This window comes from Oryctolagus cuniculus, chromosome 5 (assembly GCF_051225735.1).
Source record: "Oryctolagus cuniculus isolate XC-2025 breed Fujian yellow rabbit chromosome 5, ASM5122573v1, whole genome shotgun sequence".
NCBI classification, from domain to species: domain Eukaryota; kingdom Metazoa; phylum Chordata; class Mammalia; order Lagomorpha; family Leporidae; genus Oryctolagus; species Oryctolagus cuniculus.
The window spans coordinates 75,366,910-75,438,998 of record NC_142871.1 but is presented as its reverse complement, the minus strand read 5'-3'; the positions used below and the strand labels follow the sequence as shown (position 1 = coordinate 75,438,998).

Below are 72,089 nucleotides of genomic sequence, written 5' to 3'. Positions count from 1 at the left end.
TCTTAGCTCTCTTATATTTTTAAGGAGGAAGATTCTATTTCATGGAAAGAATTGAAAGAATTGATTCATGTCAGACCTAAGAGCAATAAGAGGACAGAACATAGACTACAACCTCTTCCATCTTTGAATCTTTGAATAGCTACCTTATCTACATTTCTGAAAATTAAGTCCAGAATAATTATCCAAGTATTTATCCAAGGCAAAAAAAAAAAAAAAAAAAAAAAAAAAAACAGGACAAAGGCTTATCCAGAGCCTAACAAGAAGAATATATTTTGCAAGGGAATTTTTTTCCCATTGTTTTCAGTGGTTATTTCAAAGTTACATTCTGTATAAAAGCAAGAAAATAATACAAAAGTTGTGACTTAAACACTGTCAAATTTTGTTGTGCATATAAAATTGCTTCATAGCACTCATTGACTCATTCATTTATCAGTCAGCAATTCTGATAATCTACAACGTATCCAAATTGAATAGGTTCTGTAGAATTCCTGAAATAAAATATCTTTATTTACTCAAATTCCAATTATAAATGGCCATAATTCAAACATATGTTTAAAACAATTTATAAATGCCAAAAGTGAAAGAAATTGGGATTCAATGGATTCAAACCACCTTCATCCACAATGGTGCAATAAGCCATACTTTGCCTACATATTAACAAGTTTCCCCCTGAAATACAGGATAATTTTTTTTTACCTTAATGCACTTTTTATTTCATATTCTTTTTTTTTAGAGCATGCTTATGTATGTTTATTTTTTTTAACTTTTATTTAATGAATATAAATTTCCAAAGTACAGAATATGGATTACAATGGCTTCCCCCCCATAACGTCCCTCCAACCCACAACCCTCCCCTTATCCACTCCCTCTCCCCTTCCATTTACATCAAGATTCATTTTCTATTCTCTTTATATACAGAAGATCAGTTTAGCATACATTAAGTAAAGATTTCAACAGTTTGCTCCCACACAGAAACATAAAGTGAAAAATACTGTTTGAGTACTAGTTATAGCATTAAATCTCAATGTACAGCACACTAAGGACAAATCTGAAATATAGGATAATTTTATCATCAGAGTGAAATACCATGCTTCATACTGCTCCCAGGACCTTCTCTGATTGCTAAAATTTGCTTGATATACCAAAGTGACATAAGCAAGGCAAAGTAGACATTCAGGAAATTTCAGTGATGTCTATTTGCATAATAGGAGGAGATTACTGTCACAAAAAAAGCTCAAAAGAATACATTTATTTACATTAAATATATTTCTCTACCTTGAAATGCTTTGTCTAATTCCCTACAATTTCAACCTCAAATCAATCTCCAGCATCTTAGCTTTTAAAAAATAAAGTTGTCATCACTAAAGCGGAAGAAGGGAGCTTTTGATATTTTTTAAGTGTTCCATCTGATGTGCTTATCTGGTGGTGTACCATATTGCCAATTAGCACTATAAAGTTGCCAGATTCATGTAGGTGCTACAGATATTTTTGTACCTGAGTTACAAAACTCTTCTACAGCAAATAAGTAAAGTTGGACCTCCACTATATCACAAAGAAGGATGAAATAAGCCCACAGCCAAAATGAAATTTATAATGATAAACTCTATGGAGACATTAATATAAAGAAAGTGAGATTTTATAGAAAGCTCCTGTCTTCCATGAAAAAAGAAGAGTAATTAAAGCAAGTCAATGACATACTTAAATTCTGTGTGCTTCCTTCTGGGGACCTAATACTATTCGCCCAAATTAAGTACTGAACTATTAGGAGATTTAATTTTTGAGTATGATTACTAAAAGATCATAACTAAGGTCACATGAATTTTCTCAAGCAAATATTCACAGATACATTACAACATCTAATTTTCTCACTGAAACAGCTCTGTAATTAATAATATTAGGATTTCGCTTTTATGCTTTATAAAAGTAGACAATAATAAACGTACTTATTCTTTTACTCACATATAAATCTGTTTTTATTTAGATACTTTTCTGACTATTGTGAAAACAAAAGAAATCTTCTCTGTTCCAGTCAGGCAATCTTTCTCAACTAGATTAAGCTTTGTAAAATATTTCCACCACAATACTTTTCTCCTCAACCACATCCAGGGGCTTCATGATAACAACCTAATCTGCCTGCCTTGCTCCCATCAGCTCTGCCCATCCCACCTTTCCTATCAGGCTGTGGTACATGCCCACTCAAATCCTCCATGATAGCTGACCTTGTCTGCCCTTTGTTTTCAAGCACAATATATAAATACACTTTGACACAGAATTGATCCTCAATTTTCTTCATTTAAAAGGTATTCTCATCCTTTTCTCTACCACTCCAAATCCTATTGATGATTCTGTATTCGATATTAAGTCATGCTTCCTTAAGCTTTCCCTAATGACCCAGTCTCATGGCTGTTTATACTTTCTAGAGACTAATATTGCACTACTATCTTTGCTAATCAATTGATATGTATCATATTTCTTGTATTTTAGTTAATTAACTATCTAAATATTTACACATCAACCTCCACATTTATTTAAAATTAATAAGGATTGAGATTTTTTAAAAGATTTATTTATTTATTTGAAAGGTAGAGGCAGAGAGAGAGAAAGAGAGAGAGGTCTTCCATCCAGTGGTTCACTCCCCACTGGTTCACTCCCCAGATGGCCACAACAGCCACAGCTACTCTGATCCGAAGCCAGGAGCCAGGAGCTTTTTTGGGATCTCCCACACAGGTACAGGGGCCCAAGGATGTGGGCCATCTTCTACTGCCTTTCCAGTCTATAGCAGAGAGCTGGATCAGAAGTAGAACAGCCGAAATTTGAATCAGCGCCCATATGGGATGCCAGCACTGTTGGCAGTGGCTTTACCTTCTATACCACAGCCCTGGCCCTGAGACACTTTTTTTTTTTTTTTTTTTTTTTTTGGACAGGCAGATTTAGAGAGAGAGAGAGAGAGAAAGGTCTTCCTATCCGTTGGTTCACCCCCCAAATGGCCGCCACAGCCAGTGCGCTGCGGCCCACGTGCTGCGCTGATCCGAAGCCAGGAGCCAGGTGCTGCCTCCTGGTCTACCATGTGGGTGCAGGGCCCAAGCACTTGAGCCATCCTCCTCTGCCCTCCTGGGCCACAGCAGAGAGCTGGACTGGAAGAGGAGCAACTGGGACAGAATCTGGCACCCCAACTGGGACTAGAACCTGGGGTGCCAAGCCACAGGCGGAGGATTAGCCAAGTAAGCCACAGCATCCACCCTGAGATACTTTTAAATATTATTTTGTCTTTAATGACACTCCCCCAGAGTACTGCATATGGCAGGTGTTCAAAGAATTCTAAATTTATTCACAGAAACTCAAAGAGCAACACAAGAAATTCATGCTATATATAAAATGTTCTCTTCCAGAGAAACCTGGTAAGCATTGCTCTAAGTTGCCAAGAGGAATCTTCTCCCCTGGGTGTCATTAAAAATAGATATACACTACTTTGTGCCAGATTGAATAAAGGAAAGTAATAACACAGAAAAGAAATAACCCTGGGTGTACTGGTCCCAGTTTTCCTATTATTCTTTAGATATTTTGATGACTTCTAGACTGTAAAAATCCAAAAGAAAGAGACGATTCAGGACATGGGAAGATGCTCTGGTCTCAAGAGAATGCAGGAAATGAAACAAACCAATAACAATATTGAGTTCTTTCTCTGGCTGCAAATTAGACTGGATATGGCTATGAAAGCTTTAATATACATAATATAGAATTACTAATTGGATCAGGCAATTTTAACAATGTATACCTTCTACTGAATGACATTACCCAAATTTTATGATCAGTTTATCTCTCTGTTTAATCTCTTTCATTCTATCTCTATAATAATCAACTAATTTTTTTAATTCTTCACACTGGCCATTTATATTTAATGCAATTATTGATATGGTTGATTTAAATATACCAGTTTTTTACTTGGTTTTTATTTGTCCTTCTAAAAAGCTTTTTATTTGGCTTTTATTATCTTTGAAAAGTTTATTTATTGTATTTAATTTGAGAGGAAGAAAGAGACAGAGATATAGAGAGATCTTCCTTCCACTGGTTCACTCTCCAAATGCCCTGGAGCCAGAAACTCAACTCACATCATCCATGTAGGTGGCAGAAACCCAGCTACTCAAACTACTGTTGTTGCCTCCCATGGTATGCATTAGCGGAAAGCTGGAATCAGAAGAGATGGAACTTGAACCTTAGCATTCCAATGTGGGAGGCAGACAGATCAAGCAGAGTCTTAACAGCCATGCCAAATATACACCTCCTCTCTGTTTCATCTCAGTCCCTCCTTTCCTATCATTTTTTTCGGGAGGAAGTAGGTCTAATAAAATAACTTTTAGCATTTCATTTTAATTTGTGCATCAGCTTTTTTAGCTATACTTGCTTATATCTAGGGTGGTTATCCTAATTGTTAACTTATCGCTTACTAGTGTACCAATCAATTCATTGTAAAATCAAGAATCTTGCAAAAGTCAAATTCCATTTACCTACTCTCCATCCTTTCTGATAATGCTTTCATATATTTCACTTGCATTTTAAATATCTTAACTTTAAAATGTCACTTTTCTTGTACAGAAATGAGATCCATACATTTTCTATTTACCTGCATATTTATCATTTCTTATGCTCTTCTTCCTTTTAGTAGATCCAATTTTCATGGGCAGCTGTTTCCTTCTAGCCTAAAGATTATCATATAGCGTTTCCTGAAAGCATAAGCCTGATGATGACTAATTCTATCCAATTTCATTCATCTGAAAATGTCTTTATTTCACTCTCAGCTTTAAAGAATCTTTTTTACCGGATATAGAAGCCTAAATTTATTGGTTTTTTTCCCTTTCAGCACTTTAAAGATTCCATTTTGTTTGCTCCAAAGTTTCTGATGAGAAGGCAGATGCCATTAATATTATTCCTGCATACATAATGTTTTGTTTCTCTGATCACTTTCAAAATTTTAAGCTAATCTTGTCTTTCCAGTACTTATGACTAAGTTGTGCCCAAGATGAGGTTTTTGTACTTATCCCCTTGGCAGTATTCTAAGCATTTTAGATCTCTATGATGACATTTTTCATTTAATGTAGGCCATCATTGCCTCAAATACTTGTTTTCTTCCTTCTATGTCTTTTCTCTACCTGAAATTCAACTCAGACATGTATTAGATCACTTGATATTATCTCATAAGCGAATGGAGCTGTGTTAATGTTTTTCATAGTCTTGGCTTTTCCCTGTTTCTTCAAATTGAATGTTTATTGACCTGTCTTCTAGATTACTGCCTCTCTCTTGCTGTGTCCTATCTACTGGTAAGCCCATGTGGAGAATTTTTCATTTCAGAAATCATACTTTTGAGTCCTAAAATGTCCAGCTTTTTACATATTTATATCTTTACTGATATTCCTCATCTGCTAACTTTTTAGAACTATTGTTTCCCCCTGGGTCCAGTGATATATTCAGAAGAGCAAGTTTAAAGTCTTTGTATGCTTATTTTCACATCAGATTCATCTACTTTTTTCTGGATTATGAATTATATTTTTCCATTTCTTTGCATGTCTAAAAATTTTATTTCATTGTGAAACAATGTAAAACATTGCTTTTCACTGAGGAAATGTTGACATCCATCTTGAGTCTCCTTCAAACAAGCATAGTTCAGAGGTTAGGTAAAGACTTGAAGGATATTCATCCTCATGTTTTGGGACTATCTCCATGTTTTCCTCCTTTATAAAAGACTTGAGTTTTCAGAGACTCTCGGGTCCTTGGAATCCATCCTCTGATTTTGGCTTTCTGTGTGCGTCTAGGTGCTCTATGTTTTGTGTAAACAACAACAATATCTAAATGTGATTTCTTATGAAGTGGGTATGGGTATCTTCTTTCAAGAGTTAAATCCCTTTACAGGTTCTGTTTGTTTCTAGCCACTTTCCATGCCTTCAGATTACACACAAGTATACACTTTTGCATGTACTATACTCACACAAACATACATACACATGCATGTATTATAATTGTTATCTGTGGAAGGCTTAGTCCTATTCTATGCAAATACTGAGATTAGAGCTCCATTATCTGCCTTCCTTTTTCCAGTCATCACTCTGAATCACAGCAAGAACCTCTAAATAGTTCCTAAGAAGTTTTAACTCTTATTTGAATCATAATTTTGCCCCATTTAAGTATATTCTCCTAACAGTATCCAGAGTTATTTTATTAAAAATAAAATTTTGACCATGCCACTTTCCTTAAAACCCTTGTATTGCTTCTTATTACAATCATATCTGGAATTCTTCATACATCTTTTAACAACTTGCAAATCTGTCTCCTATTTTTTCATTTCCTCTTGTCTGCGCTCTTATTTGCTTATTAGGCTACAATCACACCACAAATCCTAAAACATAGCACAATGCCTGCCAGGGACTTCACACCTTGCTCTTTCTTCCACAAGACCACTGTCCTTTCTCCTCCCTTTATGGATCACTTAACCATCAGGTTTAACCTAAATATCAGTTCCATAAAGTGATATTTAAAGGTTATAATCGAGTGCTACATATACATATATCTTTGAGTAAAAATCTAGTAGGTTTCACAAAGAAATCATTACTGTTACTGAAACTAGTTCATTAGAAGAGAAAATTATATTTACAATATGCTGAAGAATAACATGGTAGGCATTTGACACAGCAGTAATGATGCCCACATCCCATACTGAAGTATCAGGTTTATGTCCTGGCTCCCCTGCTTCTGATCCAGTTTCCAGCTAATGCACACCCTGGGTGGCATCAACTGATAGCTCAAAGACTTGGGTCTCTGCCACCTAGATGGAAGATCTAAATTGAACTCTGGGCTTCTGGCCTCAGCCTGGAGCAACCCTGGTTGTTCTGAGCATTTGGAGAGTGAAGCTGCGGATAGAAGATCTGTGACTCCCTGTCTCTGCCTCCCAAATAAAATGAAAATAAATAAATAAAAAATTTAATGAAGTGTAAATAAGGCATTTCCATGTCCAATAAGGATAAGCTATCCAAAACCTCACTAAAGAGACACTCAATGGATAAAATTTTCTCCTTTTATAAAGGAGAAAAGAAGATAATAAAACTTTGGAACATGGAAAGCTTAAGGATGAGTAGGATATAATTTAAAAGATCTGAAAATTGGAAAATGGGAAACCTTATCTGTCAAACAAAGTTTCTAGACCTGCTGGAAGGCTTAGGAATCAGAGGGCTGGCTATCTCTGTCAATGGAGGTATAGCTGAAGTTGTTCACAGAAAGAACTGATAAAACTCCAAGGAAAGGAGTCACCTCCCCTCCACACAAATACACACAGACACACACACACACAGAGAGAGAGAGAGAGAGAGAAATAGACTGAATTCTGGTAGAAGACAGGTTGAATAAAGAATATAAGCATATAAGCCATAAAGGCTAAAGATTTGGGGGTAGTATCACACTGGAGGAGAGGGGTAATTATGTACTGGAAACAGGAGACTAAGCAAAAGTCTACATTGTAAATAGCGAAACCCTAGTATCATTCTCCTTCATGGCTATGAGAAAACTAAACCTAGGTTCTACCCACTACCACCACACCTCAGAAGTAGGATATTGGAGGATTCCTTTCACAGGATAACTATCCATACAGGAAAGACCTAACAACTCCCTTTTCTCTTGCATCCCATGGTGAAAATGCCTGGATGGATCATCTTATGTAGAAACCTACCAGTGCATAATTCAACCTGCACATTCAGAGACAGCTTCCAGCAAGTTTTGCATGTCACACTCTGGAATGTGAGTAGATAGTGAAAGAGCACCATACTATTGAGGAAAGGGTGCAGAATGAAGGCTGAAGGGCACAGAAACAGTACACATTGCACAAAGGAATTGCATAAAACAGAAATTCTGGATAAAAATCTTCTAAAAAATCTATACTTGATATTTTCATAAAACTAAGCTATTGCTTCCATAATAGAATGTGATGGAAAAATATAACCATCAAGAAAAACTAGATATTAAAATGAAATAAGGACCAATACTCAGTAGAATTTAAATGTTTTCAAAGTAATGTGGATCAGAACAAGTCACACAATTTTAAAACCCAATGGAGAGTATTAATGGATTAACAGTTGAATTGGAGAAAGGATTTGGAAGGAAGATTTCTGTGGGGAGAATTGCTGAGATGCTCTGAGCCATGGGAAAGAGAAGGTCTTCAACAGAAGGCACTCAGGGATTTTTATGTGCCTCAGAGATAGGAGGACCTAGTGAACTGGAGTCAGACTTCTGCCCAGCACTTTTCAAGAGCAAGAGCAAGCTAGCAGAATGCAAGAACAAGAGAAGTCATTAATGTAAAATGAAATCAGCCAAAGAAAGGCAAATACGTGGAAGTTAAAAAAAAACAGTAGATCTGAACTTATAATTTAAGTGATTACTAGAGGCTGTGAAGGGTGGGAGTGGAAAAACAGGATATAGTTATCAAAACACACTTAGATATAAGTAATAAGTTCCACAGCACAGTGGAGTGACTATAGTTAACAATAATGCATTATAAACTGTACAAAGAACCAGAAGAGAAGAGTTGGCAGGTTCTAAATCAAACAAAAAGATACGGAGATGGAAATGCCTAATTTGAAACTCCATGTAAAAAGAGTAACCTCCCCTCCATACTCACATACACCACAGAAATCCACTGAATGCTCAGAGAAGACAAGTTGGATCAGGAATAAAGTATCTATGCCATAAAGGAAAGAGATTTGGGGATAATATCGCACTGGAGGAAAAGGTAAGGTATGTACCTGAAACAGGAGAATAAGCAGAAGTCTACATTGTGAATGATGAAACCCTAGTATCATTTTTTCTACTGTATACATGCATTGAAATATTGCACCATACCCCATAAAATGTGCAACTACTACATTTAAAAAAGCTGTAAGCAAAAAAATGAGAGATGCAACAGCATTCTGAGGGATAAGGAGGGTTTGACCAGGTCAGTAGGGTACAGTAGTCTAACCCAAGCTGGCTTCACCATAATGTTCAGTCTCTAAAGAATCCAGTAAATTGTCATGGAGAAAGAAAAATCAGCATTAAACGCCTTCCAAGACCACCAAAGTGAAGTCATCTTGAGATCGGATCAGTAGTAAAATGACTGCTGAATCACACAGAGAATATAGGTGAAATGTGGAGGCGATTAATGTTGATATAATTACATGCCGCTCTTCCTTTCCACATAAGTTTCTCTAAACCATGATTAAAGCTTTGTACTACTTATGAGAAAGGTTGGAAGACCAGACACTTATCATCCACTTATTATATTCCAAATACTTTCTATGAACTTCATATTAACTTGTTTGATTTTTACAACCCTATTAAATAGGTACCATTATAGCCACCATTTTACACTTGAGGAGTCTGAGGCCAATAAAGATAAAGTATTACCAAGGTCACATAGCTGACGACAAGTAGCATAGCCAGATTTTAAGCATCTTACATTGGCTTCAGAGTTTGTGCTCTTCACTAGTGTATTTAATGGCTAGCTCTCACATTCCAGATGAAAATATTATTTCCTGATATATCTCTGATTTCAACACATACTGGAGTAATTAAAAATGGTTGTGAAAAAATGAAATTAAAGTATGTTTCTTGGGGTAGGTGTTGTGGCACAGCAAGTTAAGACATAGTTCAGGATACCTGCATCCCTTATTGCAGTGCCTGGCTCAAGTCTTGGCTACTCAGCGCTTCGTATTCAGCTTCCTGCTAATGTGCCTGTGAGGCAGCAAATATGGCTCAAATACTTGAGTCCTTGCCATCCCCTGGGGAGACCTGGATGGAGTTCCAAGCTCCTGACTTTAGTCTGAACCAGCCCAGGTTATAGTGGGCATTTAGGGAGTCAAACAGCACATGGAAAAGCTCTCTTTCTCTTCTCTAGGACTCTGCATATATGGTTAAAAGTTTCTTTCGGTGCAAAAATTTTTGAAATCCAAGCATTTTTTTTCATAAAACTTCCATATGCATTGATTTAAAAATTTTATGTGCTAAACATCTTGTAATTCCATTTCCACGAATCTTTTGAAATACCTTGTATGACTGATAATATCTGACCTGATTTCAACCTCATTTTAAAGCATTTTTTAAGGAGTAAATTTCTATTATTTTAGTTGCCTTTATATTCACTTTCTTTGGAACTAGAAGCAAAGGGAATCTACCCTATTTAAGGACTATTACTACAATGGGTATAGGGCCAGTGGTTCAAAAACATTAGCTCCCTTATGTTGAATCAAGTCAGTAAGTAGTTTGTTACTTCTATCAAAGGTTTCTTGGTTGGGCGAGCATTGTGGTGCAGCAGATTAAGCCACTTCCTGTAATGCTGGCATCCTATATGAGTGCCAGTTGAGTCCTGACTGCTCCACTTCTGATTCAGCTCTCCATTAACGTGCCTGGGAAAGCAGTGTCTTTGAACATGGCCCAAGAGCTTCAGCTTATACCACCCATGTGGGAGACCCAAATGAAGTTCCAGGTTCCTGGCTTTGGCCTGACCCAGGTCCATCTGTTGTAGCCATTTGAGAAGTGAACCAGTGGATAGAACCTCTTTTTTCTGTCTCTGTCGCTCGCTCTATGTGACTCTGCCTTTCAAATAAATAAAATAAAATTCCTTAGTTAAGACACTAGATCAGATGCATAATATTTTTAAGAGATAGGTTTGGTAAGAACTGAGTTTTGAACACCCAGAGCATTCTTTTTTTTTTTTTTTTTTTTTTTTTTTTTGACAGGCAGAGTGGATAGTGAGAGAGAGACAGAGAGAAAGGTCTTCCTTTTGCCGTTGGTTCACCCTCCAATGGCCACCACGGCTGGTGCTCTGCGGCTGGCGCACCGCGCTGATCTGATGGCAGGAGCCACGTGCTTATCCTGGTCTCCCATGGGGTGCAGGGCCCAAGTACTTGGGCCATCCTCCACTGCACTCCCTGGCCACAGCAGAGAGCTGGCCTGGAAGAGGGGCAACCGGGAAAGAATCCGGCACCCCGACCGGGACTAGAACCCGGTGTGCTGGCACCGCTAGGTGGAGGATTAGCCTATTGAGCCGCGGCGCCGGCCTACCCAGAGCATATTAAAAATAGTTCTGATTTAAGAAGACAATAGAAGGTAACCAATCTTCTACTAAAAGATATTCTATTTAGACAAGGCCAGAATCAAAGTGGAAGTTCTCTCCTCCCTTCAGAAAAAGTGCCTCCTTCTTTGATGGCTCCTTCTTTCCACCAGGATCTCACTCACTGAGATCTTTCCTGTCGGTCACCTTTTGCCACAGGGTCTTGGCTTTCCATGCCTGAAATGCTCTCATGGGCTTTTTAGCCAGATATGAATGCCTTAAGGGCTGATTCTGGGGCCAGAGTGCTGTTTATGGCATTTGTCATTCTATGAGTCTGCTGTGTGTCCTGCTTCCCATGTTGGATCACTCCTTTTTAATTCTATCAATTATTATAAATACCTAAGAATAATTCTGTATTAAGTAAAGAGTTCAACCAATGGTATTAAGTAGAAAATACTAAAAAGAATAAAATAGTAAGCTATTCCTCCACAGTCAGGACAAGATCTTCTGTACATAAAGATAATTAAAAATGAATCTTAATGAGGAATGGGATGGGAGAGGGAATAGGAGGTGGGATGGTTTGAGGGTGGGAGGGTGGGTATGGGAGGAAGAACAGCTATAATCCAAAAGTTGTACTTACGAAATTTATATTTATTAAATAAAAGCTTTCTATAAAAAAAGTATTGGAACTTAAAAATATATATGGCTGTTTGGTCTTGCTCTAAATAGTTGCCGACACTCTCAGTTACAAATTTGAAAGTTTTGGTTACTGAAGAGGGAGCCAACAAACCTCAGAAAAACAAAATATTTTCCATTCCAATAATCTCTAAAAGCAATGTTGTTAGCATCATGGTTGAGATTCCCCAGGCTTAAGGGGATATACTGTGCACTGGTTTCATAGGACATATCTAGATTCCCAAATCATCCCCAGGTAACTTTCATTCATTCCTTTATTCAACAAAGACTTCTTGTGCTGTTGCTATATAGTAGTTCACTGGGTACTGGTAATCCACAATTGAGAAAGACAAATATGATCTCTGTGCTCATGGAACTTACAGCCTAGAAAATGTCTCAGGGCTCCCTAGACATATCTATTCCATATAACCACCTGTAATGAGCAAATGAGGAATGTGAAACACAGCAAGCAAGCTATAGATAAGGACCTAAGAGGTTTTCCTTTATAATAAATCCCCTGGTATTATACAAAGTTTAAACACTGAGATGCTCATATTCCTCTCTTTGGATTCTCTATTTTTATTTCATGCTATTATTGTTTTCTAAGAACCAGTAAATTTTGTCACATTCATAATGTTCTTCTTTTAAGCACATTTTCAGTGAGTGCGTTTGTATTAACTTTGCACTATCCTGCATCAGGTGCTTCCGCTTCTGAAGGCAGAATCAAGAGATGGATGAATATCGAGGGATAAGCATCTATTGGGTGGATTGGACATACTAACTTCCTTGAGGTTCCTAGAGTTCAATAGAGCTAATGAGTCTAAGAGATTTTTGTTGAAAAAAATCTCACCAAATTTTTGGGCCTTACAACATTTCAGTCAAGCCAGAATACATCTCATTCTAACTTTCCTTTATCTTTCAAAACAACACCACAAAGATAAATAACAACAAAAAAAAATACTGGCAACCTTTGAAATCCTCAGTACCAAAACTAAATGCAGCCACTAAGTTAAACAAGGCTCTATATTGCCTACTGTTCTTCATAAACTCCCCCATAGGGATACTAAGGAGTTGGCTGCCTCTAGGAGGGCACTGCTTGCCAAAGAGCTCTGTAAGATGCCAATAGCACTAGAATCAGATCGACTCCTTGCCTCCTTTGACGATGGACATATCCCAAATCTAACTCTCTCAACAAATCATTTAGGGAGATTTTTCCTTCTTCTTGTAGTCTCTAAATTTTACAATGGAAAATTTTTTTCTTGTTTATTTTTAAACACAATTTGCTTTTTATTGTTTCAGATTCTCATCATTTCTCCTGATTTTCTCTCTTATTTCAGGATCTCTTGAATCAAAGTACTTTTTTTGTTTTTCATGTGGAACCTGCTGGGAGTGAAATCAACAAGGATCACTCATCCATACTTAATTTTCTTCACAGCAGGTGCCATGGTGCAGCAGCAATTCTGGACAGAAACATGATAGGGCTTTTGTTGCAGCTGCCATGCTAGTTACCAGAAGATCAATAAGTGATTAGAACACCTACCACAGTGAATGATTCCAGTGGCATTGAAATGATGTTGTAGAAAACTGCTTTAAATTCATATATGCACTTGTTCTTTCATTGTCAAGATTTCAAATTAAACATGCACAGTACCCAACTAGTTTCTAAATATTTTGTTTGAGTTTTAAGCTTTACTATTCTTATTGTTCTTTACTTTGTATAAACATTTACAGGAAGGAAAAAAACCACAATTTTTTGACAATTTAATCAGATAAAGAGTAAAGAAATCAGTAATAATTCAATCACAGAGTGTATCCATGTGTTTTGGTTTAGATATGGTTTCAGTGTCTCCCCTTATGGGTTAGAAGCTTGGTTATTAGTATGGTGACATTAACAGGTGGTAGAAACTTTAAGAAATGTGTGTGTGTGTGCTTTTTTTTTTTTTTTTTGACAGGCAGTTAGTGAGAGAGAGAGACAGAGAGAAAGGTCTTCCTTCTGTTGGTTCACCCCCAAAATGGCCGCTGCGGCTGGTGCCCTGCACCAATCTGAAGCCAGGAGCCAGATGCTTCCTCCTGGTCTCCCATGCGGATGCAGGGTCCAAGCACTTGGGCCATCCTCCACTGCCTTCCCAGGCCACAGCAGAGAGCTGGACTGAAGAGCAGCAACCAGGACAGAACCAGCACCCCAACTGGGACTAGAATTTGGGGTGCCGGCGCCGCAGGCGGAGGATTAGCCTAGTGAGCAGTGGCGCCAACTAAGAAGTGTGTTTTACAGGGAAGAAATTAGAACTTTAGAAGCACTGCCCTCAGAATGAATTAGGGTAGTTCTCCTGTGATGTCTGGGTTGCTGTGAAAGAGCAACTCTGACCTCTGAATCCCCTGTCCTTGCATGAGAGCTCTCCCTCTGGCACACATTCTCCCCATTATGAGGTCCAAACCAGAACATACTCAATACTGGTACCAAGCTCTTGAATCCCCAGAACAGTGGAGTAAACAAACCTCTTTTCTATATAAACTGTCCAGGCTTGGTCATTTCATTATAGTAACAGAAAATGGAGTATCACCCCATGTAAACAGTTTTTCTGCAAAATCAATGTTTAGTTTTTCTGTATGAAAATGTATATTTTCTAATCAATTTCAACAAAAGCTTTTTAAACTTCCATACATAATTCCATTCGTTCTTAAACTCTAAATACTGAACAGAAGTTCATCTTTTTTCTTGCTGGAAGAATTCCATGTACTTATTTTTGTAGTTCTAAATATAATATGAGTTGTGATTATTGGTTTTACAACTTCTCCATATTATCATGGCAAAAGAAAATGACAGAATAGGGGCCGGCATTGTGGCAAAACAGATTAAGCCACTGCCTGTGATGCCAGCATCCCATGGCCACCAGTTCAAGTCTCAGCTGCTCCACTTCCAAGCCAGCTCCCTGCTAATTGCCTGGGAAAGCAGCATAATATGACCTAAGTCCTTGGGCCCTTACACCCACATGGGAGACCAAGAATGAAGCTCCTGGCTCCTGCCCAGCCCCGATTATTGTGGCCATCTGGGGAGTGAACCATCAGGTGGAATATCTCTCTACATATCTCTCTCCCTCTCTCCGTGTAACTCTGCCTTTCAAATAAATAAATCTTAAAAATAAAAAAAGAAAGAAAATGGCAGAATGAGTATTGTTCAAATTCTCATGTCTACTCTTGGATTCCCAACACTGACCAACCATCCTTTTACTTTTTGTGTTCATCTTAGATTTTCTACGCAGAATCTAAATTCTTTTACACTTACCCTCTTCCTTCTAATCTAATTACTTCTTTTCACCTCCTTCATAATTCTTATTCTACTGAGAAAGTTGAGTCACAAGTCTTTCAAATTCTTCTCCATTCCTAACTTAACATTTCAACATATTTCCCTTATCAGGAGTTGAATTGGTCATCAATTATTCTGCCTACTCTTCCATCTTAAATTTTTTTCCTTTGATCTATAAACATACATGATTATCCTATTTGAAAAAAAAAAACAAGTAAAACTACAACTCTGATACAGTATAGCATTTTGAATTCTATTATTTGTTGCTCCTGCTAATTCTCCCTGATGACAGCTTGTTTCACAAATACTTATTACCTTTGAAATTTGAACTCAGTTAATCTGAGCTATAGAAATAATGAGGAGGTATGAGTCCAACATGGGTTTTTCTACAAAAAAAAAAAAATGCCGGTTTTTTTCTCCCTCTCTCTCATTCTGACTTCCAAATAAATACCTTTTTTAAAAAAATGACTCCATAAACAAGAGTGTCAAATTGTTAAGTCAACAACATGAGTCACTATGTACTTACTTCTCATATGGGATCTGTCCTTAATGTGTTGTCCAATGTGAAGTAATGCTATAACTAGTACTGAAACAGTATTTCACACTTTGTGTTTCTGTGTGGGTGCAAACTGATGAAATCTTTACTTAATATATACTGAATTGATCTTCTGTATATAAAGATAATTGAAAATTAATCTTGATGTGAATGGAATGGGAGAGGGAGCGGGAGATGGGAGGGTTGCAAGTGGGAGGGAAATTATGGGGGGGCATTGTAATCCATAAACTGTGCTTTGGAAATTTATATTTACTAAATAAAAAAAGGAAAAAAAATACATTATTTTTGCCCAATCTAGAACCAATGCCAGGGAAAAATAAGTGTTTTTATCACTTACCTTTGCTGATTGGAAAAACTTTTTTCCCCCTGGTTTTTGTTTTTACCAAGAAAATATTCCTTTGAAGGAACTGACTATATGAAACACTTGCTCAGGCCCAAGGTATTATTGGGCCATGAAAATACAGATCACCAAACACTTTCATGCAGCTACATTGTGCTGGATTACCACATCATATTCCTACTTTTCCTTTATTTGGTGACCATGAGGAGTTTCCTTGTGAAATGAAGAAGTTGTTATATAAAACACAGCACATTTTTATAGTAGGTACAAAACATGGTCTTTCCTATTACTGAAAGCACAAATCTCAAATTTTTCTATCAGTAAAGATTAAAGTCCTGTTTGTCAAAATTATGTCAGAATAAATTATTGTGATGACAGGAAGCTCCAAAATATCATGTAACAACATGACACTTATATTTTAACTCATTTTCTGGGAGACAGAAAAAAGAATAACTCAAAGTCCCTTACCATTTATATAAAAAGAACAAGTTTTAAAAAGTTATGTTGCTTTGTTCCATATGTTTCATAGATGACTATGTAAATCATATTAAACATTTTCTCCATTTCAAAAAGAGGAAGAAAATTACCTTAACATTCTAAGTAAGTTGTGTAACGTTAAAAACAAGCAGTAAACATAATATGTAGACTTCAAGCATCCTTTTAAAAATATTTATTTATTTATTTATTTGAAAGAAGAGTTACAGAGACAGAGAGGGAGAGACACAGAGAGAAAGAGGTCTTCCATCTGCTGGTTCATTCCCCAAATGGCTGCGGCAGTTGGAACTGGGCCAGTCTGAAGCCAGGAGCCAAGAACCTCATCTAGGTCTCCCATGTGGGTTCGGGGGCCCAAGTACTTGGGTCATCCTTGACTGTTTTCCCAGATACATTAGCAGAGAGCTGAATCAGAAGTAGAGCAGCCAGGACTCAAATGGATGCCCATATGAGATGCCAACATCACAGGCGATAGCTTTACCTACTACGGCACAACCCTGGCCACTAAAGCATCTTTTTAAAAAAAATCTACAATAAAAAATTATAAACTCCAATATATTTATGGAGTAGATATTATAAAATAAGTAACTCTGGTATAAAAATAGGAAACAAATGCACAGAATCCAAGACAACATAAAAGGAGACTCAATAGAAAAGGACAAATGTTTAAAGAATAAAATAGGATTTAGGCAATAAAATATCCTATAATTTCCACTTCCAGTTTCCACTTCCAGTAATTTCAAACAAAAGTTAACTGTGTCAATTCTCAACAACACTGTGGTATAGGAGATTAAGCTGCCGCCTGTAATGTTCACATCCCATATGGGTGCCAGTTCCAGTCCCCATTGTTCCACTTCCGATCCAGCTCCCTGATAATATGCCTGGGAAAGCAGAGGAACATACTTGGGCCCTTGCACCCATGTGGAAGACCCAGATGAAGCTCCTGGCTCCTGGCTTCAGCCTGGCCCAGCCTTGGCAATTGCAGCCACCTGGAGAGTGAAACAGTGGATACAAGACCTCTTTTTCTCTCTTTGCCTCTGCTTCTCTCTCTGTAATTCCTCCTTTCATATAAATAAATAAATCTTTTAAAAAAATAAAGGACAGCTATTAAACCTGGCAAAATACATGTTTTTAAATCTGCTTAATGCCACCTGAGGAGTAAAAGACAGAGGTAAATTAAAAAACCAAGATCTATGGGAGGAAATAAAAATGAAAGAAGAGCTTTACATTTGGAGTCATTTATCGTTGATGTATGTTCTTATACCAGACTAGGAACCTGAGAGAATCAGGAGTGTAGCAGAACTTCAAACAGATTCATGGTGTCAAGGGGAAAAAAAAATTGGAGTTTATTGCCTATCCAGGACCAGAATCATAGTAAACAATTTGGGCATTCATTTTGGGCCCACAAAGAAATATATCCTAGAGAAGAGGAGCTATCATAAAAAAAAAAAAAAAAAAAAAAGGTTTTTCTAAGAATTGAAGTTAAACTTGATTTAATCAAAATCATTGGGAATTTCTCATCAGAAGAAAATACATACCTCCCTGGTGGTTTATAACACATATCAGGTACATAAATTATCTCGAGTACTTTAAATGAAGTATAAAATTTACATTAAAAAATAAACAAGACAGCGGAGGCAAGATGGCGGAATAGGAAGGGAGCAGACTGATAGTCCGGGGAGAGACAGTTTAATAAAAGTGGAGATACTGCAGGTTCAAGGAAGAGTAGGGGAGGAAACAGCAGAAGAAACTCTTCCGGAACGCGTGATTCAGAGCGGACCTGCGTGGAGAGCGTGGGAGCCCACAGTTCGGGACACCAGCGGCAGACTCAACACAGTAGCGCTGGAACGCGAGGTGAGCCGAACCTCAATAGCCCGAGACACCGGCAGGCAAGCAGAGAGAGGAGACTAAAGGGAATGACCCCCCCGGGGGGGGGGGGGAGTTCACCAGGCTAACTGGAAGAGAGAGAGAGAGAGAAAAAAAGGTGACTGGTTCAGACACGGGTTTCTCTCTCTCCGCTCACCTCTCAAGGGCGAGCAAGACAAAGAGCAGGCGCCATCTTGGACATACGTCATAAGCAGAGCGACCTCAGGTCTGCACCGGCCCTAAGCCTAGCAGAAAAACCTGACTCTGGGCGGGGCGAATTAACAGGAAATTAGGACCTAGTAAATTTGTGGTGCTACTGAACTGAGACTGTGAAAAAAGAGACGGTGGGGGAGAGAACTCACAGAATTCACGTGAGTACTCTCCAGAGACGCTACAATTCCATAACTTTGGCAACCCAGTGGGAGACTGAAGGAGAATTTGAGCCCACTCTGAGGGCAGAACAGATTCCCTCTGTGGTCCTTGGGAAAGAGCTTCTGATCTCTGGCTCCTGTGGGTATATCATTTGCCTGCTAACTACCTCCAACTTCGTTCAGCTGTGCAGAATTACCTCCCTTTTGAATCAAAAAAAGAAAGAAAGAGAGAGAGAGAGATCTACCACGCCTAACCTGGGAGTGTCACCTTTGGCACACCAAACAGAGCTCTCAGGCAACACCCATCTCAAGCCTCTAAGGCTCCATCAAAAACAGTCCACTTAATCTAGAGTCATAGTATAACAAGAAAAAGCACCACAGTGAAGAAACCAAATATCTCCAATATGCCAAATAACAAATGCAAAAACCAAGATAATAGAAACAAGGAAGTCACCATGACGCCCCCAAATGAAAAAGACACCCCAATTCAAGATTATGAAGATGATGAGATAGAAGAAATGAAAGAAGCAGATCTCAAAAAATTGATAAGAACATTAAGAAGTTCTCAGAAACAAATTCTTGAACTACAGAAATCCTTAATGGACAAGGTAGAAAATCTCTCTCGTGAAAATGAAATATTAAGGAGGAATCAAAATGAAACAAAACAACTAGTACAACAGGAAACTGTGATAGTGACGAGAAATCATAATGAAGTGAAGAATTCAATAGATCAAATGAAAAACACAATAGAGAGCCTTACAAACAGAATGGGTGAAGCAGAAGAGAGAATATCGGACTTAGAAGACAGAGAACAGGAAAGTTTACAGTCAAACCAAAGAAAAGAAGAGGAAATTAGAAATCTAAAAAATATTGTTGGGAATCTACAGGATATTATTAAAAAACCCAACATTTGGGTTCTAGGAGTTCCTGAAGGCATGGAGAGAGAGAAAGGATTAGAAGGCCTTTTTAGTGAGATACTTGCAGAGAACTTCCCAGGTTTGGAGAAGGACAGAGACATCCTAGTACAGGAAGCTCACAGAACCCCTAATAAACACGACCAAAAGAGATCCTCACCACGACACGTTGTAATTAAACTCTCCACAGTGAAACATAAAGAAAAGATCCTAAAATGTGCAAGAGAGAACTGTCAGATTACTCTCAGAGGATCTCCAATCAGACTCACAGCTGACTTCTCATCAGAAACCCTACAAGCTAGGAGGGAATGGCGAGATATAGCCCAGGTACTAAGAGAGAACAACTGCCAGCCCAAAATATTATATCCTGCAAAGCTATCATTTGTGAATGAAGGTGAAATAAAGACTTTTCATAGCAAACAGAAATTGAAAGAATTTGTTGCCACTCGTCCAGCCCTGCAAAAGATGCTTAAAGATGTGTTACACACAGAAACACAGACACACAGTCATCAATATGAAAGAAGGTAAAGGAAGGAAACCTCACAGCAAAAGATCACAGGGAATTCAAAGCATATATTAGAACTTGTCTTTGGCAAATGGCAGGGCAAAGTTACCACTTATCATTAGTCACATTGAACGTGAATGGCCTGAACTGTCCAGTTAAAAGACACCGACTGGCTGATTGGGTTAAGGAACAAAACCCATCTATTTGCTGCTTACAAGAAACACATCTTTCCAACAAAGATCCATACAGACTGAAAGTGAAAGGCTGGAAAAAGATATACCATGCCAACAGAAATGAAAAAAGAGCGGGCGTAGCCATCTTAATATCGGACAACATAAACTATACCACAAAAACTGTTAAGAGAGACAAAGAGGGACACTATATAATGATTAAGGGATCAATATAACAAGAAGATATAACAATTATCAATGTATATGCACCTAACTACAGGGCACCAGTTTATCTAAAAGATTTGTTAACGGACTTAAAGGGAGACTTAGACCCCAATACAATAGTACTGGGGGACTTCAATACTCCACTCTCAGAAATAGATCAACAGGACAGAAGATCAACAAGGCTACAGTAGATTTAAACGACACTATAGCCCAAATGGATCTAACAGATATATACAGAACTTTCAATCCTACAGCTAAAGATTTTACATTCTACTCAGCAGTACATGGAACCTTCTCTAGGATTGACCACATACTAGGCCATAAAGCAAGTCTCAGCAAATTCAAAAGAATTAGAATCATACCATGCAGCTTCTCAGACCATAAAGGAATGAAGTTGGAAATTAGCAACTCAGGAATCCCTAGAGCATACACAAACACATGGAGATTGAACAACATGCTCCTGAATGAACACTGGGTCATAGAAGAAACTAAAAGAGAAATCAAAAATTTTCTGGAAGTAAATGAGGATAACAGCACAACATACCAAAACTTATGGGACACAGCAAAAGCTGTGAAGAGGAAAGTTTATATCAATAGGTGCCTACATCAAGAAATTGGAAAGGCACCAAATAGATGAGCTTTCAATTAATCTCAAGGATCTAGAAAACCTACAGCAAACCAGACCCAAAGCTAGTAGGAGAAGAGAAATAATTAAAATCAGAGAAGAAATCAACAGGATTGAATCAAGAAAAACATTCCAAAAAATCAGCCAAACGAGGAGCTGGTGTTTTGAAAAAATAAACAAAATTGACACCCCATTGGCCCAACTAACTAAAAAAAGAAAAGACCCAAATCAATAAAATCAGAGATGAAAAGGGAAACGTAACAACAGACACCACAGGAATAAAAAGAATCATCAGAAATTACTACAAGGACTTGTATGCCAGCAAACAGGGAAACCTATCAGAAATGGATAGATTCCTGGATACATGCAACCTACCTAAATTGAACCAGGAAGACATCGAAAACCTAAACAGACCCATAACTGAGACAGAAATTGAAACAGTAATAAAGGCCCTCCCAACAAAGAAAAGCCCAGGACCAGATGGATTCACTGCTGAATTCTACCAGACATTTAAAGAACTGACTCCAATTCTTCTCAAACTATTCAGAACAATCGAAAAAGAGGGAGTCCTCCCAAATTCTTTCTATGAAGCCAGCATCACCTTAATTCCTAAGCCAGAAAGAGATGCAGCATTGAAAGAGAATTACAGACCAATATCCCTGATGAACATAGATGCAAAAATCCTCAATAAAATTCTCGCCAGTAGAATGCAACAACACATCAGAAAGATCATCCACCCAGACCAAGTGGGATTTATCCCTGGTATGCAGGGATGGTTTAATGTGCGCAAGACAATCAATGTGATACACCACATTAACAGACTGCAGAAGAAAAACCATATGATTATCGCAATAGACGCCAAGAAAGCATTTGATAAAATACAACACCCGTTCATGATGAAAACTCTAAGCAAACTGGGTTTGGAAGGAACATTCCTCAATACAATCAAAGCAATTCATGAAAAACCCACAGCCAACATCCTATTGAATGGGGAAAAGTTGGAAGCATTTCCACTGAGATCTGGTACCAGACAGGGATGCCCACTCTCACCACTGCTATTCAATATAGTTCTGGAAGTTCTAGCCAGAGATATTAGGCAAGAAAAAGAAATTAAAGGGATACAAATTGGGAAGGAAAAACTCAAACTATCCCTCTTTGCAGATGATATGATTCTTTATTTAGGGGACCCAAAGAACTCTACTAAGAGACTATTGGAACTCATAGAAGAGTTTGGCAAAGTAGCAGGGTATAAAATCAATGCACAAAAATCAACAGCCTTTGTATACACAGACAATGCCATGGCTGAGGAAGAACTTCTAAGATCAATCCCATTCACAATAGCTACAAAAACAATCAAATACCTTGGAATAAACTTAACCAAGGACGTTCAAGATCTCTACGATGAAAATTACAAAACCTTAAAGAAAGAAATAGAAGAGGATACCAAGAAATGGAAAAATCTTCCATGCTCATGATTGGAAGAATCAATATCATCAAAATGTCCATTCTCCCAAAAGCAATTTATAGATTCAATGCAATCCCAATCAAGATACCAAAGACATTCTTCTCAGATCTGGAAAAAATGGTGCTGAAATTTATATGAAGGCAGAAAGAGACCTCGAATAGCTAAAGCAATCTTGTACAACAAAAACAAAGCCGGAGGCATCACAATACCAGATTTCAGGACATACTACAGGGCAGTTGTAATCAAAACAGCATGGTACTGGTACAGAAACAGATGGATGGACCAATGGAACAGAATTGAAACACCAGAAATCAACCCAAACATCTACAGCCAACTTATATTTGAGCAAGGATCTAAAACCAATTCCTGGAGCAAGGACAGTCTATTCAATAAATGGTGCTGGGAAAACTGGATTTCCACGTGCAGAAGCATGAAGCAAGACCCCTACCTTACACCTTACACAAAAATCCACTCAACATGGATTAAAGACCTAAATCTACGACCTGACACCATCAAGTTATTAGAGAACATTGGAGAAACCCTTCAAGATATTGGCACAGGCAAAGAATATCTGGAAAAGACCTGGGAGGCACAGGCAGTCAAAGCCAAAATCAACTATTGGGATTGCATCAAATTGAGAAGTTTCTGTACTGCAAAAGAAACAGTCAGGAGAGTGAAGAGACGACCGACAGAATGGGAAAATATATTTGCAAACTATGCAACAGATAAAGGGTTAATAACCAGAATCTACAAAGAGATCAAGAAACTCCACAAAAACAAAACCAACAACCCACTTAAGAGATGGGCCAAGGACCTCAATAGACATTTTTCAAAAGAGAAAATCCAAATGGCCAACAGGCACATGAAAAAATGTTCAAGGTCACTAGCAATCAGGGAAATGCAAATCAAAACCACAATGAGGTTTCACCTCACCCCGGTTAGAATGGCTCACATGCAGAAATCTACCAACAACAGATGCTGGCGAGGATGTGGGGAAAAAGGGACACTAACCCACTGTTGGTGGGAATGCAAACTGGTCAAGCCACTATGGAAGTCAGTCTGGAGATTCCTCAGAAACCTGAAGATAACCCTACCGTTCGACCCAGCCATCCCACTCCTTGGAATTTACCCAAAGGAAATGAAATTGGCAAACAAAAAAGCAGTCTGCACCCTAATGTTTATTGCAGCACAATTCACAATAGCCAAGACCTGGAACCAACCTAAATGCCCATCAACGGTAGACTGGATAAAGAAATTATGGGATATGTACTCTTTAGAATACTATACTGCAGTAAGAAACAACGAAACCCGGTCATTTGCAACAAAATGGAGGAATCTGGAACACATCATGCTGAGTGAAATAAGCCAGTCCCAAAGGGACAAATACCATATGTTCACCCTGATCGGTGACAACTGACTGAACACCAAAAAGGAAACCTGTTGAAGTGAAATGGACACTATGAGAAACGGTGACTTGATCAGCATAGCCCTGACTGTTAATGAACAACTTAATACATTATCCCTCTTAGTAGTTTTTTTTTGTCTGTTCTACTTAATATGACTGGTTTAATTCTGTAATTTATACACAGTTATTCTTAAGTGTTGAAATTTAACTGAAATGTGATCCCTGTTAAACATAAGAGTGGGGATAAGAGAGGGAAGAGATGTACAATTTGGGACATGCTCAAGCTGACTTGCCCCAAATGGTAGAGTTAGAAACATACCAGGGGACTCCAATTTAATCCCATCAAGGTGGCATGTACCAATGCCATCTCACTAGTCCAAGTGATCAATTTCAGTTCGCAATTGATCATAATGAAAGGACTAAGAGTCAAAGGGAGCACATAAACAAGTCTAGTACCTGCTAATACTAACCGATAGAATAAATAAAGGGGAGAGTGATCCAACATGCGAAGCGAGATACTCAGCAGACTCATAGAATGGCGGATGTCCTAAACAGCACTCTGGCCTCAGAATCAGCCCTAAAGGCATTCCGATCTGGCTGAAAAGCCCATGAGAGTATTTCAGGCATGGAAAGCCAAGACACTCTGGCAAAAAAAAAAAAAAAAAAAAAAAAAAAAAAAAAACCACCACACCTAAATGAAAGATCTCTGTGAGTGAGATCCCAGTGGAAAGAACAGGTCTTCAAAGAAGGAGGTACCTTTCTCTGAAGGGAGGAGAGAACCTCCACTTTGACTATGACCTTGTCTAAACAAGATAAGAGTCGGAGAACTCAGAGGGCTTCCATAGCCTTGGAAACTCATGACTGGAGCATAGGGAGATTACTGATGCCATAGACAGGAGTGTCAATTGGTAAAGTCAACAACAGGAGTCACTGTGCATTTACTCCTCATGTAGGATCTCTGTCCTTAATGTGCTGTGTATTGAGATTTAATGCTATAACGAGTACTCAAACAATATATTTCACTTTGTGTTTCTATGGGGGTGCAAACTGTTGAAATCTTTACTTAATGTATACTAACCTGATATTCTGTTAAAAAAAAAAAAAGAAGAAATTATCAATTCCCAACTTGACTCTCACTGGGATTAAACATGACAATAGGTCTGATCTGATTTCATCATCATTTAAAAAATCATCTATTATTTTTCACTTTATGTTTCTGTGTGGGAGCAAACTGTTGAAATCTTTACTTAATGTATGCTAAACTGATCTTCTGTATATAAAGAGAATTGAAAATGAATCCTCATGTGAATGGAAGGGGAGAGGGAATGGGAAAGGGGAGGGTTGCGGGTGGGGGGGACGTTATTGGGGGGAAGTGATTGTAATCCATAAGCCGTACTTTGGAAATTTATATTCATTAAATAAAAGTTAAAAAAAATGAATAAACAAGACAGCAAAGAGATTAGAAAACATGACTATAGCTGAGAAAATGTAGACCCACTGACACTATTAGTAGACTCCAGAAACAGAAATATTAAAAGGATAATGGTTAGCTGTAGCTAAGAAGAAATTTACCATCTGGGGGAGAGGACATGAGGAAGCTTCTGACTGCTGGTAAAATTCTATTTATTAATCTATAGATGTGCTTCCTTTGTCAAAATTCATTGAGATTTACCATTGTGATTTGGTACTGTGTGTGGGTGCTTTAAACAGAATGAATTAATGACTACTTGGAGAGAATCACAAGGAAACAAAGAAATGAAAGGATGAAGGAAACAAAGAGAAATTTATGCACCCAGAGGCCAGACACTCCAGTAGCTGTTTATTTTTCAGCTTTTTTTTTTAAAGATTTATTAATTTATTTGAAAGTCAGAGTTACACAGAAAGAGAAGGAGAGAGAGAGAGAAAGGTCTTTCATCCACTGTTTCACTCCCCAGTTGGCTGCAATGGTCAGAGCTGACTGATCCGAAGCCAGGAGCCAGGAGCTTCTTTTGGGTCTCCCACGTGGGTGCAGAGGCCCAAGGGTTTGGGCCATCTTCTGCTTTCCCAGGCCATAGCAGAGAGCTGGATCGGAGGTGGAGCAGCCAGGACTCAAACTGGCACCGATAGGGATGCTGGCACTGCAGGCAGCGGCTTAACCTGCTATGCCACAGCACTAGCCCCTCCAGTAGCTGTTAAAAAGGAGAAAATAGAAACAATAAAGGAGGCACAGTATTCAAGGATATAACAAGAAAAAACTGATAGAGAAGCCAGAATCTATCTAAAGTGCTGGAAAAAAACTGTCAGTCTGGAATTCTATATTATGCCAATTTGCCCATCAAAATAAGAGTGAAATAAAGACATTTTCATTCATTCATTCACTCATTTTATTATTGTTGTGATTCCTGTTCAACAATTGTCACCAAGTATACACACCAACTCTAGACAAAGGAAATAGTGCTAATGATACCAAGTTCCCACTCTCACAGTTCCAAAAGTCAGAGTCTGAGATAAGGCTCAAGGAACTAAAGTAAAGTAAAGTAGGGGTGTCAGAGCTGGTTTCTTCTGGGTCCCCAGGAGGAATTTGTTCCTTGACCTTTACATTTTTAGAGGCTGTTAGCAACATCAGTCTGTAGTCTTATCACTCTACTCCCTGCTTGCTTCAGTCATCATATTGATTTTTCTCCAATTTTGACTCTCCTGTATATGTGTCTCTTTTATAAGCACCCTTGTGGATCACATTGGGGACCCTCAGATAATCTGGGATGAGATTCCTATCTTAGTATTGGTAGCTTACTTATCCCTGCAAAATCCCTTTTGTTACAGAAGGTAACATTCATTAATTCTGAAGATAAGGACATGGAAATCTTGGGGAGCCAGTTTTCACCCTCCCACAATATGTATGATTTCCTGTTGATTTTATCTTGGATTGAAATTATTGGGGGAGGGGGTATTGTGGTACAAGTGCTGATTAAGCTGCCATGTGGGATTCCCTCATCTCATATTGGGGTGCCCACTTGAGCCCCAGCATCTCTACTTCCAATTCTGCTCCCTGCTAATGCATCCGAGACGCAGCAGATGATGGCTCAAGTACATGACCTCCTGCCATCCACATGGGAGACCCAGATGAATTTCCAGGCTCCTGGCTTCAAATTGGCCCAGCACTGGCTGTTGTGGCCATTTGTTGAGTGAACCAGTAAATGGAAGATCTCTGTCTCTCCCTCCCTCGCTCTCTCTTTATCTCTCTCAGTCAGTCTTCCTTTGATTTAAATAAATAAATATTTTTAAAAGAGCAAATTATCGGGGTACAGGATATTCATTACATTAAGCAGTTGATAATGTCAAACAGTATTCCTAAATTGTCATATCTATCTTTTTAACATTTCCACCAACAGTGTCTCACATACTCATCAACACTCAACACCGTTGAACTCTTTTTTTTTTTTTTTTTTTTTTGACAGGTAGAGTTATAGACAGTGAGAGAGAGACAGAGATGCCTTCCATTGGTTCACTCCCCAAATGGCTGCTATAATCAGTGCTGTGCAGATCCAAAGCCAGGAGCCAGGTGCTTCCTCCTGGTCTCCAATGCGGGTGCAGGGCCCAAGCACTTGGGCCATCCTCCATTGCCCTCCCGGGCCACAGCAGAGAGCTGGACTGGGAGAGGAGTCACGGGAACTAGAACCTGGCGCCCACATGGGAGGCCAGCACCGTAGGTGGAGGACTAACCAAGTGAGCCACGGTGCCGGCCCCATTGAACTTCTTAATTATAGGGAGTCTACTAGGTTTGATGGTACACAAAGAGTATAACAGTGTTATTACTAATTGCCCTTGGCAGAAAGAATCCTTTCTTTATGAGTTCACTTTATAGTGAAGGAAATAGAACTAATAAGGAAAGAGTAGATAAAAGATGAAACTCAGAAGAAAGAAAATACTAAAACCTTGATACACTTACAATTAATTTGTGGAATAAAGTTTGAAGATCTTATAAGTAGAAAAGTTAAAATTTTCTAAGTTCCTCATATTATTCAAGAAGAGAGTAGATAAACGCTATTAGAGAAAAACAGAGGGAAAGAGGCCAGTGCTGTGGTGCAGCAGGTTAAAGTCATGGTCTGAAGCACTGGCATCCCATATGGGCACCGGTTCAAGACCCAGCTGCTCCACTTCCAATCCAACTCCCTGCTAATGCACCTGTGGAAGCAGCAGAGGATGGCTCAAGTCCTTGAGCCCCTGCATCCACTTGGGAGACCCAGAAGAAGTTCCCATCTCCTGGCTTCTGCCTGGTCCAGCCCCCGGTCATTGTGGCCATTTCAGGAGTGAAACAGTGGATTTCACTTCTCTTTCTCTGTCTCTCCCTCTCTCTCTGTAACTCTGCCTTTCAAATAAGTAAATAAATATTTAAATTTTAAAAAAGAGGGAGAAATTTACTTTACCAGGGGTGAAGAAGAAAGAGGGTATTTTAGAAAGGTAAACCATGCTGTGCAAATAGGCACAGGAATCTTGCTAGTTTCTAAAAGAGAAACAGCGGGGCATGTGGCTAAATCCCAGCTACCATGAAGGGTGCTGAGGAAGACTGGGTTGTATCTGGGTCAGTAGCTGACGGACAGATTGTAAAGTGCTATTTCATATGTTTAGGACTCTGTACTCCATTTCTTTGACCAATGAAGAGCCATTAACCTTTTAAAACTCATAAAATATTTTAAGTGATTTTAAAAGCCCAACTGGTATGACTTGAATCATGCTCTTAATATAATTATGCTTTTAGTATAAATATCATGTGGAAATGTAAGCTAGAATCAGCAAAATAGTTAAATAGCTGTCATAATCAATGATAAGAACATAAGGTGTCAAGGAACCGTGCTATGTACATCCATCAACGCAACAGTTAATCACATTGTCCCTAAACAGGTAACCTATGAGCCAAGCTCCTGGCATTTGTAGAGCAAAGGGAAAGGAAATAAAGGACATGAGATTTTAAGAGGCAGGGAATCTTTGGGGTTCAAGAAGTGCTAGGAGACGGTAGTTGATCCTCCTGTATTATCTAGCCTATCCCCTACACAATGCCCCTATTTAGCTTGTATGTCACTTAACAAATGTCACTAGCACAGCAAAAACAAAACAGTTCTCGGTTTGAACATGATATCATATTGTCTGATGAGAACAGCCCATTCTTTGTTTAAGATGATACCAACATATTAACTTTTAAAAACTAGCACCATAAATAATTAGTAATACTTTAAAGAGTCTCAATTTTTAAAATATTTCATGTTGTTTTTTTCTATCAAACTGTCAAAAAGAAAGCTAATGTAAACAGTAAAATGTGTCAAACCACCATATGGTTACCATGGCTTTTCATGATATAGATGAATCTGAACCCTGACTCCAGTGTTAAACTGCAAGCTCAAGTACATCCACTGAATATTTTTTCTACCATTACCCCATCTGTGCTAGCAAATATAACTTGCCTGAAAGAAGAATGTCTGATATTACAAGGAGCACAGTTGTGACTCTCTTTCTCAGATATAATGATTAAAAACTCTAGTAATTATTTTGAGAATGAATTTTATGAAGTATCAACTCATGCTGCAAAGCTAATTCATCCTTCTATTAACAATGAATATCACTCAAATATTTCCCCCACCTACCAGAGCAAGTACAACAAATATCAGATTTTAGAAAATAAACCAACTTTGGAAGCAGTGTTTAATTTTAGCAATATTAGACATTTTTATGGGAAAAATCCATTATACTTTAATACGTTGCAGATCACAATCTAGAAACCTGCACAGTTTTGTTATTTCAGAGAAGCAATCTTATTATGAAAGTTGTTTTTACTTCACTTAATGCAATTGGAGATTGCTTCTTATAAAATAATATGCATAACTTGGGGAGATGGGTATATCATTACTCTTTGTTCACTCTCTGATTTGTTGCTTATACCTAAATACTTAAAAACACAAGAAAGAATGCTTACAGATCACTAGTTTAAATGATCAAAAGCTAGAAAAAAAAAACAAACCAAATGTTTTCTATTATATTTGAGGTCAGTAAATTCTGAGTTCTCTACCAAATAAAAAATCAGAAAAGTTAAGGAGGCATTGTTATTTACAAAATGAATCAACTCTAATTGCTTCAACTAGTTTATCACTATCACCCCAAATATAGTCAATGTATAAATACCCTTACTTTTGTGCCCTGTGTCTGAGAGGAAGAAATTTCCTCTCTGATAACCAAATTCAATGCATCTGTATTAGTTTTCTGTGGTTTCACTAACAATTTATTACAAAATTGATGGCTTAAAACAACAGAAATACATTCTTTCCTTGTCTCTTCCTGGTCTGGTAGCTCCAAGCATACCTTGGCTTGAAGCCACATCAAACCACCTTGTCTTCTATTTGTCTCTCCTCTATGCCTCCAAACTCTGTCTGACTCTCTTACAAAGACAACATGTGATTGTGTTTAGGGTCCACCAAGATAAGAATTTAACATGGATATCTCTTAGTTCTCTTTTTGGGCCTGTCACATGTACATACATTTTATCTCATAGTTATTTGTCACCTGTGAGATTTCCCCCTACTGATTGTCACATCTCCCCTTGCCATCTTCTCCCTTTCTCTTGTATCTTTGATGCTCCTTTTTAATGGGTCTGTACTCTCATCATAGAATCACATAGGATTGGTTTGTTAGGATTTGGGTTGTCATTACAAAGTACAGACTGAATGGCTTAAACAACAGAAATTTCTTATGATCCTGGAGGCTAGAAGCTAGCCTCAGGGGTGGGCAGCCTTGGTTTCTTCTGAGGCCTCTTTCTTGGCTTGTAGATGGTCATTTTCTATCCCTTCACAAGGTTTTCCTTGTTTGTGTGTCTGCTCTAATCTCTTTTTATAAAGGGCTACCCCAATGACCTCACTTTAACTTGCTTTCCTCTTTCAAGACTCTGTCTATAAATACAGTCACATTCTGAGACATTGGGAGTTAGGGCTTTAGCACACAAATTTTAGAATAGAATTCAGACCATAGCAGACCATTCTTTCCTATCCTGGACAATCTAAAACAAACAAGCAAAGAAACCCTCCCACCTAAAGAACTACTCCTGCAAACCACCTGCTGTGCCCAACATTTACTTCTCATTCAATGTGTTGTGCTCCTCCACATTTTTTGTTCCATAGATGGAGCCTTGGAACTAACTTTGGGCCAACAGTACAATTTCTAATGCACCAGAAGGGGTTGTCCTATGAAAAAGTTGGAAATAAAAGGAAGATAATTTCACTTTAGAACCAAAGTCTCATAATGCTGGCAATGTATTATGCTTTTCACAAAAACTAGCTCTTAGGATATTCTTAGCTGCTTTTTATTCCCACGTCTTCAACTTTCACCAATGGAATCTATGATTTTATAAAGTCAACTGGGATGTTTATTATGGGAAATTTATTTGCTATATTTTCAACAATCTTTGCTCCCCCTAAAGACTCCTTTTAATGTTTTTGGCCACTGATAATCTTCTCAATGATATATTTGTTTTTTTGACTTTTTTGTTGTTGTTCATTTGTTTTATCTAAACCCATATTTTGGATGCAAGTTTTGTAACTATAATGTGGTCTCAATGAGAATAACAACTGGGACTATTTTAGTCATTCATGCACCTCCTATGCCTGGAACAAGTGCTCAGTAATCATTTATTAAATAAATGAGTCAATTTTATAGGGATATATGACCTGAATATCTACATTGTTATTTTCTCCTAATCCCAAGTTTATTCTCTTGTATTTTTCTGTTTGTCTTTCATAGATGATTTAGTTCTATATCCATAATTTTGGGATGTATTTGTATCTAAATTATGGACGTGGGGCCGGCGCTGTGGCAAAACAGGTAAGGCTACCATCTGCAATGCCAGCATACCATATGGGCACCAGTTCAAGTACTGGCTGTTCCACTTCCAATCCAGCTCTCTGCTATGGCCTGGGAAAGCAGTAGAAGATGGCCTAAGTCCTTGGGCCCCTGCACCTGCATGGGAGACCTGGGAGAAGCTCTTGGCTCCTGGCTTCAGACTGGCACAGCTCTGGCCATTGTGGCCAATTGCGGAGTGAACCACCAGATGGAAGACCTCTCTCTCTCTGCCTCTCCTCTCTCTGTGTAACTCTTTCAAATTAATAAATAAATCTTTAAAAATTATGAATGTATATACTCTAAAAAGTCTAAAATTATCATTAATAAACATAAAACTGAATGAATAATCAGTTGAGAGAGTATACTATTTCTCATACTTCTTGAATAATGTAACTTCAGGGACAGTCCTAGTAGCAAACTGTTTGTATTCATCTTATTTCAACTCAGTGGACACCACAGAATGTGTTAAAGCACCAGTTCTTGGGGTGGGGTAGTTCAACAGGTTAAGCAATCTCTTGGGATGCCCTCATCCCATATCACGCTGCCTGTAAGGAGTCTATGGAATCCATTCCTACCTCTGCTTCCAATTTAGCTTCCTGCTAATGCTCACCCTGGGAGGCAGCAGATGATGGCTCAATACTTGGATGCCTGCCACCCACATGGAAGACCCAGATGGAGTTCTGGGCTCCTGACTTCAGCATAGTCAAGTCCTGATTGTCGTGGCCATTTTATTTACTTGAAAGGCATAATAACAGGAAGAGAGAGGAAGGGGAGGAGGGGAGAAATCTCCTATCCACTGGCTCACTCCACAAATGGCTAAAAAACAATTCTACTCTTCTAAGTTTTTTATTCTACAAAATTTTCAAAAAATATTATATTTATATTAATATGCATGTACTATAATTTTCTATAACCATTTTAATTCCAGTTTTAATTTCAAACATGATGAATATTGATAGATATAACCAATATAAACAAAAACTCTGGGAGGTCCTCAAAATGTTTAAGACTATAAATTTTCCTAAGACCAAAAAGTCAGAAACCCTGGGTTAAAAGGAGGGTCTCCTTCCTCAATGTTGCAAGAAAAACTAATTTACCCTTTCACTACTCCATTAGATTACTAAACATAGGTAATGCCCAGTATGTCACAATTAGATACCACATTGCGACACAAATAACACTCAATAGAATGAAAGGAATCTGAATGGCTGCTATCCACATAATTCATCTATGAGTGGATGGACACAGTCTCAAAGTATGTTTTCTTTTTTGATTTCCATTTTATATTTATCCCAAATCCAAACCAGAATTATCATTTCTCAATTTCTATCTCTTGAGAAATTAGGCTCTCTCATCCGATTTTCCTGAAATTCTTTCTCCATTCAGAGAGAAATTCCTGACATATTCCATCAGTGACCCTTGTATTTCTGATGGCACTGACCAGAGATCTGTTTACATGAGACTCTTTCTCAAAGGTATGGACTTCCCCGGAAATGGCAAATATATTTCACAGCAAGAGCCAACTCTGATATATTGTCAGCAGCTGGGCTGGAACCGTTTGCGAAGGATTCCTAGGTTAGCAAACAAATGTCATAATTGATTAGTAGTCTATCTCGAGTATTAGAGAGAAGAATTTTAGCTTATGTGCTGTGTATTTGCTGACCCTGTGAAATGAGTTGGAAAGGCTGTGCTCAAACAGACATAGACCAAGACAATAAATGTCTAGTCCATGTAGAATTATCACAAAATGTAACTACTATGTATGATAGGCATAACAGTAATATCTTCTTCATAAACAAACTCAATCTGCTTAAAATATATGCATACATTTTGTAATTCAAAGAAACAAATAATTATATCAGAGCACAAGAATTGCCTTGTCAGTTTGTAATAACAAAGCTGGTGTGTGTACTTAAGGACACTTTTATATTTTCCATTAAATAAGATAGTTGTCAACTACCCTTGATTTTGTCACTTTTAGGAACTTGGCTAGAACTTACTTTCAGAAACAATCTTCTCAGAATGGAATTTAAGAAGATAAATTTGTTTTAAAGATTTATTCATTTATTCAAAAGGCAGAATGACAAAGTACACTAAAGAGAGACACAGGCAGAGATATCTTCCACCTGCTGGTTTACTCCCTAAACAGGCACAGCAGCCAGGTCTGAGCCAGACCAAAGCAGGATCTAGGAACTCCATCCATATTTCCCACATGGGTGGCAGGAACTCAAGTTTTTGGGCCAACATCTGATGCTTTCCTATCTCATTAGCAGGGAGCTGGATTAGAAGAGGAGTAGTGAGACTCCAATTGGCAACATCCTACTATGCTATATTTCTGGCTCCAGGCAGGTAAATTTTATAAATGCCAACTGTGCATCTTTACAACTTTCAGATGTTCTCACCGTGGCTGTGCTGGTGTGGCATCTGCTACAATAACACAATTCCCTTTCAACAAACCATTTTGTTGGTATATTTAAGAATTAATACATGGAAGAAGAAAAGGAGAATATGGAAAAGATGATGGAGGAGGAACTGAAAAGAGGGAGGACAATGACAATAAGGCAGTGGAGAAAGAAGGAGAAACAAGAGACAAAGGAGGACATAAGATGACAGTAGTGATTTGAGCCAGGCTGGGGTTTTTGCTTCATGGGAAGTATATGTGTATTCTTATTGCTTTAGGATGTGTTCCTATGACTATTAGCTGGCCTATAGTGATAAACCATTGCCTTAGCAGTGATATAAACTGGCAGTATATTCCTATAAAACACATTCCATTATGAATTAGCTGAATTTTCAACTCCTCTGAGAACAAGACCAAGCACTGACAAGAACATTACTTGTTTCTTTGCAGACTTGCCTTTTTGTCATTTGCCTGGGCGTTACACTGTGGGGGAGTATGAAAAGGAAAACAAGTGATGCCTAGACTAATAAACTTAGCTCTAAATACAGCATTGCAAAGGAACAAAAAAAAGTAAATACTAATATAGAATTTGTTTCCTTGGAAACAAAAGAACACTTAGTGGTTTGGGGAAAAACATATTTGCAGCACAATTTTCACATAACTGTGGCTCGAAGATAAAATTCTGACAATATAATTACAAATAACACTAGTGACGAATAAGCAGGGGAAGAAATACAGAGAATTTATAGTTTATGAAATATTTATGTGCATTTGACTCAGTAGGTCAGACCACAAAGACTATGTACAAATGTTAAAAGGATGTGAATGGAAAGAATGCCAGTTGTTGCTTGACGAATGAAGCTGGAAGGACGCAAGGAGCAACACCTAAGAACATCAAACGGGACTTTTAAATCTTGTTTTCGAGTGAGAATAAAAATATAAGAAAGCAGCAACTACTCTAGAACAAATCATTAAGTAGATGGCTTTGTGGGATATAGACAAAGATAAAACAGTAATTATCAGAACCAGTATGAGTTCCTTAAGAGTAAGTCTTGAAAATTTTACTCCTTGGAAGATTGATAACTTTATTTTTTTACTTTTATTTATTTATTTGACAGGTAGAGTTATAGACAGTGAGACAGAGAGAAAGGTCTTCCTTTTTCCGTTGGTTCACCCCCCAAATGGCCGCTACGGCCGGCGCTGCGCCGATCCAAAGCCAGGAGCCAGGTGCTTCCTCCTGGTCTCCCATGCGGGTGCAGGGCCCAAGCACTTGGGCCATCCTCCATTGCCCTCCTGGGCCACAGCAGAGAGCTGGACTGGAAGAGGAGCAACTGAGACTACAACCTGGCGCCCATATGGGATGCCAGCACTGTAAGGCGGAGGATTAACCAAGTGAGCCACGGCACCGGCCTCAAAATTGCTAACTTTAAATTCTCTAATTCCACACACAAGTTAGCATTCCATGACCTTCCCTTTGAACAAAATATATGGTATTTAAAGCAATCATACTCAAAGCAAGGTATTAACTCTTTTCTATAAAATAAATGTATCACACTATTAGCATACACTTTTGTTCCAAAATTTGTAAAATCTAAGATCCTAGGGAATCAAGGCCACTGAATTATCATAGGAATACACCTTTGATTTTCTTGTAATAAATCTCATTATGAATTTAAATAAGGGTATAATCAAATTTAACCAATTTAGATGACAGGTGATGGTAGAAATAAAAAGGTTGAATGCCACACTTAATTTTTTTAAGTAATTTCAGTTGGTTAGATCAATTCATTCTTTACTGTATTTCCAGGTTATAGCACTAAAACTTCCACACAGCAGACCTCAAACTATTCATTGAATTAATTAATTAATTAATTAATGAGTCAAAACAAAGTGAAATGCATCAAAATAGATTAATTTGCTCAGATACAGAATAGACTCACACTGGTTTGATAACAATTTAGACAAATACCAGCCAGAAACAATTCATTATCAACTCAGGTTTTTTTTAAAGATTTATTTACAGAGAGGCAGATACAGAGAGAGAGGGAAACATCTCCCATCTGCTGGTTCACTCTCCACATGGCTGCAATGGCTAGAGCTGAGTTGATCCAAAGCCAGGAGCCTGGAGCTTCTTCCAGGTCCCCCACGCTGGTACAGGGGCCCAGGGGTACAGGGGCCATCTTCTAATGCTTTCCCAGGCATAGCAGAGAGCTGGATCGGAAGTAGAGCAGCTGGGACTTGAACTGGCGCCCATATGGGATGCTGGCACTGCAGGCAGCGGTTTTACCTGCTACACACCTTACCAGCCCCAACCAACTCAATTTAAAAAAGGTCTAATTAACAGAAGTAAAATATCTGGTAAAATCAATCTTTCATAGACAATGTTTAAAATACTGAATTCCTTCAAGACTTCACTTTCTAAAACTGACATTGGCAAACTAGACTTCAACAACTGTATCCTGATTTAGTAGCCAGGAATTAGAGGTCTAGAAATCGAAATAGGAAATAATTGAAATATCTGGGATGTTTAATTAAGAAAAATAAAAGTTAGGGAGGGACATGCTTCAAATATTTGGGGGAGCTGTCAGAAAAAAAGATTTATAATCTTTCTGTGTATCACCCAGGGAAAGTCTATGGAAGCTACATAACAGATCTTGCTTTAGTGCAAAGCTAGGATTTCTGTTAGATCTGTCAAAATCCAGATTAGTCTACCATGCAAAGAAAGGAACACTTCATCACTTTAAGGGTCCAAGTAAAACCTAAATAATCTTTCAGGGATTTAGCAGAAAAACTGTTCCAATGTCAGGTAGGATATTAGCATGGATGATTTAAAGAGCTCTCCTGGCCTATGGCTCTACAATTCTATGACTCTTGAAGTCTTGCCTCCCTCTTCCACACTATCATAATTCCTCTTTTCATTGATTTACCTTCTCCCAGCTTAATGCTTGACCAGGTCTATCTTTGTTCTAGTTTCCATTATTCTTATTTGCTTATGAGGTAGTCCTTCAGCGATGGTTAATTTTATGTGTCAGTTTGGCCTAAGGGACACTCAGAGAGCTGGTAAGACATGATTTCTGATGTGTCTGCGAAGCTGCTTCCAGCACAGAATAGCATTTGAAGCAACAGACTAAATAAAGATGCTCATACTAACCACGGTTGGGCATCAGTCAATCCCTTGAGGGCCTTGAAGGAACAGAAAATTGGAGACATCCGATTTCGCCTGCCCTCTGACACCAGCACTAATGGTTCTCATGGCCTTTGAGTTTGAACTGAACCACACCACTGACTTTGCAGGCTCTCCAACTTGTATATGACACATCGTGGGACTCTTCAGTCTCCATAATCACAAGACAGGGTGTCAATCTCCTCTCCCACCCGCCCCAGGCTCTGCTTCCCTCTGGAGAACCCTGACTGATACACCTTTATATTTCTACAAGCTGATTTCTATTGCAATCATGGCAGAAAAAAATTGATTCCCTCTTAAGTCACAACTTCTTTGCTGTAACAGTTGATGGGTTTGACTGTGAAGAGGTATTATTGACTATGCCTCCTCTATACTTTCTTCTTCAATTACTTTCATCTTTTTCTATGGCTTTTTTTTTCTCTGCCTCCAAACATGAATTAATGGTTTCTTAAGGCACAGATGCTAACTGTAGGTTTTTACTAGCAACGTGGATGGGGTGGATTAAGATAATTTTTAAACCCTTAATTACAATAGGATAACATCAGTGATATAATTAACAACAGATATCTTTGTCGTTTCTCTATATGACAAATTGTAAATACAGATTTTGCTTAATATTACTTATTTGCAGTTGTTTAGTTTTATTTTCCTACTTAAGATGGGGAAAGTACTTCAAATAATATTTTTAAAAAGACTTACATTGGAGTAACTTTACAAGAGCACATTTTATAATATATCAGTGAACCCATCAATCAATATTACCTATGCAAGAATATTTTATTAACTCTCACATATAAAAATTAATCTGAGTATGGTCTCAGATACACCATCATTCCTTCCTACATCACCTACATATAAAATTCAACTTAAGTTTCTAGATACAACCAGAGCTACTAGAAAATTGTGTATAGAAAATGGAAGCTTCATTTCCCAAATCTACAAAAAGCTCATTACTCAAAGGAATGTCCCATGACTTATTAAATAGCTTCTTGGGCTTTTTTCTATAATTCTAGTCACAAACTATATTGCTTAAATCTCTTCTCTTTTATATCAGATACTGGCCAACTCTGAAATACAATCATTCAAATGCTTATTCCTGCTTAAAATGACTAAATGTGGAGTTGGAGTACATGATTGTTAGGTGGAGATAGCAGAGTTAAATTACATAATCTCAGGATATGAACAAAGGTTCATCCTTGTCAAAGGATGGACAATAAAACTTTCTACAAAGATGGAAATGTTTTATATACTCCTATGCAATAGCCACAAGCCACACGTGACTACTCAACACTTGAAATACAGCTTGGGCAAAGGAAGGTTAAATTTTCTATTTTATCTTAATTTAAATTTAAATATCCTCATGCAACTAGCGACTACCATATTAGAACAATCTAGTGTCTTGAAAATATAACTGTGAATTGTTCTTATAATCTTCTATTTTAGGAATATATACAAATGTTAATATATATAAATAAATAAATGCAAATAAACCATTAGGTTGATTATAAGTTATTATGGTGAAACCATGTCTGTCTTTTCCACCACTATACTCATGACATCTTAACAGAGAAAACCTTGATGTTCTTTGGAACCACAGTACATACTACCTTCAGGTTACTCTTTGACATCTAGTGTTGTACTTCTTGGTTCACCATCAGGCGTTGCTGTGTTGGCAGTATTTATTTATTTCAGATTTATTAATTTATTTATCTGAAAGGCAGAGTGAACAGAGAGATGGGAGAGACACAGACATCTTCTATAAAGTGGTTCACCACCCAAAGGGTTGCAACAAACTCAAAGGCTGTAACCAGGATCCAGGAACTCCACCTGGTCTGTCACAGGGGTTGCAGGAGCCGCACACCTGGGCCATCTTCCGTGGCTTCCCAGGTGCACTAGCAGGAAGCTGGACAGAAAACCAAATATCCCACAATGGCCTCAGCATCCAATAGATAGCAGCAAGGCTGCAAGCAAAGGCTTCACGGGCTGCACCACAACGCAGTTCCTTGGTGGCGGTATTTAGTGACAAGTTTTGTTGACCGGATTCTCTGTGTAGTGTATTAAACCGAGAACTTTAATAATTAACTTGCGGCACTGAATTTGAATTACCCAGAACAACATACTTAGATGGGAGAGGAACTGAAATAATTCCCCTTTACCAAATCCAAAAAGATTTATGATTGAAAATGAATCATTTTTTTTAAGCGAGGAGTGGGGAATAAGTAAAAGTTACTCTTTACAAATCTCAGTGTAGGAAGGCCGAAGTTTCCTCTTACTTACACATTTTGTTGATAGCCATGCACAATTCTTACCTTAACTTTATATTTCTTCATTATGGGATGGAGCTAATCTTCCCTGAAAGAGAGAGGAAAGGTTCCAGCATACTCATGAAGCAACTCCACAGACGACGATACACGCAGTACCTACTGCGTGCAAAAGCCACGAGTCATTACCTTCAGTAGCCTAACCCCACGTGTTCCCCCAAAAGGTACATTGCTCTGCGCACGTGTGAAAAACTAACTGGGTTCCCTCAGCCAGAAAGGAAGAGCGGATGCTAGCGGCAAGCTTCCCGCCCCGTCCCCACAAAACAAGTGGAGGACGAAAGAAAAGGCAAAGTAGTGCACTTGATTACCACTTCGTTGAAACATTAGGAATAATGCAACACTTCAGCAACTCAGAACTCTACTGCACCCTGCCCGCGGGCTCCCAGGGACCTGCCGTGGCGTTCACTTTGCCCAACGCGCGCCTCGCCTGCGGTGGGCGGGGACTGAGCTCTCCCCGCCCCCGCCAGGCTCACGCGTTTCGTATTTGAATCGGGGGCGGAGTTTCTTGTCCCTCAGCGCGGCCCGTTCCGTCTCGCCGCCTCGCCCGCCGCCGCGGCTGGGCTGACGTGTCTGCTGTTCGTCGGCGTCTCGGCGAGAACGGCAGAGATGGCGGACGCCTGGGAAGAGATCAGGCGGTTGGCGGCTGACTTCCAGCGCGCGCAGTTTGCCGAGGCCACGCAGAGGTGCCCGACCCTTCCTCTCCATTGTGGAACCCGATTGAGGCTCCTAGAGGACACGGGTGGATCTGGGAGCTTCGATCCCAGGCCCTGACCTCTGGCTCCTCTCAGCCCGGCATCCCTGCCTCCTCCCTTCGCCCCGAGCCTGGATCGCAGTTCCGAGTCCAGGCCGCTTTGCGAAGCCCGGGATCCCCCGGGTCTCGGGTTGCTGCCGTTTGCTGACGCGCCTCACCGCGGCGTGGCCGAGACTGGTGAATCCGGGCTGTCAGATCTCTGCTCACCCACCCGCCACACGTCACTGTGGCATCCTTATCTATATACACTTCCTGACTCAGGATAAGCTTGAGCGAGTAACCCCAAATACAGTACTATGCAAATGCTATATTGACCCTTTAAAAATGTTTGTCTGCCCTGACAGATCTAGATCTAGGCCAGACCCATGACGCCATCTGTCATTTTTTAGGGCTTCTGGGGCCCTGACATGGTTGTACAAACCCATTCATTGGGGGAAGTGTTCAGATCACCATGACTCTCTTCTTTGACATTACAGAGCATACAGAAAGAACCCCTTTTATTTGTTGATTGTTTCCTACCTGTGTTTATTCCCTTTGAAGCTGTATTTTGTATTACTGAGGGCTACAAAAAATATTTTAAAAACTAAGGCACAATAAGTGCATGAGTAGTAACTAAGAGTGGCCATAAGCCAAGTCGCCTGCCTGCCTAAAGACCAAGTGAATAACTGAGGCAATTCTGCTCTTCACTTAAAGGGAACTCTGGCTAAAGTGGGAAGTAGGGCTGGATTTTTTTTTTTTTTTCTACCTGAATTATGTGTCCTCAACTTTCTATTCAGATTTGAAGACTGGAACTAGGCCTAGAAGAGAGCAAACTTGACGTCTGTACTAGAATGATGTATGCTAGTCAAGTAAATGCTTTACATGTATGTCAACCTGCTTATTGAGATATTTTTTCAGGTATGAAATCAGTGTTGTTACACTAATGGAAGGTACACATTTTGTAACTCAAGTTAGTGACTTTATGCGAACTTCTGTAAAACCAGTTTTCATACAAGTGCTAATTTTGTTATGCACCAATATATCAAATGCACTTTTTAAACTTTTTTTTCCTTCAGATTGTCAGAACGGAACTGCATTGAGATTGTGAATAAACTGATTGCTCAGAAACAGCTAGACGTAGTTCACACACTCGATGGGAAGGAATACATTACTCCAGCCCAGATCAGTAAGGAAATGAGAGATGAGCTGCATGTTCGAGGTGGTAAGTCATTTCTTAGTGTTTTTTTTTCTAGATTTTTGAAAGAAAAAAAGTACTTTCAAAACATAACTAAATAAATTGTTTATAAGATACCTTTCTCATGTATTAACTTGCTTATGAGCTTAATCAGCTTTAATGTATTTTACTAGGTTCATGAAAACATGATCATATAATTTAAGTGAATTAAAATATTACCACTTCACAGAATAGTACTTTCGTTACGATTTTGAGTTATTTATACTGTATGTAAATTAAATGGTCATCTTTTCACAGTTTTTTAATTTATTGCATAACTTAGGAGAGTGTTCCCAACTGCCTTTTATAAGGTGGTAATTATGAGGATGATAAAAGATTTGGAAGGATTATAGAGTTTCAAGAATCAGGGCTTTATTACCTACTATGCTTTTAAAAAAAAAAAATTACACGTATGTAGGTCTAAGTTAGGTAACTCAATGTAACAGTGTTATATCTGTGTTGTATGAAATGCTATTTCAAGCACACAAAAATTTCCTTTGTCTTTTAAAAAAAAACTTGAACAAACTATTAAGGAAATTTTTACGCAAAATAGAATCAATTATGAAAGTAACTCTTACTGATATGTCATCTGTATATAGTTTTGGTGTTGGTTGTATTTTTTATCTTCCTACATAGTACTAATAAAATATAAGCTATAATTTGGAAAACTTAACAGATTGTCTTTTGTTGATAGATAAAAAGCCTTCCTTTCAATTTCAAATAAATGAAACACTCAAATGAAAAATTCCATCTTACTTTATTTGAATATATTGTGAGTTGTACCTCCATAAGTTTAGCCAATTTGTGCATCAGTTGTTGTACTTAAGTAGCCTGAGGTGATAAAAGCAACTTTGAAAATAAATTATTTCCTGTGGCTTTAGCCGTGAAGACTTCCTCAGTTATGGTTCATATTTGAACACATTAATTCTTGTGGTTCTGCGTCCATTATAGAAGGACTTTGATTGTCCAAAACTTGAATCTGTCAGAATTTATAGTTTTTGACTGGTCTGTGGGTACACATAATTTAAAATAAATTTTCTTTTCTTTAAAGGTCGAGTAAACATTGTTGATCTACAACAGGTAAATCTTAAATGTATGAAATTTTTGCTTTGATTTCTCAATCTTTTGGTACTATGAATTTGTTTAATGATTAAAAAGTGTCCACTAATCCCAGTAGCATAATGGTTGTGAAGAAATAATTATGTAATCCTCACTGATATATTGGATTGATTTAATAAGCTCTAATGTACTGAATTAATGCTCCTTTCACAGTTGATTTGCTTATTCTTTATTCTTTACCAAATAAACTCATAGTTTCCGTTTTATATAATTGCAGGTTTATTTTAACTTTTTGTGAAAAATCACTAGTGTTTCCTGTTTACATGTTCTTAGTATGTAGGAGTAATAGAGAAATATTACAAAAGTAGAGGATGTATAAAAATTATATAAGTACATATATCAACACCAAACTACACTAGATATAATAACCTGGCAAATCTTGTGTGAAATGATGTCTGTTAAATAAAAATGTAATTTTCTGCTCAATAAAAGTGTTCTTAACAAGTGAGAGCATAAGTCTACGAAATTGAAAATAAGCCTTAAATTTCCTATTTGAGGCTTTTACAGTATTTCAGATAAATTCAAAAAATCATGTAAGAACAAATAATTTTTTAAGAAACTATAGTTCTATACATGTAATTTCAAACTTAAGAAATAATACAACCTCACCACTAATGTAACTTGTGTTTATTTTCCAGGTAATTAATGTGGACCTGACTCATATTGAAAATAGAATTAGTGACATTATCAAATCAGAAAAGCATGTTCAGCTAGTATTGGGACAACTGATAGATGAGTAAGTAAATTTTTTAAGAATTTATTTATTTTGTTGAAAGTCAGAGTTACAGAGATCAAGGGAGAGACAAAGAGGGAGAGGGAGGTCTTCCATCTGCTGATTTACTCCTCAGATGGCTGCTGCAACAGCAGGCGTTGGGCCAGACCAAAGCAAGCAGCTTCATCTGGGTCTCCCACGTGAGTCCCAGGGGCCTGAGTACTTGGGCCATTCTCTGCTGCTTGTCCCAAGCACCTTAGCAGGGAGCTGGATTGGAAGGTGAGCAGCTGGGACATGAATCAGAATCCATATGGGATGCCAGAATCACAAGCTGTGATTTTAAAATATTTAGGGCACCACTTTGTTGTCTTTTTTTCACTTCAGCAATATTTAAATTTAGGTCAGTTGTAGTTAGTTAGGCATTGCATTTAGAATTCTTACAGAACTGACATTTATAAGGATCAGTCTACTTAAAAAGTAAGCAATTATGTGGAAAAGTTGGAAATACTACAAACATAAATTATACTCCTATTAGCTTAAGGCAGTACAAAACTTTTTTTTAAGATAGATTTATATATTTATTTATATGAAAGGCAGAGTGACAGAGAGATTGGGGGGTGGGGGAGAAAGGGAAACAGAGAGAGGGAGACTGACCTACCATCCTCTGGTTTACTCCCCAAATGCCCACAATAGCCAGAGCTATCCAGGCCAGAGCCAGGAGCCAGGAACTCCATCCAGGTCTTCCTGGATTGGTTGCAGGAGGGACTTAAGTACCTGGACCATCACCTTGCACTTGGATTAGCAGGAAGCTGGATCAGAGGCAGAATAGCAGGAACTTTAACCATTCACTAATAGTGGATGGAGGTACCCCAGGTAGTGAATTGATTTGCTACACCACACATGTATCCCAACTTTTATAATCTTTCTTATTTTATCTTAACTCTGAAAGCAAGCATGTTCGAAAAAGTATTAATGACTGCAAAATTTCTATTCACTAAGAAAAAAAATTTATAATAATTTTAAATTATAAATAATAATTTATAATTCATTGATTAGGAAAAAATGACTTTTAGAATATTGATTATGAGTTATATTTACCTACACATACCATATTTGTTACTTTGGAGGCATATTTTAACAGAAATTGAAAGAAATAAAGGAAATAAAGAAAAAACATTATTCCTAATTGGATTTTTTCATTCTTTTTTTTTTTTTTTTTTTCACTATTAGGAACTATTTGGATCGATTAGCAGAGGAGGTAAATGATAAGTTGCAAGAAAGTGGTCAGGTGACCATATCAGAATTGTGTAAGACCTATGATCTACCTGGAAACTGTCTGACACAGGTATGTTTTTTAATAGTATAATCTATACTTTTAATGAGGAATTTGAACCATTTTTGGGAAAAAAAAGAGACTTTCTAAACCATCGGTGGATTTACTGCTGCAAAAGTCTGACTTAATATATAGGTAGCAGTGTATTTTGGGGGTACGTCCTATGCATTGATGACACTGAGGAGTTCATTTAAAAATGATTACAATGCAATCTTTCTGAACCAATGAGTACTCAAAAACTAGTTTACAGACTAAGCTCTAGAGCTGACTTGATGTAATAATATACTATAAGTATATATACTATATATAATAATATACTATCAATGCATGGATGTATTTGGTGCTTCTGATATTCACTGTACAGAAACTTTAAACAACAATCCTAGATTCCCAGTTATATTTTCAGAAATGAGTGGTGAAGATTATAATTAGAAGGAGGTACAACTGGTGTCTTTTGGTGAAAGTCAGGATGCTACTAACAATCTTATAATTTATAGGACCTCCCTGTCAACAAAATCTCAAAAGCACCAACATCTTTTGATGTCAGTTTCCTTCCTGTAAACTGTCAGTATTCTAGAAATCTCATATGTTCTCTTTGTTAAAATTTTTATTTATTTATTTGAGAGGCTGAGCTATAATCAGAGAGGGGGAGAGACAGACAAAAAGGTCTTCTGCCCAGTGGTTCACTCCCCAAATGGCCTCAATGGCCAGAGGCAGGCTGATCTGAAACTAGGAGCCAGGAGCTTCTTCCAGGTCCCCTATGTTGGTTTTGGCACTCAAGCACTTCAGAGTTGGATCAGAAAAGGAGCAGCCAGGACATGAACCTGTGCCCATATGGGATACGGGAGCCTCAGGCAGAGGCTTAGCCTACTATGCGACAGTGCCAGCCCCTTACAAAATTCTTTTAATTTTAGGTATTTGTGTTAATACTCAAACAAAATACCTTGATTTGCAATCACCATACTACCTGAAAATAGGAGCCTTTTTCTTGTTTTTTAAGGAGTTTGACATTTTAGAATCATGAAAGTCCACTTGGATCAGTGGAAAATATGTAGGTTTTGGTGTTAAATGTTGATTTGAACCCTGTCTATGGCTGTTCTTAGTTGGTATTAGGAAAGTTACTTCATCTTTTTTGTGCTTTAAGTTACATATCTGTAAAATGAGAATGTTTACAATAGTCCTCTTATTATCTATGATTTCAGTTACTCTGGTCAACTATGGTCTGTACAGTAGAGTGAGATTTTGAGAGAGAGAAAGGGACCACATTCATATAACTTATACTGCATTGTTATAGTTATTTTATTATTGTTAATCTCTTACTGTGTGTGATTTACAAAACCATATTTATCATAGTTAGAAATTCAAATGATTTCTTATAAAACTGAAAATATGTAATTTCTTTATTAGCTTAGCTCTAATTTTTCGGAATATCATAGGCAGTATTCTAAAAGTTCATTAAGTTGTTTGAAAACATTTTTTTCTATATCATAAAAGTTTAGTCATGCTGACTTGAATAGCTTGAACTTAGCTTGGGATATGAAACATGCTCAGGCTTCATTTGCGTTTACTTGACCCAGTCTTTGTGTAACTGTGGGGAAGTACTCTGTTGACATTGAAAGCAGATTACCAAGAAAACACATCATCTGTGATTTTAGATCTTGTGAAACAAGAAATAACTTGTTAATATTTGTATCAAAGAAGATGAATTTTCAGGTCTTCTGGCTTTTAAAAGACATAAGTTTCTGTTAGTGCTAAAAGTTCTAGAAAGGGTGTTCTCTAAAACTCATGTATATTTCTTCACTGTCTATAAATTGGAAAATATATCTAGAAAAATAGGTAATCATTTTTTATTTGACATTAGAAATAGATTCTAATTATCAAAGGCTAATATTGTTATCAAAGGCTAAGTGTTCTAATATATTAGGAACTTGATGCATTTCTTGGCTTTGCCATGAGATAATGAAGTTTCCTGAATTCAGCATTTTCATCTTAGTTTATGTAATGCGTGCTTGTTGAAATTTCCCAACCACAAAATCAATACAACATCAGCATGCAGCATGAGTTGAGTATGAGTACACAGGAGCATATGTGTCACTTTGTTATTTCAAATTAATAGAAATTTACATCTTTGTCCCAAGGCACTCACTCAGCGATTTGGTAGAATTATCAATGGACATATCGATCTTGATAACAGAGGAGTAATTTTTACTGAAGCTTTTGTGGCTCGACATAAAGCGCGAATCCGTGGACTCTTCAGTGCTGTTACTCGGTAAGCATATTTTAGAGTGTACATCTTGTGCATTTCTCTTTCTTTTTTGAAGGATTTATTTATTTACTTGAAAGGCAATAAGAGATGGAGACACACACACACACACACACACATACACACAAATAGAGATATCTTCCATTCCCTGTCACTTCCCAAATGGTTGCAACAGCCAAGATCTAGGTCAGGCCAAAGCCAGGTCTCCATCCTGGTCTCCAGCATGGGTAGCAGGGGCCCACATGTTTTGGGCCATCTTCCATTGCCTTCCCAAATATATTAGCAGGAAGCTGGTTTGGAAGCACAGCAGCTGGGACTCAAATCAGAACTCTGATATGGATGTCATGATCATAAGCAGCAAGTTAACCAGCTGCACCACAATGGTGGCTCCTTTTGTATGTGGCTTTTTTTTTTTTAACTTTTATTTAATGAATATAAATTTCCAAAGTACGGCTTATGGATTACAATGGCTTCCCCCCCATAACGTCCCTCCCACCCGCAACCCTCCCCTTTCCCATTCCCTCTCCCCTTCCATTCACATGAGGATTCATTTTCAATTCTCTTTATATGCAGAAGATCAGTTTAGCATACATTAAGTAAAGATTTCAACAGTTTGCTCCCACACAGAAACATAAAGTGAAAAATAATAGATGATTTTTTAAATGATGATGAAATCAGATCAGACCTATTGTCATGTTTAATCCCAGTGAGAGTCAAGTTGGGAATGTATGTGGCTTTGATTATGACTTGCATTTTTTCTTCAAGCAGCCAAATCCTTTTATGAAGAAACAAAATCTGAATCAGAACTCCAGTTTGCAAAATAAAAAGGGAGTTTCAGTGAATTGGAAGTGGGCATTGCAAAGTCCTAAAAAGCAGCCTAGCACTCTTGTAACCTACCTCTCCTTTCCATCACTACCTTCAACACCCCTTGGCTCCAGATGCACTTGTGCAGAACACAGTTTAAAAACTGCTGCCCACATTAGTATATTGAAGTCACCCTGGAATCATGGAAAACCATGTAGTTGACATTCGAGGAGTTGAGTCATAGCTCTGTCATATACTTTATTGAGATCGTTAGATTGTGCACTGCAGTTGGGTGGATTTTATGATACACAAATTATACCACATTAAAACATCTTTCAGAAAAGAAATGCATAGTCATAGCTTAACAATTCTGATAATCAAAAAAGAACATTTTAAATGCATCCCTCTCATCCTAATCTAGAAGTATATCTTTCTGAATTCCTTTCAGTTACTTATGATCTCATTTTTCTTCAAAAATGGAATCATATATAACATGTACTTGAGTATTCCCAAGAGAGAGAAGAGCCTCCAGATAGAACGGAGTGAAAAAAAAATATGCACGGAAGGCCAAAGGAGATAGTCAAGTGTCACAGAAATAGGTGAAAATTTGATGCAGTGAGAATATAATTGATTCTAGATGGAAAAACAGAATGATTTCCTTATTATTTCAGTAGGATAATTCTGATGAAAAGTTTAAAATTTGATTTAAAATTTTTAAACTCCATAAAAAATTGTTTTTTAAATAAACTCTTAAATACATAAAGCTGCTTGACTTGAATTAATAAGAAAATTTTTTTCTTCCAATGAAGGCCTACAGCAGTGAATTCTTTGATTTCAAAATATGGATTTCAGGAGCAACTTCTTTACTGTGAGTTTAGTTTAAATCGTATGTCATTTAATTAATTTCTAAATGCTGTTAATGTAAAGTTTATTAATTAACTTTAATGTTTTCCTCTTAATCTTAAAATTTATTATAACTAAAATATTTCCAGTTTTCATATGTGCATCAGTTATACCTGTCAAATACTTAGTATTGTCCACTCTCAGAAATGGAATGAAAAAGTGTGTTTATGTATGTATGTGTGTGTATTTTATATATATATAGAGAGAGAAACACACACATATATATATATAAAATGAAAATATGTATGCACTATTATTCACATACATCTAGAGAGATTTAAAATTATAGAATTAAAAGTAGTTTTTATTTACAATTTTTCTTATAGTTTTATACTTCATTTTCTAATATTAAAGTAAACTATCTAACAAAATTTTTGTATTTATCAATAAAAATGTATTCTTAGCATACCAACAATACAGTATCATCTCTAAAAAGAAACTTGGTTCATTGTCTATTTCATGTGTATTTGAAGCTCATTTGAGATTCTGCAAGTTTTTAATGTTTTACTGGAATAATTTTTTAAAGCAATGATTTAATATTTCAACTCAGATATCAGTGCAAATATAGGAATTAAAAAAATGGAAAATAAAATATAGAATCAAAAATTAATTGTCATTTACTATCTTTCAAAACATGAACTTTAAAATTTTAAGACATTTAAAATTAAACTAGCTGTTTTTGCAATCTATATAAGGATTGGGTAAAATTTCATTTTATTTTAAAATTCTTAAAAGTAATAATTGATAACTTAAACTTTGGTTCAAAATTAGTTTGTGTTCACATTTATGTGAAATTAAGAATCATGTATTATAATCTGTTGAGAAACTCAAATGTTTCTAATATATTATCCTAATTTACTTAGCACTGAAATTTTGAAAGTCATATATAAAGTAAGTTATTTCAGTTAAGTGCTAATTCTCATAAACATTTCTTTATTTCAGGAAGCTTTTAAATGTGCATACTGATTCATATAAAAATAGCTTCTTTCTATCTTTCTTTTTTAAGTGGATTTTTATGTAAAACAACAATGTAAAGTTAAATTTTGTGATTTAAATAAAAAACCATAAGTTTTTTTATTAATGACAGCACTATCCGTTTTCAAACTGGCATCAGTCTTAGGACAGTGGTGGTGGCATGGTACTCTTTGAGTCAGTGCTTGTTGTATTCAGCTATGAATACAGTAACGCTTCAAGATAGATATTGTTATTATCCCCACCTAATAAATAAGAAAATGGAGATATAAGGAATATAATTTGCCCAGCGTTTGCAAGTAGTAAGTGGCAAAGTTGAGGTTTAGACTTAGGCAGCTATCTCCAGAACCCATTCTTTAACGATAGCGTTGTGCTTCTCTTGTAGGTAGGGTTGGAATGCCTTGCTTCAGCTTACTCAGTGGAATGTAGTAACTTATATAAAAACCTTGTCCTTGGGTTTATTTCCTGCTGCTGATTCTCATACAGTTGAATTGTCTTGACTTTTTCTAAATATTAGAATATTGAACTTGGTAACAATAGTGATTGATTGCATATATCTGTTCTCAAAGTATTTGATCATCCCCTTATAAAGAAACCATGAGGTAAATACTGGCATTCCTTTTTTTCACAAAATATTCAAACTCAAAAATTTGGTTAATTCAACAGTTTGCAGTACAAATTCAACACCTTTAACTAGTTACCAAAATTTCCTGAATTAATAAAATAAATTTTCTGATAAGTATCAGAGAAATTTTATATAAAATATAATCCCTTCCTTTATGCTGTTTGAACATTAAATTGGTTTTTAAAAGTATAATAATGAATAAACTGTGAAATGATCAAGTATTTTTTAAGATTAATACCTGCTGTGATTTATTTGTGTTTGCTTGGATTTTTTTTTAATTTTTAATTTTTTTTTAAGCTGTGCTTGAGGAACTTGTTAATAGTGGACGCTTACGAGGCACTGTGGTTGGTGGGAGACAAGATAAAGCTGTGTTTGTCCCTGACATCTACTCCAAGACACAGAGTACTTGGGTGGATTCCTTTTTCAGGCAGAATGGCTATCTAGGTAACTATTTCTTTTTTAAACTAAAATTTATTTCTAAAACTGAAAACATTCTGAGAAAGTATCATCTAACCTTGGAATCCATGTGTATTGCTCTGTTGTTGACTAGATGATAATTTTGGTTTCCATTGACTATAAAAGTAGGCAGGTTGGTTTCTGTGGATCTTAGACCTGAGTTTAATTCCATGGTTACAGAACAGTTGTAACATTAGAAGACCAAAAGCTAATATATTTACCAACAATTAATTATTTCATATATTAAGATGGTGCTACTAAACACCAAGTAATTTTATTCAAAAAAGAAATTGTATTTTATTATGTTTTATAAAGTTGCCCGGTTTTTCAGTTATATCATCTTCAGAATATTTTACTGGCTGTCAAACTAAACAGGGTTCATTTTTATTAGTTTTCCAGTATTCCAGTGACACTGAGCAATTCTAAATTCTGTTTCTAAGGTTCTGCTCTTATCTGGATAAAGTAGATTGATTGTTCAGTAATTAAGAAATTACTTCAGAAAGTTTTTGCTAAATGCACATTGTCTTAAAAAAAGATTTATTTATTTATTGAAAGTCAGAGTTACAGAGAAAGGCAAAGAGATCTTCCCTCCACTGGCCCATACCCACATGCCCACAGAAGCTAGGGCCATCTTCCACTGCTTTTCCCACACTGTTAGCAAGGAACTGGATCAGAAATATAGCAGCTGGAACACAAACCAGTGCCCATATGGAATGCCTATGTCACAGCCAGTGGCTTTACTCATTACGCCACAGCTCCAGCCCCACTGCACATTATCTTTAAAAAAGATTTATTTTATTTATTTGAAAGACAGAGTTACAGAGAGGGGTAGAGACACAGAGGTCTTCCATCCGCTGGTTCACTCCCCCATTGACGGCAACAGCTGGAGCCAGGAGCCAGGAGCTTCCTCCGGGTCTCCCACATGGGTGCAGGGGCCCAGGGACTTGGGCCATCCTCCATTGCCTTCCCAGGCCATAGCAGAGAGCTGGATTGGAAGAGGAGCAACCGGGACTAGAACTGGCACCCATATGGGATGCGGGTGCTTCAGGCCAGGGCTTTAACCCACTGCGCCACAGCGCCGGCCTCGCACATTATCTTTTAATTCTATTTTTCCCCTAACTTTTTGAAGCTCTGACATCTGGCTTAGTTGGTTTGATCAATTTCATAACCCAAGTCAAACCACATTAATAGATTACTTTTTTCAGTAATAAACCCGTGAGGAATCAGTATTTAAACAATTTTAACATCTGCTAAGATAGTGGGCTTCACTTTTCTTGATTTTCTATGATGTACTTTTCTTCAGTCATAGGTTTGATTAGAATTTTGTTACAGTTTCCTTATGTATGATTATTGAGGTTGAGGGTGAGTTAATGAGGAAATTAGCTATCTCCAGTAACTTTAGTGACTATAAATCTAAATTTTCGCTTTTTACTTTTGTTTTATATGTTAAATCCTTTTCTAGTTTAAATTAAACTAGAGAGTTATTGTCCTATGTTGTCTCATGAAACATTGAAAAATATATTTTGGTCCTTGAATTATAGTGACCAAAACAAATTCACTTAGTACGTAACTTTGTCCTTTATTGCCATTTCTGATTTTATTACTCTGTAGTATTTGCATTTCCCTCTGTCCCTTCAGCTGGAGGGAAAATGAAAAAGTTAGTATTCAGATTGTACTTGAAGCAGTTTTTCTACGAAGATCTTTAGTAATTAGAATTTGGCTCAGTAAGATTATCAGAGAATAAGTACCAATACATTCCTATGGTTTAATTTGTTATTCTAAAAATATTTGAATAAGGTACATTCATATACAAAGAACAGAATAGATTTTTTAGGAGTTAACTTTTTCTGAGATTCCTAAAAGGTGTAAATAACTAACAATTCTACTTCATTTTTGTGATGTATTTATAGAATTTGATGCCTTGTCGAGACTTGGAATCCCAGATGCTGTTAACTACATAAAGAAAAGATACAAGACTGCACAACTTTTATTTCTGAAAGCAGCTTGTGTTGGTCAAGGACTTGTGGATCAGGTGGAAGCATCAGTAGAAGAAGCAATCAGCTCTGGAACTTGGGTTGATATTGCAGTATGTTTTCTTAAATTTCCTCTAAGTCAGTGACAACATCACAATTGGAAATATTAGGACGTGCAAGGTCATCTTGGCTTTAAAGGCAAATTCTAGAAATCATTGTTTGTACAAACATAATCTTAATTATTTTATGCTTAATGTCTTTCCAACCTATAAATAGAAAGTAGTCTTCCACATTTAGTTAGTCACCATCTGAAATTCTAATCTCAGACAAGCAAACAACATTACACTCATGTTAATCTTGATAGAGAAATTAGTGAGACTTATCTCTGCCTTACCCCATGCATTTTCAACTGTACTGGTATCAGGTATTGTGTAGCATTTGCTTATTCCTTATCAGTTGATCTCTGCTAATGCATTAGCACAAGCCACTTTGACACAGATAGTTTTTTACTTCAGTGTTCAATGTGGGCCTCTTCATTATACTAAAAAGATAAGTGTAGGTAAAGATAAATAAGCCAGAGGTCCATCCATTATTTTCTAGCCTAGGTCCAGACCTCCTTTTTTTTTTTTTTTTTTTCTCAGCATAAAATTTTCTTTTGGATACCCAAGTCCCTAAAACTTGAAGATTTAAGTGTTTTTTAGCCATTCAACAAATTTTATTAAGTACATCCAGTGTACCGTTCTACTTTGGGGGGATGTGGAAGCCAGACTCATTTTGTGCTCACAGGAGGAGCAGTTTCACTGCTGAGAGAATGTTAAAATGATCATTTCAGTAGTAGAAAGAGCTAAGAAGGAATATGTTTTGGAGGTACAAGTCGATAGGACAGCAGTTTGCTAGTGTATTGATGTAGTTTTGTGAGTGAGAGGAATGGATAGGTTTTGGTGGTGTTTTGGATAATTTGAGATGCCTATTAGGCATACACTTGAGGAAGGTAGGCAATAGAATCTGTGGTTCCAGAGGTTAATACTGGTAATGAAACCAGAAACATAATTGGGAGGTTTGGGGCATTATTGTGGTTCTAAAAGCCTTTGGACTTACTGAAATCATCTAAGAATGGTACATACATTTATATACTTGTCTTTATATCTTTATATATGAAACAAAGGATTTATATGTGTTATGTAGAATTTATACTTAATTGTTTATTTTGTTATTCTAGCCTCTGCTACCCAGTTCTTTATCAGTTGAGGATGCTGCCATGTTGCTTCAACAGGTGATGCGAGCATTCAGCAAACAGGCTTCAGCTGTAGTCTTTAGCGACACTGTTGTAGTTAGTGAAAAATTTATAAATGACTGTGCAGAACTATTCAGTGAACTGATGCACCAAAAAGCTGAAAAGGTATGCCAGATTTCCTTTCATCTGCTAATTTTAACATTATTTTCACATTTGAACCATCTGATGTCTTTTGAAAAATGAAGTGAACAGTCTGCCCCAAAATGAATACTTTGTATCATACATCATTTTTCTTTAATGTACCATTCCATTTTATTTCCTCTCCCAGATTTATTTTTCCCCTTCTTCATTTCTGTCAGAACATGGGGAACTGATTGTTTAAATTAAAATCACAGTAAAGTCACCTGAGAGTAGTGGTCCAATTTTAAAACACTAAAATACACAAACATGGTATCTGGGTATGTGTAGATATATAATGTGTGTGAACCAATACACAATATATTTACTAAATCTAGTATATTCTCATTAAGTTTACCTATTTTAGATGCACAGACAGGATAACTTACTGAGGGGAATAAGTTTTGTGGCTATCAAAATTCATCAATTCCTCAGAGAAACTACTGTTAAAGTATTTTGAAATAGAGGTCATGCTAGGTCTGCTTAAAGGTCACTCATTTCCTGTTTCTAGTTAGCAGCACTATCCTTATAACCTGCTCTCCTACAAGTAAGACAAACCCATGCATCTTATTAAACTGTTAATAGATCTTCATAAGGGCTTATTAAAGGTATAAATAAGTTATGTTAGCTATACTGCTTTTAAGCTCTTTAAAAACTAAAAATTAGAAATAATTTTCTGCATTTTGCAGCAAAGAAAAATAAAAAAATTACAGGTTTGATATCAGTAAACCTGAACATTAAACATGTTCACCTTTTGTATGACTTCGGACAAACAGACTTCCAGTTTTCTTATCTTCAGAAACAGATGATGATAATAACTACTCTTGAAAGGATAAATATAAATAAATAAGGGATCTATATAATATATGTGTGTGTGTGTGTATAATGTCATACATATTAGCTATCAGTTATTAAATGACTACTTCATTATTTTTATTTGTGATCTGTTATTGAAGTAAACCTTAATATGGTCATCACTTTCTTTCTTTCCTTGGACTCCTCTTTTTAACCACAAAATAAGTTCATAGTAAGGGGATTCTGTTACTTTGAAATATTAATGTTCTAAATATTTTTCTTTACAAAACCAAAAAGGAAGTAACCGTATTTTTACCAACAATATGTACTTTTGTCAATAGGGATTATAGAATCCTTTCCCATGAGAAAAAGACTGTCTATGAAGTTGGAAATAGTTCATTGTTATCAAACTTTTAAAAAGCAGAGGTTATCAAGAATGAATCCAGAGGAAAAATTAATTTTCTGACTTAGTGCGGGAGTGGGGAAGGGAATGGAGGTTTCATTATCTTTCTGGGGATCTCAAGTATCCAGATGACTCTGCACTTGATAGTTCCAGGAGGCTCCTATTGGGAGTAGGAGGGAGTGACCAGATTCCTGTTAAGCAGTCCTAAGACCAAGCAACAACAGCTGATATTGCATCTGTTGCTGTGTGATAAGTTGTTCAGTGACTAGGCTTTCTCATTAGCTACTACTGGGTACTTTATTAACCAGCTTTTTGTTTTTCCAATGAAATGAAGCAACTAATTTTATAAAGAGAAGAAGTTTATCACAGGTGGGGAGATTCAACTCCAGGGCCAGGTGGCCTCATTGGTTGGGTGTCAAATGGCAATGGCATTGCACTAGGAGAGGAAACATGTGCTGACCCAAGAGGCAAAGAGAGAGTCTGGGCCCAACTCAGCCTTTTCTAACAGCCCTCTTGTGACAGTTATATCCCAAGAGCATATATCCCTATTGACCTGAAGACCTCCCATTAGGCCCTCTTTAAACAGCATAATTGGATTAAATTTTCTTCTCTTAATTACTACCAGTTTAGGATTTTGGGGTTCAAATATCTGAGTTTGGGAGCCAAATCATGTTGAAATCATGGCAAGTACAAAAATCAAGGAAAGAGACTGATTTCTGAAGAGGAGAGATAGCCTTACAATAGTAGCTATGAGACAATGCATTATATTTCTTAGCAAAACTAAACAAGAATATTTAGGGTATAGCTTATGAGTATATGAGTATAAGCAATGAAATGGTGTATGTATTTGCCAACAGCAACAAAAAAGCATGTTTTATTTCAGGAAATGAAAAATAATCCTGTACATTTAATCACTGAAGAAGATCTGAAACAAGTCTCCATGTTAGAAAGTGTTAATACAAGTAAAAAGGATAAAAAAGATGAGCGAAGGAGGAAAGCAACAGGTAATAAATTATGAACAGGAAAGATTCAAAGATAAATTTGTTGCAATGAACTTTATTAGGTCCTTTGAAAGACCGTTTATTTGATTGATCATTCTTCAACTGCCAATATCAACTAAAGCTTCTGCTATTGAATTAAATTTTAATTACAAAAATGTAAATATTGGTGATTATAGTTTATTTTCTTTTTTAATAAGTAATAGTAATATTTTCAGGAACTGTTCTAGCCCAATAGCCTCTTTTTTTAATTCTCAATCTTGCCAAGTTCAAGTTCACCTTAAACCTTTGTTTAATACTCCTTCCTGAACCTCATATAACTGGTTCCTTCTTTTTATTCAGAGCTCAACTTTAAACATCACTTCCTCAGAGACATCTTCCTAATCCCTCAGAATAGTTTCCATAGTCACTCTCTACCACTTCTCACATCAGTTTGTAATACTGTATCACTGTGATTTGTTTTATTGTTTGAGAACCTTGCCTATCTTATTTATTTTTGAATCTCTAGTACCTAGAGCATGATTTGGCATATTTTGGTGCCATATAAATATTTACAGAATAAATGAATTTCCCAGTAAAATATACTTTTTAATTTTCTTTTTTAATAGCTCTTGTTTGAAAATAATATGTTTTTTTCATAATTTTTATAATAGGAACAAGTATTAATGCAATGTAGTGTTAAAGAAATTTGATATCCAACTTTTTTATTGACAAATATAGTACATTGAACATATATTGTGAGAACAACATATATTATGAAAAAATTCTTAATTTTTTATGAGAATTTACTCATTTCTTTGAGATGTTCTTTCCTCTTTCAAAATTTTTTTGTTGCAAAAATCTTTCAATGATAATTTGAGATTTTTATCTATTCTGCTAGGAAATCTATGGTAAATTACTCAAATAATAGTAGAATTCATATCCATGCATGTTATGTTGTATTATTTGGAGATATTGTTATGATGTACTTTAATCTACTAAGGATTTATGTCAGTGTAACTATTTAATTTTATTTCTAACTTAAAAGTTAAGGGCTTTCTGATGTTTTGTTCTCATAGTGCCACTGTACTGTAATCATTTAGCTACATTACATGGAATCATCTCAAACTTGAATGTTCTGCCATAAGAAACTTACTATGAAATGTTAAGAGCATGTTCACTTTAGATGTGCTTTTGAAAATAGTAATTCTATATCATAAAAGCCAAAGAATGTAATTTGAGGCTAAGATGAACTTCTAAGAGAATTCTATTTAGATTTAGAAAATGGTTTTTATATAAATCATTTTATTGAAAAATATTAATCTTTCATGAAGAAATATAGTAGCAGGGAAATACCTAAGCATCATTTTTTATTTTTATTTGCAACATTCAGGTTGTTTTCATAATTTGTATTTTTAGCCTTAATTTAGCCTATAGAAATTGATAAGGATATTTTTCTAATTAACCAACTTAATATTTATGGTCAGTGCTTATTGAGTACCTGTTATATTTCAAGCATTACTATGATGCTAAGAATGCAAATAGTAGTGTGACATATTCCTTGCTCTCAAGAAGTTCATGTCTGTTTACGTGGTAGCTGAGTCAGGTTGTCTTCTTTAAACATATATAATAATCTTCCAATCAGTAAAACAAAACCAAGTATAATTAATTTTATAAAATATTTCAGTAGGGCATATTGATGAGGCTGTTGTGAAAAATGAGTGAATGAAGCACATTTGTTTTGAAGAGGGTAGAAGAGGTAAAGGAATGGGTTTAGCTAAGGAAAGACCAGACAGAGCTAAAAAAGCAATAGCATTAGAAGAAGAGACTGTTTAGAGTAAGCAGGCCATCTAAGAACATTGCTTAAATTCAAGAGCTTTCATATTTTATTTATTAACCTTTTATTGATTGAATTTGTTTTATTTTAATGAAGAAACTTCACAAGGAGCCTAAAGGTTTTTTTAGTTATTTTGTCTGTTGTTTTTATGCTTTAAAATTAAATATAATGATATTGGTGATTTAGGTAATGCTAATGTCATTTTTCTACCAGAGGGCAGCGGAAGTGTGAGAGGAGGAGGTGGGGGCAATGCCAGAGAATACAAAATTAAGAAAATCAAGAAGAAAGGAAGAAAAGATGATGATAGTGATGATGAATCTCAGTTGTCTCACACTGGTGTGTACATTTATTTTACTTTTCCTTTGTGTGTGCATGATTTCTTTTTACTTTGTGTGTTTTTGTGAATTTTTTAGCATAATTTCAAAGTACATATGATTAGTTATACTCATATACCCTTATGCTTATACAGGACAGTCTTGCTTTGCATGGTTTCAGTGGGTACAAATTATAATTACCTCAGTGTAGTTAAATGGCTTCAGTCCACCACACAGTCCACCAACATAGTTCAAATTTCAAATACCAAGTTCCCCTAATATATTAATTATCAATAATTGCATGGAGTTCAAACTTTACTGCTAACCCTTTAGTCCATAAATCAGTATGTACTCACAAATAACAGATGCACATCATGAACCTATGATAGTTTTGTCAGCTATTTTATATTTTACATTTTATAGTTTATAAATGATTGATAACTACACATTTATTATTCATTATGCACAAGCAAAGTGTGTAGTTACATTGCTTCCTTGTCTCCCGGTGATAAACCCAAGTAACATTTTATAAAAATGGATCATCAAAAGAGGGAATTGGCCAACAAAGATAAAGATGTAGCAGAGAAATGAAAAGTGGTAACACTGAGAATGAAATTGGAATCAAGCATAAGTGGTCTTAGAGCAAAAATGGTTATCTCTGGGAATGTTGAATGAAGAAAGAAAAAAAGTCATTGTTTAAGACTCCAGCTGGGGCTAGCATTGTGGCGTAATGTGTTAAGGATAAGCTACCATCTGCAATGCTGGCATCCCATGTGGGTGCCAGTTTGAGTCCAAGGTGCTCCACTTCCAGTCCAGCTCCCTGTTAATGAGCATGAGAAATGGAAGATGGCACAAGTCCTTGAGCCCCTGCACCCATGTGGGAGACCCAGATGAAGCTTACCTAGCTCTTGGCTTCAGCTTAGCCTAGCCCTGGCCATTACAGACATCTGGGGAGTGAACCAGTAGATGGAAGATCTCTATACGTATATTTCCCTGCCTTTCAAATAAATAGAATAAATCTTGAAAGAAAGAGAGAAAGAGGGAGGGAGAGAGAGAGAAAAAAAACAGGAAGGAAGGAAGGAAGGAAGGAAGGAAGGAAGGAAGGAAGGAAGGAAGGAAGGAAGGAAGGAAGGAAGGAAGGAAAGAAAGGTGGAAGGAAAGGGAGGGAGGGAAAGAAGGAAGGAAGGAAGAAAACTATAGCTATGGAACCAGATAAAGCTAATAAATGTACATTTATTGACATCAGGGAGGCAATTGGCTGTGACAAAGAGATATGAAATATGCAGAAATCTTCACATTAAAGGAATTCTTGGAGATACTTCAAGACATCGAAGGGGCAAAGGGTAAAATGGAAGGTGATCTAGAGAATTGTATGCGTATTTAATACTTACAGTAACACCTAACCTGTTTGTTGCTTATATCAGACGGAAAATTAATGATATTCATCATGTGTTTGGCCAAGGTAAATCTATATGAGACATCTTTGTCTAAATAAAAATAATTTTTTAAATTTTTCTGTTTTAAAAAGTTAGTAAAACCATAATATTACCCTTCTCCTCAAAAAATATAAAAACAAATTTCAAATAATGATAATTGAAGATCTGTATTTCCCTTCTTCCACAGAGTTCATTATATATGAACTATATCTGGAAGATACAGATAGCAGTGATGTGGATACAGCTACTAATGTGATCTTATTTTTAATAGCACAATTCCTTAAGATCTGTGTTTAAATTAGGTAGAAGTTTCATTGTTTTGATGTGCATAAAAAATGTTAAGTAACCAAAAAAAATCTCTGTATAAACTACTAGCTCTGTCCTTATTTTAAACAGCATTAAGACTATTCAATGTGAGGTTTCATTAATAATTGTTAGTTGAGACATGTGATATTCTTTTTTATGCATAGATTATTGAGAGGAATTCTAAGATTTATAAAATCATTCTATCTAAAATGTAATTTCGGTGCTTTTGAAAAAGGATTGTGCCAGCGCCGTGGCTCAATAGGCTAATCCTCCGCCTTGTGGCGCCGGCACACCGGGTTCTAGTCCCGGTCGGGGCGCCGGATTCTGTCCCGGTTGCCCCTCTTCCAGGCCAGCTCTCTGCTGTGGCCCGGGAGTGCAGTGGAGGATGGCCCAAGTGCTTGGGCCCTGCACCCACATGGGAGACCAGGAAAAAGCATCTGCCTTCTGCCTTCGGATCAGCACGGTGCGCTGGCCGTGGCGGTCATTGGAGGGTGAACAAACGGCAAAAAGGAAGACCTTTCTCTCTGTCTCTCTCTCTCTCACTGTCCACTCTGCCTGTCAAAAAAAAAAAAAAAAAGGATTATGTTATAATATCCAAAATTGTGTCTTAGCTAAAATAGAATCAACTCAGTATGAAGGATTACTAGAAGGAAAATAACAAATTGTAAAATATATTCAGGAAGCAAACAGGTAAATCATAAGACTATTTAATGTGAATATCTAGAATGGACAGAAGATCTCAGAAAAGGATATTAATCTCTCTACTCTGAAGCTGTGATTTCAACTCCATACATCTTCATTCATACTGCAAATTGATTTTTGAGACATTTTATTTATTTCTTAGGTTTCCCCTCTAGAATCAATACCTTAATTTAGCTAGAAATAATCACTTTTATATCTTTGGAATTTCTAATGGAAATATTTTTATTTTTCTTTGTCCACAGTCCATACTTTTGCAAGTAATGTGATAGGAATAACATTAAGGGGTTTTTGATTTGTATTTTAACTCTATGCCTTTCCAAAAAGACAAAATTTAGCTTAGGCAATTCTGCTGGAATTCTGATTGACATAATTCTAAATACTTTGTGATGATCTTCTATAAATTATGGAAGTGATTTCATTTCCAATAAATTTTTTTGTTTGTTTGTTTGTTTGTTTTTGACAGGCAGAGTTAGACAGTGAGAGAGAGAGAGAGAGACAGAAAGGTCTTCCTTTTTCTGTTGGTTCACGCCCCAAGTGGCCGCTATGGCCAGCGCATTGCGGCCGTCGCGCTGCACCAATCTGAAGCCAGGAGCCAGGTGCTTCCCCCTGGTCTCCCATGCGGGCACAAGGCCCAAGCACTTGGGCCATCCTCCACTGCATTCCCTGGCCACAGCAGAGAGCTGGATCGGAAGAGGAGCAACTGGGACAGAACCGGTGCCCCAATCGGGACTAGAACCTGCAGTTCCGGCATCGCAGGCAGAGGATTAGCCTAGTAAGCCGCGGCACCGGCCCTCCCATAAACTTTTATAAAGAAAAAAATTCTAGTGTTCATTCTGGAACAGAGGGACATAATCCTTTCCTAAAAGATTTTTTCTGCTGAATCAGTTGTTTTGATTTCCAGCTATTTGCATCATCTTTATTATTTTCTGGTGAACTCTTAGAAAAGGTCATTTTCAAATGAAGTTGGAAAATGATCATGTAAAGAAATTCTACTATGTATCGCATTTTTAAAAAATTTTCTTCATTAGATTTTATTTGTTAACATGGATACTTGCATAAGTTAATATCTGAGTTTCAGTGGTAAGCAGTGAATTATCTTTTTAAGTATGTTAGTAAAACATTCTTTGTTTTTTGGTAGCTTGTTTGTTGTTTTCTCATTTCTCATGTCTGTTATAGGAAAGAAAAAGCCAGAGATGACTTTTATGCTCCAAGATGAGATTGAAGACATTTTAAGAAAACATGTACAAGATGCTCCTGAGGAGTTTATTTCTGAACTTGCTGAATACTTAATAAGGCAAGTGTAAAATGTATTTTTCTATTTTTTGGTAGAAATTCAGTAGCTTATTAAATAAAATTCCACTGAGAACATCCAAAACATATTTTCGGTGTTTTCAAAGTTTAGAATTTAATCCAGCTGTCATATTCCAGATTTTATTTGCTTGCAAAAGCAGTTCAATTCAACAAATATTTGTTAGATATTTTGGGCAAGGCAATATAGGAAACAAAAAATAAGAACCTTTAGAAGTGTCGTTGATCTCTGATCTAATAATTTTAAATCTTAGTTGGGAAGATTTACACCTGCACTAATCACTGGCTTATCTGTTTTCATAACATGAAAAATTGCCTACAAAAGGAAGAAAAAGATTTTCTATTTTTACTTGTTAAAGTGTTTACTTTTAGGAAGAAAATAAAGAAGCAAACTAACCTCAAGTGAGATTAGACACCATTACCTTGTGAATAAAACATATTAACTTTATTTTATACAAAAAGAGAGGAAATTATGTTTAACTTGACCATTACTAAACTAACCAAGTTGTCTTAAATTAATCAGAGTATGGAAGCTTCTACAAACATAATTCAGGAGCCCAGTACATCTAACTTTGATTTTAGAAATACAGCTTTTGTAATGAGATTATGTTTTTTAATTTAAGTAAACATATTTGTGCCTAAGTAATTACTGTACCATTTTTCACAGATAAAAAATGAAATAGTTGTTACTAATCATGAACATTAAAAAAGTTGTTTTAAAAAAAAGTTGTTTTAAATGCATATCTTTCAGTAATTTAAAAATTGAAAATTTAAGTTGTAATTCCTGAACATGAGAACAGATTTATAGTTATTCTCCAAGTAACTTTAAAAAGCTGTTTTGAATTATGAAGTCTTATTATTAATGCTTTCATTGTCTTTAGTGCAATAACTTTGAGCACTTTAAGAAAATATTCCTTCCCAGGGCTGTGGAATACTTTCTTGGTGAACTATCTTACGAATCTCTTTTCTTTGTTTATTTGTTGTTCTCTTTTTAAAATGATCTCTTTAAGTTTTAAGCAAAGAAAAATTTGTCTACATAAATCTAGTCCATTTTAATAAACTAAATATATTTCTCTTCTGCACAGACCTCTTAATAAAACTTATCTTGAGGTGGTACGTTCAGTATTCATGTCTTCAACTTCTGCTTCTGGAACGGGCAGAAAACGCACCATCAAGGATTTGCAAGAAGAGGTTTCAAACTTATACAATAATATTAGATTGTTTGAAAAAGGGATGAAATTTTTTGCAGGTATATTTAATGTTGTTTTTCTTTTTCATTGATTCTCATATTTTTGGAGGGGGAAGAAGTTAGTTTTAATAAAGTCCCTTTATTTTCCAGATGATACTCAGACTGCTCTTACCAAGCATTTGCTGAAGACAGTGTGTACTGACATCACTAACCTCATTTTCAACTTCTTAGCTTCAGATTTAATGATGGCAGTAGATGACCCTGCAACCATTACAAGTGAAGTATGTTAATGATTTGTTGGCTCTGTGGCTCACTTGGCTAATCCTCCTCCTGCGGCGCCAGCACCCTGGGTTCTAGTCCCGGTTGGGGCACCAGGTACTAGTCCCGGTTGCTCCTCCTCCAGTCCAGTTCTCTGCTATGCCCCGGGAGGGCAGTGGAGGATGGCTCAAGTGCTTGGGCCCCTGTGCCCACCTGGGAGACTGGGAGGAAGCACCCGGCTCCTGGTTTCAGATCGGCACGGTGCCGGCCATAGTGGCCATTAGGGGAGTGCCGGCCATAGCGGCCATTAGGGGAGAGAACCAACGGAAGGAAGACCTTTCTCTCTGTCTCTCTCTCATTGTCTATAACTCTCTCTCTCTCTCTCTCTCTCACTTTCTCACTAACTCTGCCTGTCAAAAAAAAAAAAAAAACGAGTTGTTTACCACTCCTAATGACTTTATTTTGAGTATGAACACATTCTTTCTCATTTGAAATAGTTTAAAAGAAAAATAAAACACAGGAAAGAGTTTTTGGAGGAAAATCTAAAAGATTTTTAATTTTAGTACAATGTATATACATTTGCTAACAGGATTGGTTATATAACCAATCTATTAAAAGTAACAATGTTTAAGTACTTTGAAATAAACAGAATTTCTTTCCTAACTATTGTTATGTAGCACTTTCCTTTTTCCTGTTTAAGACCCTTAACAATAATCTTGCCAGTTTCAACAGCTTTGCAGTTATTTCATGTAGTGACCCCATCTCATTTCAATATTTACATAACTGAAGTTCATTTTTCGAAGTCCTCATTTCAAACCAAATTTGAAAGCTCATCTCTTCCCTTCTTGCAATGGAAAGTAGAGCTACGACCCCCAGTTGCAAGAGGAAGAAGGCTGTGGTCTGTCCTTAAGATGCAGTGACTAGCCAGCACCGTGGCTCACTTGGCTAATCCTCTGCCTGCGGCACTGGCACCCCAGGTTCTAGTCCCAGTTGGGGTGCCATACTAGTCCCAGTTGCTCCTCTTCCAGTCCAGCTCTCTGCTGTGGCCCGGCAGGGCAGCAGAGGATGGCCCAAGTGCTTGGGTCCCCGCACCCGCATGGGAGACGAGGAGGAATCACCCAGCTCCTGGCTTCCAATGGGCACGGCGATGGCCTTAGCGGCCATTAGGGGAGTGAACCAACAGAAGGGTCTCTGTCTCTCACTGTCTATAACTCTCTATCTGTCTCTCACTGTCTAACTCTACCTGGCAAAAAAAAAAAGATGACAGTGACCTCTTCTCTTCTTCCTCATCCTTCTTGATCTGCTTAGATTGGCATTTAGGAAAAATGAGGGAGACAGAAGAGCTTACATGACCGACTGCATATCATTGGCTTTGATCTAGGTCAGTCATCCTCACACTATTCAGCCCAACAAGTATCTAGCCATGGGAGAAGATCACAGCCTCCCATCTTACAGGCTTCCCTGTTCTTTATGAGGGGCCCTTCTTGGCCATTCTTGGTTGGCACTGGGGAAGGATGAGCACTCTCTTCCCACCCTAATGGAAGAGAGATGGATAGTCTCTTATTCCAAATACTCTCTTTCCCAATGACTCTCTTTTCAGTACTTCACTTATATGAGGGCACTTCACAAAGCCCATGGACAATGGAATTAAAAGATAAGATTATTTTGGTGTAAAAAAAATTTTGAAATCCATGCAAAATTTTCTCATAATGCACATTTTCTGTGGAGTTTTTTGAAGCACCCTCCTTATGTGCTGGAGTAGGTTTGAGAAGTAGGACTGTCACTAGTCATTTTGGCCAACTGGCTATTGGCTAGTGCTCTGATTTTAGAAGTGTTCTGCATACTTTTTTAAGATTTATTTATTTATTTATTTGAGAGGTACAGACAGAGGGAGAGATAGAGAGAAAGGGCTTCCATCCTCTGTTTCACTCCTGAGCCAATATGAAGCCAGGAGCCAGGAGCTTCTTTCAATTCTCCCACGCAAGTGCAAGAGCCCAAGAACTTGGGCCATCTTCTACTGATTTCTCAGGTCATAGCAGAGAGCTTGATGGGAAAAGGAGCAGCCAGGACTTGAACCAGTGCCCATATGGTGGCTTTACCCACCATGCCACAGCATGGGCCCCCATTTTTTTGTTTGTTTGTTTGGCATATTTTTAATTCCTAGTTAGAGCTAAAGTTCAAGAATAAGATAAATTTTACTCATGATTATGTTACAGCAATAAATAGACTTTCCTTTTTTTGTGTATGTGTGTTTGATCTTATTTGCACTGCATATCCAAAGCACCATGTGAAACAATTTGTAAATACACATTTTTACCTTACAGGTAAGAAAAAAGATTTTAAGTAAATTGTCAGAAGAAACCAAAGTAGCTCTAACAAAACTCCATAACTCTCTGAATGAAAAGGTGAGTAACATTTGATTCTAGTTAGTTACCCTGGCTGGATGTTCGTGTTTTAAAGATCTTTAAGTAGGTTTTTACTAGAATAATTGTGAACTCAATCTAAAATGGTATACTGCACTCACACATCTCTTTGGGAGGTAAAGGGACAGAACAAGCTGGGGGCATTTTGCTGTTTTACTCCTAAATCCCAATTTCTCATATAATGATAGTGAACTTTTTAAGAACTGTATGTAAAGGTGTAAAGATACAAAAAAAATACTCAATGGCTATATTTCTTAAGGCACCTGTATATAATTATGGTATTAAATGTATTTTCAGAGTATAGAAGACTTTCTTTCGTGTCTAGATTCTGCAGCAGAAACTTGTGATATTATGGTGAAAAAGGGAGACAAAAAAAGGGAAAGGTAACATTGGGTTGATCTGTATTATTGATACTGTTAAATGTGAAACTTTTCTTACCTGAAATTTGAATATGACTGACTTGTGCCTAGAAAACTGTGTCAAAATGGCTGTAGACCTTCCAGTATATTCAAAGTCTTAATATTAAGTATTCCTTTTTGACCCTCTTGATAAGGTAGCAGAGTTTCTTAATTTCATAGTTGTTTAAGCCTGGAACTTTTTATTAACTTTGAGACTTTGTGCACAGGAAAGATTATCTGCATCAGTGCTGTACTGTTTGATGTCCAGCAACTCAAGACAAAAGCTTACTTTGAGTATCTCTGCATTATAGCTTTTTCTATGATTTCCTCATATCAGCCTGTCTGTGCCATTTAAGATTGTATATGCACATATTCCGTATTTAAAACATCCCTGAAAATGCTTACAGAATTAGATAATTAAACTAGACAAGCTAAGAACTGAATACAGGCTGGAAGAGACTTGAGATCAGTGAGAACTTGGTAAGTGATAATACATTGTGTGATTTTATATTTGTTTAGGCAGATACTGTTCCAGCATCGACAAGCACTGGCTGAACAGCTAAAAGTCACAGAAGACCCTGCTCTTATTCTGCACCTCACATCAGTCCTGTTGTTTCAGTTCACAACCCACAGCATGCTCCATGCACCCGGAAGATGTGTCCCACAGATCATTGCTTTTCTTAATAATAAAATTGCAGAGGTATTACCTGTTCAGTATATTTGAAACTTCATGCTCTTAGATTCTGAATATTTTGAGATAATAGAATGTGAACAGTGAATCAGCATAGCAATTTTAAAAAATTCATCCTAGTTTAAGAATGTTTCAGGATCCAGTAAGATCCATGATAAAGAATGTCCTGAATTTGTAAAGTAACCTTTTGGAAAAGATAATTTTGCTTCTCTAGGTTTATTACCCTTCAAGGTTCAGTTCAGAAGTCTTGTCCTGCACAAATTTCTCTGAAGACCCTGTAGCCAAAAGTAATTTGACTTCTTCAAACTACCCTATCACCTTATATTTTTGGTGCTAGAGCTTTGCTAAGTCAACATAAAGTGATCTGCACTATGTTTGTAAAGTCCTTGAGATTGGGGACCTTGCTATATTCAGTTTTCTTTTTATATGGCCAGTATTGTGTAAAGATGAGGACCTTTAAAGTGTGTTGGTCAAACATCCTGTGTCTGTTCCACAGAAAATTGAATTGCATTGTTGACTTTTTTTTCCTTTCTATTTTCTCAGGATCAGCATACTCTTTTGGTACAATATCAGGGGTTGGTTGTAAAGCAGTTAGTTAGTCAGAATAAGAAGACTGGGCAAGGAGATGATTCTTTGAATGAGGAATTGGACAAAGAACAACAAGATGTCATCAATACTACTCGTAAAGAGCTTCAGGAACTTTCTTCATCCATTAAAGACCTGGTTCTCAAATCCAGGAAGTCATCTGTGACAGAAGAGTAATGATCTTAATTCATTTCTGTTATGTAATAAGCACTTCTCCCCAGAGTTGAAGGTGAGTGGTCACAAATTGTCACTTAGCAACTCCCCACTGCCCTGTAACAACACCAACCCAACACACAATGCAGTTAAAAGGTGTTATATTAAATGGAAATTTTCTAAAGATGTAAATTTTTATAAATTGGGGTCTTCTTAAAAGTTTTGCTTTTCACATGAATTCTATGTGAAATTTTTTCACATAAAAATTATTTTCACACAGTTCTAAAAATTATACACTTTAGGTTTATTTTCTTTCCAGATGGTAAATCAGGAATAAATTTTTTGGTATCTTTCATGTCTAGGAAAGGACTGATTTGTTTGCTATAGATTTCAAGTGGCATTACTATATTTGTAACATTTAAGTAGAACCTTAAAATGTGGTCATGATTTTTTTTTAAAGTAAGTTTGGAGTCAGAAACAAAAATATATTTCTTTAGTTAATGAATAATGATTCAAAATTAAATACAGAAATTTGCAAAATATATATATTTTTTATTACTAAGCCCTTGCTCTTGTTTCTGGCAGGTAGAGGGCCTCCCATGTCCCCCACCAGAGTGAACTTTTATGAGTTTGGGGCTTCAGATATGCCTTTATGGGGCTGAAGAACATGAGAGGGGCCCATATATTTCTATGTTGTGTTATAAACAAGCTGCTAATAAAAGTGAGAGACAACATGCAATTTACTACTGATAGGTATATATTACATTTAACAGTAGAATAACAAATTTTAATGCACAAGTTTTTCTTTGGCCCCATATACATTGTTAAATTTCATTCTGTATTTTAATAGCTTCCCTAGCACCAAGTATTTTGTAAATGTATGATATATAGTTAGGCTACTTTTTCCAATGGTAAGGGGATCTAAAAGTGCATTCAAGTTATTAAAACTTTTCCCAAAAATAGAAACTCTTTTTTAAAAAATAGGTATTACTTTCTAAAGCTTTAGTTAAAAGTAGAATAGTTCCTTAGAGTAATCATTTGAACTAAATGAATTTAAGCAAAAATTTATTATTTATCAAGAAAGAATTCAGCTATTTTGAATATAATAGTAAATATAAAATATCAGAAAAATATTATTTTATATAATTTCATACATGGCATTTATATTTTAAAATGTTTGAATACAAAGATCAGTCTACCTCTGTTCCATTGTAGACAAATATTAATCCTGAGTGAAAGTGAAGAATTGTTAACTAAGCATTATTATTAAAGTTGATAGGAATTTAACATTAAAACGGTTTTCCCATGAATAGTTTTCTATTATATATTTTCATATGAGCAAAGGAAGAAAAATGACAAGTCCTCTGTTACCACATACTCCAATTTAGATTGGTTTGTTATTTAGCTTCCAAAATACTGAACACTCAACTTACTTTTTAATTTACCCTTTGCTTAAGAACCTTATCATTTATTTATATTTTAGCAAATACCAAAGTAATTCACGTTGTGTCAACCTAGATCATAAAAAATAAATAGAAGAGATGATGAAGCAAATTAAAAGAAAACTGTTACGTGTTACTTTGTATGCATTCAATTTTTTCCATTTGTTGGAATGGTTCTTGTTTTTCCACAGTAAATAAAAAAGTTTTTATTGTTTTGTAAATAAAATTACATAGTTGAATTTGTATGTAGAGAGCTGATTTCATTAATAAAATAAAAATTATAGCGTGCTCATTGTGATATTAATGAGTAGGGTTGAAAATAAAGTTGCCTATTATATGAAATTTTATGATACTTTGAAGTTTCCATTATTTTAATAAATTCTAATATTAATTGGCATATGTTATATTTATTTTGAATTCTCATTCTGAATATTGTTAAAGGATTTTACTTTCTTTGTCTTACATAAAAATACTTCCATAGTTCAGTGTTTTTTCATTGCTTCAAAATTTGCCATTCATAGGCCACTTCATCTTGGTAATTACTTCTCAGTTAGCCAGATTTCAGTAAATGTGAAGCTGTGTTCTCAGATCTGCTAATTCTGGCTATTGCAGTTACAGTAGGGGTATTTGAAAACTTACTTAGGTATTCACTCTCAGGTGTTGCAACTGTAGACTCATGTGTTTGTGCGTGCGTGTGTGTGTGTGTGTGTTTTTAAAGATTAATTTATTTGAAAGAGTTACAGAGAGAAGTTGACGCAGAGAGAAAGAGGTCTTTCATTCACTGGTTCACTCCCCAAATGGCCGCAACAGCTGGAGCTGAGCCAATCTGAAGCCAGGAGCCAGGAGCTTTTTCCGGATCTTCCACGTGGGTACAGGTGCCCAGACACTTGGACAATGCTCTGCTGCTTTCCCAGGCGCAATAGCAGGGAGCTAGATCAGAAGTGGAGTAGCCAGTACTCGAACCTGCACCCCTATGGGATGCTAGGGCTGCAGGCCAGGACTTTAACCTGCTGTGCCACAACAACACCGGTCCTGTGGTTTTGTTTTTTAAGATTTATTTGTTTGAAAGATAGTTACTGAGAAGGAGAGAGCAAGAGAAGGAAAGATCCATCTTCCATCCACTGGTTCACTCCCCAAATGGCCCCAACTGTCACAGCTGGGCCAGGCTGAAGCCAGGAGCCAGAAGTTCCAACCAGATATTTTGCATGGGTGGCAGGGTCCCAAGTACTTGGGCCATTTTCCACTGTTTTCTCAGGCACATCAATAGGAAACTGATCAGAAACAGGGCAGCCAGAACTTTAGATCTGACACTGTGATAGGGGATACAAAATATATTTTGATAAAATACCTTAATGCTAAATAAGAATAAGAATAGCAGTTACTTAACCTGAATGTAGAATTTTCTTGAGTTTCTTAAAGACTATGCCTTAGACCACAAAGTGTCAAGGATGAATGAGGTCAAGGTGCAGCTGATTTGAAGTATAGTGCAGCCATAGATTAAGAAGGAACAGTTTGACGCCAGTGTTATGGCACAGTGGGTAAAGCTACCGCCTGCAATGCCAGCATGCCATGCAAGCACCAGTTCATTTTTCAGCTGCTCCATTTCCTATCCAGCTTCCAGCTGATGGCCTGGGAAAAACAGCAGAAAGCATCCCAAGTGTTTCGGCCCCTGCCACCACATGGGAAACTCACATGGAATTCCTGGCTCCTGGCTTCAGTTTGGCCCATCCCTGGCAGTTGCAACCATCAACCATCTGGGGAGTGCATCGGTGGGTGGGAGATCTCTCTCTCTCTCTTTCTCTGTAACTCTTTCTTTCTTTTTTTTTTTTTTTTTTTTTTAGGATTTATTTATTTATTTACTTGAAAGTCGGAGTTACAAAGAGAGGCAGAGGGAGAGAGAGAAAGAGAGAGGTCTTCCATATGCTGGTTCACTCCCCAGTTGGCTGCAACTGCTGGAGCTGCGCCGATCCTAAGCCAGGAGCCTGGAGCTTCAATCCGGGTCTTCCAGTTGGGATCAGGGGCCCCAGCACTTGGACCATCTTCCACTGCTTTCCCAGGCCACAGCAGAGAGCTTGATAGGAAGTGGAGCAGCTGGGACTCGAATCGGCACCCTTATGGGATGCCAGCACTGCAGCAGCTTTACTGGCTATGCCACAGTGACAGCCCCATAACTCTGACTTTCAAATAAATCAATCAAAAAAAAAAAAAAAAAAGGCAGTTAGTTCATTGCTTCTTATAAATGCTGCTCAATCCAGGGCCAAATGAGATTGTGTTAAGGTAATGTGAGTTGAGTGAGACTGAGAAATCAGAGATTTGCCTCTTTTAAGACCATGAAGCCTGCACTCCAGGAAAATGGGAAATGAAATAAAAAATACTGAAAGCTCTAGGATGCATATTTTCTACGCAGATCTTAGAGTACTTAGACCACTTCTTGGAGATCTTCCTTTGCTGATCATTTTTCTATTGTGACAAAAAAAAAAGAACAAAATTTACTATCTTAACTTTTTTACATGTACACTACTATAATGTAAACTACACATACATGGCATTTTTTAAAATATTTTATTATTTATTTATTTGAGAGGTAGAGTTA

At 36.9% G+C, this 72,089-nt stretch overlaps 1 protein-coding gene and 1 long non-coding RNA gene across 6 annotated transcripts; one reads left to right on the top strand and one right to left on the bottom strand.

Moving 5' to 3' along the window:
- Positions 1-25,796: 25,796 nt before the first annotated feature.
- LOC127493173 (uncharacterized) lies at positions 25,797-40,206 on the bottom strand. 2 transcript variants are annotated; one of them, XR_011388611.2, is made up of 3 exons: positions 39,874-40,206; positions 39,733-39,775; positions 25,797-26,146 (listed from the first exon to the last, which is right to left on the bottom strand). It is a non-coding gene; the product is annotated as an uncharacterized LOC127493173 (long non-coding RNA). The 2 variants fall into 2 exon arrangements; XR_016233844.1 differs by having other exon boundaries at positions 39,733-39,846; positions 40,053-40,175.
- A 120-nt stretch (positions 40,207-40,326) lies between these two features.
- On the top strand, positions 40,327-69,843 carry UFL1 (UFM1 specific ligase 1). Of its 4 annotated transcripts, none has more exons than XR_517960.5 (20): positions 40,327-40,427; positions 41,551-41,696; positions 42,760-42,788; positions 43,466-43,563; positions 44,770-44,884; positions 47,011-47,141; positions 48,749-48,807; positions 50,737-50,883; positions 52,806-52,981; positions 54,088-54,267; positions 56,361-56,481; positions 58,505-58,627; positions 62,226-62,343; positions 63,443-63,606; positions 63,697-63,827; positions 66,129-66,209; positions 66,525-66,610; positions 67,145-67,325; positions 67,860-68,130; positions 68,640-69,843. XR_517960.5 is itself a non-coding variant. In XM_002714591.6 (19 exons), exons 1-19 carry the CDS (start codon positions 40,351-40,353, stop codon positions 68,076-68,078), a joined length of 2,382 nt encoding a protein of 793 aa, XP_002714637.2. In that variant the 5' UTR covers positions 40,327-40,350; the 3' UTR covers positions 68,079-69,843. The 4 variants fall into 4 exon arrangements, 2 of the variants coding, with proteins under 2 accessions (XP_002714637.2, XP_089189003.1); XR_016233843.1 differs by lacking the exon at positions 40,327-40,427 and adding an exon at positions 41,277-41,392; XM_002714591.6 differs by having other exon boundaries at positions 67,860-69,843.
- Positions 69,844-72,089: the final 2,246 nt, after the last annotated feature.

Bases quoted from the DNA above. Each gene is read 5' to 3' on its own strand.
- UFL1 (XM_002714591.6), top strand. From the start codon at position 40,351: ATGGCGGACGCCTGGGAAGAGATCAGGCGGTTGGCGGCTGACTTCCAG. The intron at 44,885-47,010 runs GTATGTTTTTTA...CTTTGTCCCAAG, and splicing joins CTGGAAACTGTCTGACACAG to GCACTCACTCAGCGATTTGG. The intron at 63,828-66,128 runs GTATGTTAATGA...TTTACCTTACAG, and splicing joins CTGCAACCATTACAAGTGAA to GTAAGAAAAAAGATTTTAAG.